Raw genomic sequence first — 72,089 nt, forward strand, 5'->3', positions numbered from 1 at the left:
CCTATTAGAATGGCCAAAATCCAAAAACAATTACGACACCACATGCTGGTGAGGATGTACAGCAACGGGAACTCTTCAGGGCGTGTGGGAAGGCAAAAGAGTACCGCCACTGAAGACAGTTTGGCAGTTTCTTACAAAGCTAAGAGTTCTGCCAAATCTCTATTTTGTTTTTTTGTTTTTGAACGTAAAAGGCATATTGCTAAGTGACAGAGGCCAGCCAGGAAGGAAAGGCTATATATCCTGTGTGACTCCAACCATAGACATTCTGGAAAAGGCAAACTAAGGAGACAATAGAAAAAGCAGTGGTTGCCAAGGTTTCTGGGGGAAGAGAGGGTGAGCAGGTGAAGCACAGAGGATTTTTAGGGCAGTGAAACTTTTCCCGATGATGCTCTAATGGTGGATACAGGATGATATGTGACGCCATGAAACATGGTGGATACAAATGAACATTTGTCCAAACCCATAGAATGTACAACACAGAGGGAACCCTAATGCAAACTAAGAACTTTAGTTAAATGATGTATCAACATTGATTCATCAATTGTAACAAATGTGCTACACTAATGCAAAATGTAGTAATAAGGGAAACTTTGGAGGTAGAAGAGGAATATGTATAGGAACGTGTACTTTCTTACTCAATTTTTCTATAAACCTGAAACTGCTCTAAAAACAGCTTATTAGTCAAGATACATTTTATATATATCATTTATGTATAGTGATACAACATGTTTCACCTAGGACACTTCAAAATTACTTTTATATTGCAATATCCACTGTGAGGATGAAATCTATTCTCCACTCAAATATACATTGATACTTATACATTTATATATACAATTTGTGTGTGTGTGTGTGTGTGTGTGTGTGTGTCCTGCTTTAAAACCTTTATTTCCTTCTCAGTTCCCTCTACAAAACAATCCATATTCACGCCTATGCTTAATAGAACCTGACACGGTGCCTAGTTCATAGCAGATACCCATTAATATTTGCTAACTCAATGTTTGTTGAATGATATGTCGAATATTGGATGTAGATGACTACGGATGCACTAAACTGTGCTATCATGTATCACCTACATATTTCTCCATCTTATTTATAAGGTTATACTGACAGCCATTTCCAACTGCCTTGCTGATATCAGGACACAATGTACCTACAGCATTCCCCTGGTATATCTAATCTCAGCTTAGCTTGTTAGAGTCGGCAGAAAAATAATAAGGACAGGTAAACAGTAAAGGATATATGACATATGGATTAAAAGGCAGAGTTGCTCATTTAAATTCTATTTCTCCAGTTTCTTAAAAACAAAATAGAGAATTGCTGGAAGTTATCTGGAAGGGTTTTTAAACTTCTCGGTAGTATGGTTATTAATACTGCCCTAACAGTATTACTATTCTTACAAATTACATACATATACTATTATATCTATTATTATTGTTCCTTAACAAAGAAAACACGTATTCTTAAGTTCATCTTTGAGTAAACCCGAACTTCCATCTGAAAATGGGCCATGGAGCTCTGCCCAATTTTGAAGAAATATTAAAAAACATTTGGATCAACTACAATATCAATATACCAGTGTTACAAATATCTGATTATCTATATTCATTGTAAGCACCACAAACAAAATAAAAACTATACCTAGAAGATACTTATGAAGCACTCAGGCTTTGAGAACCTGATTTCAAGGATCCACAAAGACAAAGAAATGAGCATTCATTAAAAACTCCATACTTCACAGAAAGGTTGAAATCTGGGATGCCCGGGTGGCTCAGTTCGTTAAGTGTCAGACTTTAGCTCATGGCACGATCTCGCAGTTCATGAGTTCAAGCCCTGCATCGGGTTCTGTGCTGACAGAGCAGACCCCGCTTGGGATTCTCTCTCTCTCCCCTCTCTCTGTCCCTCCCCCACTTGTGCTGTCTCTCTCAAAATAAGTAAATAAGCAAACTTGAAAAAAAAGGGGGGGGGAGGGGAGTTAACATTTTCCACGGCAGGGAGTTACTGCTCTAAAGCACCATCTCAGCTTCCTTTCTTGGGTTTGTAAGACTCCGAAATTGTGCCAAAGTTGCCTATCAAGAAATGTTGCTACATTGCAGAAGCACGTGAGTTTCCAGGCTACGCAGACTGGATGTTGCCTGGGAAACCGTTACTGGCTTCTGCTTACAGCTAGAAGGGAAAATGTCTGTTCCTGAGGCAAGAATGGCATCAGAATTCTCTCTGGCCCTTCTGTCGTTTCTGCAATCCTCATGGCTTATCTGTCCCCTGTCCACAGCTCCCATTTGACCTGATTTTGTGTGATTCCTAATTCCCAGGTGTTTGCTTGAATTTGACTCTCTCACTCTCTAGACAGAAGTAAAAACCTAATGACTGCAAAGCTGTTTGGTTTTACCTACATGGTGTATTTATTTATTTACTTATTTATTTATTTTGACCGATGTTTAAAAATCAGGATATATCTCATAAAAACCTTTACAGCTTTGCTTTTTGAAAAATTGGAGTACCTGGCAATAACTGAAACTATTTTCTCTCACAGAGCAGTCTGTTAGAACAGAAGGGCTAGTGCCTACTTAAATGGCACGTGTTCTCCATTTTGCCACAATCCCCACTATTCCCTATTGTCCCCGACAATGAGACTGTGTATTAAGTTTTCATTTACCACTCTACTTTCGCTTTTTTTTTTTGTCTTCATGATCGAGAGGTATTTTTCTCTTCCATGTATTCGTAAGAAGCAGCAAAATGAGATAGGAGAGGTTTAAGAATTTCAAGAAAAAAATATACAATACATTCTCAGAGGATACAAAGACTATTTCTACATGTTTAAATGGAAAATGAGTATACATCCAAGAACAGATCCTGCTTCACATACTGTCTTATATCTCACATCTAATACCTACGGCTATTGGAGCCGGCTATGGACCATAGCGTTTCCTTCTAATTTAGCAATAAATGCTATATAGTCAATGATTCTTAGCATAAACGAATCTGGACGTCCTAGCTCACTGACCCCCTGATCATTTAATCTTTGTAATCGTGGTTGTGTGTAGACTATGCTAGAACAATCAACGACTTTAGCCTATAGTTTTTAGCTAAAGAGAAGGGAAGGGAAGGAAGGAGAGAGAAGAAAGGAAAAGGAACACAAATAGCACTCAACAAATGTTAACCGTAATATGCGTATTATATCGATGCCGAGTACCCTTAGCATCAGGCTTAGGGTATTTTCCTCTCTTCTTGGTAATTACTTCAGCCTACTGGAGACAAGGCAAAAGTTTACTGCAGTTTTCTGCGCTCTCTAATGAATTGATCATTTAAAAAAAATTTTTTTTAACATTTATTTATTTTTGAGACAGAGAGAGACTGAGCATGAATGGGGGAGGGGCAGAGAGAGAGGGAGACACAGAATCTGAAACAGGCTCCAGGCTCTGAGCTGTCAGCACAGAGCCCGACGCGGGGCTCGAACCCACGAACCATGAGATCATGACCTGAGCCGAAGTTGGATGCTTAACCGACCGAGCCACCCAGGCGACCCGATCATTTAAAAAATCCTAGGGTCGCCTGGGTGGCTCAGTAGATTAAGAGTCCGACCTTGGCTCAAGTCATCTCACGATCCGTGAGTTTGAGCCGTGTGTGGGGCTCAACACACACAAAAAACACACAAAAAAACGTTTTGTTTTTGCTCTGTACTGACAGTGTGAAACCTGTAGCTTGCTTCCAATTCTGTGTCTTCCTCTCTCTCTGTCCCTCCCCCATTCATGCTCTCTCTCTCTCTCTCTCTCTCAAAAATAAACATTTTTAAAAAATTGTTTTAATCCTAGGTTTTTAAGGACCTTGTTTGTTGGAAAGGAAAGCGAGGAAACAGACCTGCATGTGGTCACGGGATGGTAGCAGACTACAGATACCCCAAAATCTCCTTAGAAGGTGCAGACCAAGGTTACCCTGGTGGCCTTCAGGGAAAAAGCTTCTCAGGTCCTAGGTGGCATCCCGTGGTCAAAGCATCAAGTACATAAAGGGACTTTAGCCTGAAGATGACAGACCGAGGGCTAAATGGGTTTAAGTCTCTGTCCCCAAAATGTAAAATAAGTGATTAGGATAGGCAGAGCTGGTCTGAATAGGCACACTGGATTGGTTCAGATGAAGCAGGCTCGTCTGTTAGCACAGATGAGTCAAGGCTAGACACAATTAGGGCCATAAAAGAGGAAGTCCTGAGCCACCTCTCCAGGGCAGTCTGAGGCTCTGGAGACATGCCCTCTGGCTGGCTGAGGCTGCTGCCTCCGTCCAAGCCTGCTGGCAGAAGTGACGGCCCAGCACAGCAGCAAGTGGCCAACAGGAGCTCCCGGCTGCCTTTTTCTGCAGGGTAACAATGTGGCGTGCTTCCTGACCTCTCTTCCTCCTCTGTACCGAATGATGAAGGGACAGGACAATCAGAAAATCTTCCTTGTGCGAACACGGAAGTATGCATTCCTCATCAGACACAATCACAAGGTAAAGAAACCGCATCAGCCTTGTGGGCTGGGTCCTGGCCCTGGCGGTCAACGACATACCCACGCACTCTTGAAACATCCGCTGAGCGCTCAGTTAGACCGGAGGCTTTTGCGTTCCCCTCCCCCCACGCTTGGGGGCTTTCCCATTCGAAGAACTAATAAACTCCCTCTCTAGTTTTCTTCAACAGACCAAGCACGTGACAGGCGAGGGCTCCGATTTTTTTTCTTCGCCTGTTTCCTCCTAAAATTTAAGCCCGCAGTTAGCCACACTAAACTGCAAGAGAGTGCGGGCTAACACAGCTCTGTGAAGCATACCCCACGTTTTGTTGTTGCTGTTTTCCTGAGGAGTGCCAACAATCCGAATAAGAATGTAAATAAATAAGGTATAAGGAATTTCCCCCAGGACCTCACATCTGCAATTCCACCCAACGTCAAGGACTTCTGAGCCTGCTGTCCCCAAACATATGCCTGAAACCAAAGCAGTGACATGTCCGGTGGTGAACTGGGTGCTGTCTCCTCAGCTCCAGCCTCTCTCTTCCCTTGATAATAAAACAGCCTGCTTTACTTCACCACAACATTTTAATTCCCCTGTATGTCGCCATTCCCTGTGTGGCCGCCCATAGGCGTGGAAGCCGCAGGGATCGGGAGGTGTGAAGGGCCCAGTTTGGGGGAGGACAGACGGGGAGTAGGCTGAGGCAGGCTGGATCTGCAAATTGCTACTTCCTAGCTGACTAGCGTGGCCTGACACCCTGCGGGGTGGTTTAAAAAGTAACAGCTAATGGACACATATGTCTGGAATGTAAAGGAGCCGCCCAGTCCATGGCGCCAGTAATCATTGTTGCTGATTTTGTAAAAAGGGTTAGTGTAAATTGTTAACATTCTGAGCGGTTGATGATGCGCTTAGTGTGCGTTCAGAAGGATCTACTCGGTATGCGCTTGTGATGTATTATTGTGATCTACGGGAACCCAGATGCCTTGTCAATTGGGGAGCCTCAGACCTCACCGAGGCACCGCGGCATAAGTATTTGCCTAACATGCCTGATGAAGAAAAGGCAAAATGTTGAGTATTTTCAGAAAAATTCTGACAGGATGTAGCCGGTTAAACGCAGCCTCTGAAAGGGAAATGAAATTGTAAGCTACACATCTTTTTTTTTTTTTTTTTTTAATGTTTATTTTTGAGACAGAGGGAGACAGAGCGCGAGCAGGGGAGGAGCATAGAGAGAGGGAGACACAGAATCTGAAACAGGCTCCAGGCTCTGAGGTGTCAGCACAGAGCCCGATGTGGGGCTCGAACCCATGGACCGCGAGATCATGACCCCAGCCGAAGTCGGACGCCCAACCGACTGAGCCACCCAGGTGCCCCAAGATACACATCTTAAAAAGAGCATAGACTGCAGACAGAGAAGGGGATGGAGGAAGAAAGGAACACCTGTGGGAAGATAAATCAGGAAGGCACGCCCGGGTTTCAGATTCGAAACCAGGTAGCGGCGTAGGGAGAGAAGAGGACAGATCACAGAGTGGTCCAGAAAGGAGAATGGGCTCCACGCCTGGCGGCTGAAGGCAAGGAGGGAATCACAGACGATCTTGCAATTTCTGTCGTGGAGCGATTAAGTAAATATTGACTTCACTTACTGAGAGGAGGAACAAGCTTGGGGACTAATATAATTAGTTTAGAATTTATTTTAAATTGGATACTTACGTCATCGCGGAGTTTATTCAACCAGGAACAAAGAGCCGTTTCTTTCTTAGCTATTTTTGCCATGTGTTTTAAGACTGCCCCGTGATTTAACTAGCATGCATCACCAAGAATAAACGCGTATATAGAAAATAAACACGGTCTTTTGTTCTAATACAAATATATAGGGTGACTGAGTCCACAGTTATGCAACACCTAGAAATCATGACTAAGAAACTAGAACATTGACATAGAATTCAAAGATTTATGATCAGGGGTCAATAAAACTGGTAATCATCAGATTCAGAGAAGTGAAAGTCATTTAGAGTTCTCCCTTTTCATTTGTTTGAATGTATTTCAGAGATTCCACAACCGACTGTTAAGCAAAAGAATGTCCTAAAGGAGAAAGAGGAAGGTAACAAGAAATAAGCAGTAACACTAGTTTTGTAAATAATAATTTGGAAAAATGTCAAAAAGTCTACTATTTCACTGGTAGAATGGACTAGTGATCAACAACTGATTTATAAAACAAACAATGCAGGGTGCTTTGGTGACTCAGTGGGTTGAGTGACCCACTTCGGCTCAGGTCATGATGTCGCAGCCCGTAAATTCCAGTTCCCGCATCAGGCTCTGTGCTGACAGCTCAGAGCCTGGAGCTTGCTTCAGCTTCTGTGTCTCCCTCTCTCTCTGCCCTTCCCCCACTCACGCTCTGTCTCTGTCTCTCTCTTTTCTTTTTTTTTTTTAATGTTTTTATTTTATTTTTGCGACAGAGAGAGACAGAGCATGAGCAGGGGAGGGACAGAGAGAGAGGGAGACACAGAATCGGAAGCAGGCTCCAGGCTCTGAGGTGTCAGCACAGAGCCCGATGCAGGGCTTGAGCCCACAGACTGTGAGATCATGACCTGAGCTGAAGTCGGATGCTTAACCAACTGAGCCACCCAGGCACCCCTGTCTCTGTCTCTCTCAAAACCAAATAAACATTAAAAATTTTTTAAAAAAATAAAATAAAATAAAATAAAATAAAATAAAATAAAAACAATGAAATTCAGGTCAATCGTTATAATTATAAAGTAAATATTCATTTGAAAAGAATCTGACCAGAGGCCACTTTTTCCAGAGCTATTTTCAATTATTTTATTTTTAGTAAAATTTTTAAAATCCTTTTTCAGTACTATAAGTAATATCCCAACATAAGGCCATAATTGCATTTCCAACAACGAATTGTAGTCATCGGCTTCTGTTTTTCCCTCACTGACTGTGAGCTTCTGAGCACAGAGAACATGCCTCAGTCGACCTTGTAGCTGGATGCCAAGCACTGTGCCTGGGTGTATCTAAGTGAAGGAAGAAAGGGAAATTAGCATGCATCAAAAATATTAAGCAACGTCTGCCTTCCTGGGCAAAGAAACTTCATGTTTAGCAATTTAGCAGTTAATATCTCTTAAAATATTGGAACTTTTTCTTTATAAATAGAGTATGACCAGGTTTCAGACAGCCTTGAAAATAAAGAAAATTATTGCATCCACAATCCCACCATGCAAATATAGGAAGGGTTAGCATTTTGATTTAGAAAGAAAATAAAACTAGCAGTTAGAATTAATCTATAATGCACTTAAAAGCATGTATTTTTTTGAAATATCCGGGTGTTTTCCTTAATTGACTGTGTTGTGGATAGCCCCATACAATGGTGCGCCTGGGTGGCTTAGTTGGTTAAGCGTCCAACTCTTGATATTGGCCCAGGTTATGATCTCATGGTCATGATCTCATGGTCTTGAGATCGAGCCCTGCATTGGGCTCCGTGCTGAGTGTGGAGCCCTGCTTGGGACTCTTTCTCTCCCTCTGTCCCCATCCCTCCCCAACTCGTGCATGCACATTCTCTCTCAAAATAAAATTTAAAAGAATTTTGAAAAATTAATTAATTAAGAAATAAAATGCAAATCATGAATGTGAAAGGAAGATCCACTCAGATCCTTCTGAGTGGGAAAGCGTTGATGCTCCCAGCATTTTTGGAGTCGAGGATGGAGCTTCTTTATTTGCACAGTTTATGCCAACACAGATCGAGGAAAAGAAGTGTTGTCCCTCCTAAATAACTAAGTCAACTAACCCGGAACATGAAACATCTCAAATAGAGTTTTTGAGAGCTTCTTGCCTGGGATTTGACATAGCTATGTTCTTACACATGGTAACTGGGTGAACTGTGGTGAACTTGGCAATGGGACATTATTCAGCCTTTAGAAAGAAGGAAATCTTGTCACCTACAACAACATGGATGAACCTTGAGGACATCACGTTAAGTGAAATGAGGCAGTCAGATAGACAAATACTGTGTGATCCCACTTGGGTGGGGTATCCAAAGCAGTCACATTCATAGAAAGAGAAAATCCAAAGGTGGCTGGTTGCCAGGGACTGTGGAGATCAGCAAAGTAGAGTCCTGCTTTAATGGATATAGAGTTTCAGATGTGCAACATGAAATGCTCGTGCGATCCGTTGCACAACAGTGTTGTGAATATACTGAACACTACCGAACTGCACACTTACAAGTGGTTAAGATGGTAATAAAAAAGACAGAGAGAAAACTGGAATCAGAAAACTAAGCCAGTGGTTTGGAGTCTTCTAATTAAATTCGATTGTTATTTAGAGGTAAGGGACATTGTTAAATGAATTCAAAGCCCCATTCTCCTAGGATATTACGTTATTCTTTGTAAAAAAGGTTTACAACCTTTTTTTTGCCCCCCTGAAATTCATGAACTGTGACTCTGGGACTAGGAGATTCAGGAGGCCTGATCCTTAGTCCAAGCTCAGTGGTTAGCCTGGCTGTGATTCAGGCAGTTGCTTGATCTCCCGGAGCCTCAACTTGGCCTAAGGCCCTGCCATCTTCCCCACTTCTCAGGTCTGTTCCTGCAGGGATAGGGGCACACCGGTTCACAGAGCTGTGCCATCAAATGGAGTACTTGTCAGTATTTACATTTTATTCAATGTCATTTAAAGCCTATTTTTGGGGGGCGCCTGGGTGGCGCAGTCGGTTAAGCGTCCGACTTCAGCTCAGGTCACGATCTCGCGGTCCGTGAGTTCGAGCCCCGCGTCGGGCTCTGGGCTGATGGCTGAGAGCCTGGAGCCTGCTTCCGATTCTGTGTCTCCTTCTCTCTCTGCCCCTCCCCCCTTCATGCTCTGTCTCTCTCTGTCTCAAAAATAAATAAACGTTAAAAACAAATTAAAAAAAAAAGTATTAAAGCCTATTTTTTTATAACTAAATTACTAACATAATTTACTAATTATTTTATATTACTAAAGCATGGATACATGTATACTAATTTCTAGAGTAAACTGAGCATTTACTTAGCACTTTGCTTATTCAATCTCCTCTGCTGGATTTGGGCCAGAGAGGCTAAGGAACTTTCCCCAAATCACACAGCTCCCAGGTTTCAGACTTGAACTCAACCTTTCTGCCTACAAAGGCCCTGCTCTGAAACCACTAAGCTACACACCGGAGCAGGGTAGAAAACTTGCACAAAACATAAGAATTCCCAGAAAATTTGCAGAAAATTTTAAGGAGTCCTCACAGAAAGAGGTCTTTTATAAATTCGCCTCTCATTCCATCCATCCTGCTGAAACCACCAATGTGGCTCTTCTCGACCTATAACCTCCCAAACTCCAATTCTAGCCTCACTCCTCAACAACACAGAGATTTGCAGGCACTGACTTAGTGCAGAACTGAATTCGGTTACTAAAGTGAATTTGTTACAAGTTTTAATCCAGTCTCAGAATTCTTAGTACACGATCAGAGAAAACTTTGCGCCTCAATAGAAACAAATTATTCGTATGTGCCTGAAAGTGCTAAATGCAAGTGCCTTGAAGAGAAATTATCCAGAATATGCAGACTGTTGCAAGTCATACAAAGAATACGCGTACTGTTTTGTGGTTTGCCAAATGTGATCCTTTTTTAAGGTAGCCGCTCATAGATTTGAGCATAAACACACAGCAGTTTGTTGAAATACGTGTATTTATAAGTACATATTCAGTGGGTTGATTTCGGGCCTGCTTGAAGCACTCCATTCCAAGAAGATAAGAAAAACCACAGTGTTCCTGGAAATAGAAAATGTGAATAAAATGATATCAGCTCATAGAAAGATTAGTTTGCTTTAAAAATTTTTTTTTAATGTTTATATATTTTTGAGACAGAGAGAGACAGAGCATGAACGGGGGAGGGGCAGAGAGAGAGGGAGACACAGAATCGGAAGCAGGCTCCAGGCTCCGAGCCATCAGCCCAGAGCCCGACGCGGGGCTCGAACTCACGGACCGCGAGATCATGACCTGAGCTGAAGTCAGATGCTTAACCAACTGAGCCACCCAAGCGCCCTAAGATTAGTTTACTTTTAATTTTTTTTAATGTTTATATATTTTTTGAGAGAGAGACAGCATGAGTGGGGGAGGGATAGAGAGGGAATCCCAAGCGGGCTCCACACCATCAGCACAGAGCCCAATGCGGGCTTGAACTCACAAACCATGAGATCATGACCTGAGCTGAAATCAAGAGTCAGTCCCTTAACCCACTGAGTGACCCAGGCGCCCCAAAAGATCAGTTTAAATTAATCCATGGCCGGAACTGTTAAAGAGCTGTTAATATTAAAAGAACATTATTTCTGTCCTGATATTCATAGTATTTTTCACTGTCTAAAATACTTGGCTTTCATGGGTTTGCTTCTAAATAAATCATAGTTTAAAATACATTATAAACCTGTAATGGCCTATTAACATACATTAATAGAAACCAAAAGGCAAAACCTCATTCCTGACTAAATACAATTTTTGTCTACTCTGCTACCTGCAGCCCATGGGGCTAAAACAGACTAGAGAAAACCAAACATCCATGCTGAGCACTCTTGGTTCAAATAGAGGCTCGCAGCCCAAAGTGAGCCTCCATTCCGTGCGGTAATTACAGCCTCCGTCATCTCCCAGATGATGATTTCGTATCTTCTCCTCGATGCTCAAACCTCTCATAGCACCTGCCTCGGGTTCACGTGCAGCTGGTGACCTAGACTTTGCTGCCTATTTCACTGAGAAAATAGCAGTCAGGAAAACTTCCCAAGCTTGCGCCCCCACACCTACCCGTACTCCGGCATCATGCTCCGGTACTCAGCCTGATATCTAATGTGTGCTCCTATCCAAGGCCAACCCGTCCACTTAGGCACTAGATCCCAACCCTTTCACCAACATCGCTCCAGTATTCCTCCTGCATCACCTAGTTTTCCCCATTTACTGACTTATTTCTATAAGGATACACACATACTATTACTGTTCACATCTTAAAAAGAAAATTAAAAATCTCTTAACCACCCTTCCCCCTTCTTGGGGAAGAAAAATTTTACTCTACCCGTTAAGATTCTCCTGGGTGGTATAAGAATGTTAAATGAACATGAGACAGATTAACGGGGTCTGGGGGAATTAGTTCCTACGTACAGAGGTGTCATAGATATGGGACCTAAGAAGTGACTGAGACAGGCAGCTTTATACTTCCTAGACAAAGAAACATAAATTTACGAAGAATGGACAGGACAAAGAAAAATTCTGTTTGGGAATTGTCAGTTAGTAAGGAATCTAAACAGAATTGGGCCGAGGTAGTAAATTAGCAAAAGTAACAAGGTTTGTTTGTGTAGGCTTCTTCAGCCTTGAGTTCCCTGTCTCTCATGATAAGGATGTCTCTCTTCCTCCTGGTGTAGGGAGCGTACCTTTCACATGGGAGATTTACGACCTGCTTTGTAGAGCCGGAGGAGGGTCAGACTGTTTTTGTTACACTAGCTGTCTCTTAAATAATCTTAATTTAAAAAAGCATCATGCCATTGTGGCGTATTTGGGGGCAACCTGCCCTGGGCTCCCACACTCTCCCGCTGACTTCTCATTCTTTGCTTCCCTTTATTTATAGTAAAACTCCTCCAGGGTGGTACTGTCTCTGATTCTTCTCTTATTCCTTCTTACCCACTCCAATCAACCTTTGTCGATACTACTCAGTCAAGTCACCAACGTCCTACACTGTCCATACGCTATAGCCAACTGTCAACTGTCCCGCTTGACTTATTGGCTGTCTCTGACACAGACACTCTCTCTTGAGTCCTCCCTTGAAACACATTTTCCCCTTGGCTTCCAGAACCTCATACTCTCCTAGTTTTCTTCCCGTTTCACTGACTCTTCCTTCTCTGTGTCCTGTGTGAGTTCCTCCTCAGCTTCCTGACCGTCTGCACCTAAAGTGCCGCAGGGTTCAATTCTCAGACCTCTTTTCTTCTCTATCTTCACCTTCGACACTGATGACAGCATCCAGGCCAAACTGATATATCTCCAGCCTGGCCCTCTCCCCTCAACTCCAGACTAGTATATTCACATCCCCATTCAACATCTCAATTTAGATGTGCATAAGGAATGCCGAACAAGCCCCAAATCGAACACTGGACCTCCACCCCCAAACCTGTTTCTCCTAAATTATCTCCATCTCAGTAAACAGCAACTCATCTTTCCTGTTGCTCAGGCCAAAAACCACAGGACTAGACTTGCCTTCTGTTCCTTTTTCTCACACCCCATCTTCTCTCCACAGCAAATCCTAGCATCTCCACCTTTAAAATAGATCTGGAGTCTGACCACTTCTCACTGCTCAGCTGATGTCACTCTGGTTCAAGCCTCACCTCCTGGATTATTTGATGACCTCTGAATTGGTCTCTCTGCTTCCACTCCTGCTCCACACAGTCCATAATAAGGTGGTGGACATTTTCTGCTCAAACCCTTCGTGACGGCTCCCAGAGTAAACACCCAAGTCCTTTCCATGGCCCGCCATCTACCTCCCTTTCTTCTCTGACTCCATCGCTTGTGTCTGACTCACTTGTTCACTCTAAGCTAGTCACACTCACCTCTTTATTGTTCTCTCTGCTTGGAGCTGCCTTCCCCCAGATTTCTACATGGGGTTTCCATCACCTCCCTCCAGACTTTGCTCAAATCTCATCTTCTCTGGGAGGCCTTCTCCAGACCACTGCTGGTCCCTTCTGCCCTTTCCAGGTGCTCAGCTGGGTCTCTGTAACAAAAGGCAGACTGACAAGAGAAGAGCACACAAATTAGCCTTCATAAACAAATGCCCCCAAACAAGGTTAAGCCGGAGTGTTTTTTACTCTGGGTTCGATGAAGATCGGTAGGACAAAGGGTACCAGCTAAGGGTGGTGAACTGGGGGAACTTACCCACAGCTGTTTGTTTGGATTCCTTGCTGAGTCCTGGTGTCTTCAGAGATAAGGATGTTACTTTCTTCCAGGTAAGGGGAGGGCACCTCTCCCAAGCGGGCTTTATGACCTGCTTCGGGGCGGGGGGGGGGGTGGGTCATAGAGTCCTTCCAGCACCTGCCATTTCACAAATTCCTTCAGCTTACACTATTCCGTATGAGGGAGTGCCATTCTGAGGTGATGTATCTGGAACCCTGCCACTACCCTGTTTAAAATTCCAACCCACAGCCCCTGAATCTTCCCCATCCAACAATCACGTTCCTGTTCTACCTAACATATTATTTTACTTATGTTTTTTAGTTGTCTGCCTCTCCCCATCCCAAATGTCAACTCTATAGGGGCAAGGCTTTTATGATTTTTTTTAATGCATTATTCACAGCTGTATCTCTAGCACCGAGAACGGGGTCTACCACAGTATTCCTCCTGCATCATCTAGTTTTCCCCATTTACTGACTTATTTCTATAAGCATACAAACATACTATCACTGTTCCCATCTTAAAAGAAAATTAAAGGGGCGCCTGGGTGGCTCAGTCGGTTAAGCGGCCGACTTCAGCTCGGGTCATGATCTCGCGGTCTGTGAGTTCAAGCCCCGCATCGGGCTCTGTGCTGACAGCTCAGAGCCTGGAGCCTGTTTCGGATTCTGTGTCTCCCTCTCTCTGACCCTCCCCCGTTCATACTCTGTCTCTCTCTGTCTCAAAAATAAATAAACGTTAAAAAAAAAATTTAAAAAAAAAAAAGAAAATTAAAAATCTCTTAACCACCTTTCCCCCTTGCTGGGGAAGAAAAATTTACAAAATTTACAAAGTCTACAAAATTGACCATGGGCCACGGTTAATGATGTGGACATATTTTATTATACACTACTATATCCTTGGTGCTCTGGGTGTATTTTCTCATTTAACCATCACATCTATATAGTGGTTATTAACATTTTTTTAGTGTGTTAATGTTTTTTTTAATGTTTTATTTTGGGGAGAGAGAGAAAGACATTTCATGTGTTAATGTTTTTTTTTTAATGTTTTATTTTGGGGAGAGAGAGAGAGAGACAGCATGAGTGGGGGAGGGGCAGAAAGAGAGAGGCAGGCACAGAATCGGAAGCGGGCTCTGGGCTCTGAGCTCTGAGCTGTCAGCACAGAGCCTGATGCGGGGCTTGAACTCACAAACGCGAGATCATGACCTGTGCCAAAGTTGGCCCTCAACCGACTGAGCCACGCTGGTGCCCCTATGTAGCAGTTATTACTGTCGCTATTTTGTAGATGAGAAGATCAAGCCACAAGGAGTTCAGTGACTACCGATGTCATGCAGCCATAAATGACAGAATCAGTTTTCCAACTCAAGTCTGTGTGGGCCTCAGAGTCACTTCATTCACAGTATCGTAGCTCTGGTTTCCATTCACACTGTCAATAGGCATGCAGCCGCCGTATTCCAAATCTGTATCAAGGTTTAAGTGGTCCCCAGGCAGGGCACGAGGGCCCAAGTCAATTATAGTGCGACACCACAGGGAGGGCTTCGCCTAACTCCTTTAGAAGCTGTTGTGAGTCACAAGTTTTCTGTACCATTTCAAACATCTGGATATTTGGAACAATCTGGGTGATCGGTTTACCAAAGCCTTTCTGCAGTTTAGCATCTGCTCTGAGTGGGTTTCGTATTCTTTCCAGACGTCTGCCTTAAGTTAAAAGAGAAGTTGACTCTTCAAGAAAGAAGGAAGGAAGAGAGAATAAAATACTTCCGAGAGATATAGGTTATCTGTATAGAATATTTCTGGTAGAATAGATAAGCCAGTGACCATATTGCTTCTGGAAGGAAGAATGAGGGATTAGGAAACCAGAAAGGGAGAGGGACTTCTTGCTTATACCACATGTACCTTTTCAAGTCCTGTGCCATTAAATACCATCCGAAAATAGGCCAAATAATAACAGCAGGGCGCCCTTTCTGGCCTCCCGCTGAGAGGGCAGCGAAGAGGACACACTGTCATCATCGTGCCCCCAGGCTCTGAGCACCCCGTCAAGGTGACAGTCATTCAAGCTCTCTCCGGGTCTCGGCTTCACCATCTGCAAGGTGACCATCATAATTAAAGTTTGCCTTGCTTTACTAGCGGGGTCTGTTGTGAGATTCTAAGTGTAAAACCTTATACATGTGTAAGTAATCACGGCTGTTTAGGAAAAGTGTGGCGGAGAAGAACGCAAGCCAGCTCACTGAGCTACGGAACGCGGAGTGGGGCCAGAATAGCAACAGTAACTGTCTCCATAGATAAGTTCTTGGAAGTGGGAAAATCTGTAGAAAAGCTGTTGTGTGGTCTCACAGTGTTAAGTTAAATTCAAAGAGTAAAACGAGATTATCATTTGCACGGTTCCGACTCTAGTCCCTGGTCTTGGAATTAGGCCAGTTTTGGTCATTCTCCCTCGAGACCTCACAAGGGCTTTTCACCCTCACGGTGCACAGACTAGCTGGACTTCAGAGAACCGGAGCGATTGAAAACTCATTTATAGAAATAAACAACGGCAAACTTTCAGTTATAGGACATACTAGCCTGAATTGTAAATATCTAGATGCAGCCTTGCCTTGAGACACAATAATGATTGTAGTAAAAGTCATGGAAAAAATGCAAGATAACTTGCTTTATGGCTACTGATAAGAGAATAAAAACAATGTGTAATGGATGCAGTTTTTGAGCCACGCTTTGGGTCGTCAGTGAAGTGAAGGAAAACGGCATTTCTCAAGAAAAGGCTGCTAGGTTGTTTTATAGGCCAATTTACCTAAATAGCACGGTATTGATTTTTAATTGTTTTAAGTTCACTTATTTGAGAAAGAGAGCACACGAGAGCGAGCAGGGGAGGGGCAGAAAGAAAGGGAGAGAGAGAGAGAGAAGCCCCAGCAGGCTCTGCACTGACCGTGCAGACATGGAACTCGAACTCATGAACCGTGAGAGCATGACCTGAGCCAAAATCAAGAGTCGGACGCCTAACTGACTGAGCCACCTAGGCGCCTCTAACTAGCATAGTATTTAAAAAACTAACACAAACTAAGTGCACAGGGCACATATTTCTGGACTGTTTTGGAGCCCATTACTCTTGTTCATTAGTTATTTTATGCCATGGAGAAACGCTCTATCCTAAAGTGCTTAATATGCCGATAAAAGGTTCCCGGTTTGAGGAAAAACTTTTTTAGAGCTTCGTGTCCTTCTTCTTCTTCTTTTCCGATTCGTTTCCTCCTTCTCTTTCATCTTGGTACCTGTAGGGAAGGGAATATTCCTCGGCCTTCAGATCACAGACAACAAAGCACTACGTGTATCTAACCAATCTAAAGACCGCTCTCCAGGTCCCTGCCGGTTTCCCGCGGAACAGCAGAGGAGAAATCGGCAGGTCCTCGTGGGTCGGCCACGGTCTGAGCTTACTGGAGGCCTGTAGTTCTCCATAGTTCTGGGATGGGCTCTTCCACGCACAGGGCGGTGGGAGGGTGAGAGGAGAGGATTTGGAGGCGCTATGTAAACTAATGCAGCACACGAATGTGCATCACAAATCCATTTGAAGAGGGAACCGTCTGCTTCTTATCATCCCCTCCTGTTCTCTTTTCTCACTTCCCCTTCTTCTCCCCTCTTTCTGTCCTTCCCCACTTTGCCTTTTCAGCGGGGCGCAAGCTACAAGGCAGGAAGAACCGAGGGTCTGAGTTGTGAAAACAAAACAAAGTTTAAGAGTCAGTATATACAAGCTACACCCAGATTACTGAGAAAAGTGAAATAAAAACCAGCTCAGAGCCAAATTCCGGGAAGATGCTGTATGTTGGACTGACTTCGCGTTTTCACATTTGTTGCCTTGAAGCTTTGGTCATTAGTCTTCCGGTTCCTAATACAAAAAAGTAAATGCTGACTCGTGTCATTGGCCTCAGATACCACCGGAAATGGCATCTTCTCCCCAGCCGCTGGCTCATAAGCATAGAAGTACCCAGGGGTGAACTTATCTGCCTTCCAGCCCAGGCTCTAGGCTCTCCAGCCTGGCCTTCTGATCTACAGCCGAGAAAGGAGCCCGTCTAGGGAAGAGATCTCGGATCAACTGAGAGGTACGTTTTCAAATCACCAGTTACTGTAATGAGTAAGTACTTTCCAGTTTTCCCATTTTATTTTAAGCATTAATTAGGATCCTCATTTCTTGGGCACTTACTGTAGAGAGGAATCACCGTCCTAACCCCCTTCACCCTACCCCCACTTAACTGGACAGCCCTGAAGAGACAACTGTTATTTTGTAATAAGAAAGATTTATGATGGATACACTACCCTATCTCTAAAAACGTACAGTAAAAAGAGACAGCCAGTTGTGAACAGGAGAAAGGATGTGAAGCATCGGCTGTCTGTGCAATCTTGTATGTTGTGGTTGACCACAAAGGCTTGGCATCAGTTTTGACTCCCAGCTCTGCTTTTTATAAAATAGACGACCTTGGGCAGACGACTTCATCTTCCAAACTTAATTTTTGAATGTGTAAAATGGAGAAAAATAAAATACCAATGTCACAGATAACCAGGTAAAACACTTAGTATACTGGTGGAGTGGACACCAAATGTTACTGAATAACAAGTGAAATTAGCATTTCTCAGTAATAAATGAAGTCCTTCATTTGACTGGAAAGCTCTCTTAACGAGCAACATCCCAACCCTTGAACATGCAGACGTGGCTCGAGAATAACAACAACGAACATGTGCAAAGTTTACAGAGCATTGCATCTGATTTCCACAGTTAACCCTGGTGAGTGCAGAGCCGTTGACATGATTTTGTCACTGAGGGATAGAGAAGCCGAAAGCCTGGCTGAACCTGGCAGCAGGAAGGGAAGCTCACGGGTCCAAACTCGGAGCTGAAGGGAGGAAAACAGGACTTGAAAAAAGCCAGTGTCAGAGTGAGTTCGCCCGTTCCATTCTCCAGGCGAGCTTCTCTCCTCTTGGACCTTGTCTCTCTTCTGGTTCCAAGCCCTGCAGCTTAAAACTGGCAAAGTCCTTGGTCCCACTGCTGCCAACACACGGAGCGGTGGGAACGCAGGTCTTCCAGATCCGTCTATAGCATAGTGTAGCTAGGGAGCAAGGCGGACAAGAGACTGACTCTTAGAATCCCATTTAATTCAACACCTTTTTTTCCCATAGAAACATATTGCACTTAGTAATCAGACACCACATTGTTAATCATAACAGCAATAATAAAAGAATATCCAACTTAAAAGCTCTTTCTAGGGCCCCGGGGTGGCTCAGTCGGTTAACCATCTAATTCTTGCTTTCAGCTCAGGTCATGATCTCATGGTTTGTAAGATCGAGCGCCGCATTGGGAGCCTGCTTGGGATTCTCTCTCTCTCTCTCTCTCTCTCTGCCCCTTCTTCACTTGGTCTCTATCTCTCTCTCAAAGGACAAAAAAAAATTAAAAGCTCTTTCCTGTGATCTCCTTAGAGGAGCACTGGAGGCCACTTCTCCCATCTGAATGCTGAAAACACAGGAGATGAAGTGAGCTCAGAGGTGGGAAACCCCAGCCTGCTGACTCAGCCTAACGTTCACATCACTGCTGAAAATGGCTGTTGTCGCCATTCCTGGAGACAGAACTTTCAGAATCCAAGCTGTTCATCTGTTGAAAGCAACTTAGTCGTTACTGGCTCCCCATCACCCTTCCTTTCCAACCATGGGAAATTTTTACTCAAATACTGGTTAGAATCTGGAGTAGTCAGCATAAGTATAAAGAATTTCTAAGTACAAACAGAGCTTAGCACAGCACTGAGTTTTCCACTGACCCGTTAGGAGGAGGAATTAACTATCAGTGAATGAAAGCTGAACTGAGTTAACTTCATCCCTGCTGTTTCCTCATGGAGAAATTTAAAGCTGTGTACAAAACATTGCTTTGATTTTTCAACAGAGAATAATAAGGAAAACGGTATGCAAATATTATTTTTCTAGATAAGACTATTTTTTCCTCTTAATTTCAACAAATATTTATAGCTGGGGTTAAAAGCTCAGGTTTTGGAGCCGTAATTCCTCTTAAAGAAACAAAACAATATCTTTGGCTTATCTAATCAATCAGAAGATTCATTGGCAATGACAGACTAGTTATGCCTTTTCCTAGCTGCACCATCTTGGGTGATTTACATAACCTCTCCAAGCCTCAGTTTCCTTATTCATAGAGTGAAGATAATAATAGTCCTTACCTCATGAGTGGGCCTGGCAGGCAGTAACTGCTCAATGAATGCTAACCATTATGCAGAGGGGTAGAACGGTGGGGTGAGACCCACCCTCCAGGACTAGGATATACTGGGGTAGTTAATTATAGTACAAAATAGAACCAAGGACTAAGTCAGGGCATCTATCAGAAGGAGGAGGGACTTTCCTGTCTGGGGAAAAAAGGGAGGCTTTCAGACAGAACTTCATTTGAAACTGGATCTTAAGGCAGAAACAGAATTTCAGTAGAAGGGGTGCCTGGGGGGCTCAGTGGTTTAAGATTCTGACTTCGGCTCAGGTCATGACCTCAAGGTTCCTGGGTTCGAGCCCCACATAGGGCTCTGTGCTGACAGTTCAGAGCCTGGAGCCTGCTTTGTATCCTATGTCTCCCTCACTCTCTCTCTCTGCCCCTCCCCCTCTTGTGCTCTCTCTTTCGCTCAAAAATAAATAATAATAAACATTAAAAAATTAAAAAAAAAAAAAGAATTTCAATAGAGGAGGGGGTTAGGGAGCACTGATGCTGAGCCACAGAGCAAACACGAAGAGGTGAGAAAAAGCTCAGAGTATACACAGGCTCTAAAATTCATCCACAGGCATTGGGGAGCGGCACAGAAGGAAGGATCCTATCTTGGGTTAAAAAACAAAGTTTATAAATACAACATGTTGGGCTTATGCTAGCATATCAAATGAAAGTGAAGATACAAAATTCAAAAGCCTAGATGATCACATTTTATGTGAGAACACGGAAACTAAAAACCATGCCATTTTAGAAGTCTTCAAAAGTAAAAAGACACACTTTCTTTACTTCTTATGTTTATTCATTTTTGAGGAGAGAGAGAGGGAGGGAGGGAGGGAGGGAGGAAGGGGCAGAGAGAGAGGGGGGACAGAGGATCTGAAGGGCAGACAGCAGTGAGCCAGATGTGGGGCTCGAACTCACGAACAATGAGATCATGGCCTGAGATGAAGTTGGACGCTCAACCGACTGAGCCACCCAGGCGCCCCAAAGACACACTTTCTTAAGAATTAAGAATAATTTACGGACAGTACAAGAGGTAATCATAAAATCTAAAACAGAGGTGAACTCGATCGCTGTGCTCAGCTTCCCAAAATACATTGCAACACCCTTCTCCCTAAAGCATATCCTCAAGAATCCCATCTTATTTTTTAATGCCAGGAAATAATTGAACGGTTCTCCATCCAGGCTCTCATTCAAGGATTTTGAGGTTTCAGGAAGAGTGGAGACAGCCATATTCAGAGGCAGAGGTGATTTCCACCTGGTTATCCCCAACCAATGTGGCAAGCCTCAATGATACATCAGCTCTCTGAAAATGCACAGCAAGAATATGCTGCCTCATTCCCACAAAGGATCTGATATTTACCTTTAGGAAGATTGTCCAAAGGTCACAAGAGAATTATCTTAGGAATTCAGCCATGGTTTGATGGTAGGATAAATTGGCGTCTAGAGAATTTCAAAGTGATAAGAGGCCCACACAGAAGGTTACTCGTTGCCCCCTCCCCTTCCCCACCCGCTGGGAACTTCATTCCACTCACCTGAATGCGTCTGGACCTCAGGAGACAAGTTTGGGCTGGCTTAATTTATTGAGCACTTAAAAACGCGGTGGACCTCACGCTAGTGACTTCGTTCATTTAACCCTCACTTCTAAAGAGATTCGTGGTATTATTCTCGTTTCGCTGATGAGGGTTCTGGAGTGCAAAAAAATGACTTAAACGGCCCTGGGTCTCAGAGGCTCGTAAGCGGTGGAACCGGATATAAACCCGGGGAGCTGATTCCGAGCCCCCCTCTGAGCCACTGGGCTTTGCCGCAATTCAGGAGGCATCTGCATACAAATGGTGATTGATAAGGAGACTTGGATAATTTGTTTCCATCCGAAGTGGGACTTTTTCTGGTGGGGGGAAGGGTGCTGTGAATAGTTGCGCTGGAAAAACAGGGGGCAAACCTGAACAGTTTGGGGCAAACAGAAATGAGAGAGTGGAGGGATTTATTTACCCAGGGAAAGAGTGTTGAAGAAAAGAAGAAAGGAGCCCATTAGTAGGTCTTGAGAAAGACCAACAGTAGAGGAGTTGCCCGAGAAAGAGAAACTCACACCGGATCCTGGGGGAGGTGAGCCGGGATACTGGAGTGTCAGCCTGGGGCATTTTCCTCAGGGAGTCACCTGGGACGCCCCCAAGACCCCAGGAGCTGGGAATGCTTTGGGTGATAAGGCCCACGAGGTGGCCTTTAACAGGAGCGGCCGGGAAATCACTGGTGATTTACTGACCAACATTTCTTGGGTTTGGTGGAGTTGGAAGCCAAATGAAAGTAACAGGAGTGAGTGGGAGGTGAGGCCCCAGCCACAGCCCGTGCAAATAACCCGTTTCCAAAGTGGCCTTGGAGGGGAAGCAAAAGATAGGACTGTCCTGGAGGTGGAGTCAAAGAAGTTTCCTTTCTTTTTGAAAGCAAGAAACCAGAATGCGTTTAGTGCTTAAGGGAAGGAACCAGCCACAGGAGAGGGAAGAAAAAGTAGAATGCGTAATTACTCCCTCTCCAGGGGACAGCGTGGAGCAAAGTTCCTGAGCCGCCAGAGCTGAGGAATTACCTTTACACCTGAGCAGGTACAGCTGTGCCTTTGCGGGAGGAAGGGGGCACCGTGGGCTGGAGGGCTTGATGCAGGGGGACGGGAGCGAGGTGCCGTCTGCGGGCTCGGGTTTTCTCTGCCGTCCCAGCGGGGAGGGGTTGTTGTGGTTGAGAGGTGCCTAGTGCGCGCCAGGCGCTGTACTAGGCCCTTGACAGACAGTGACGTGATCTCTTTTCGTCTTCACGGCGGATCGGTGATCGGTAGGCGATCTACCTCACTTTACCTCCAGAGGAGACGGTGGCTCAGAACGGTAGGCAGTCAGCCCAAGCGCACACGGCTGCTTGGGGCCAGAGTCCACGCCTGACTTGAGTGTCTCCAGGGAAGGGAAAGCCGGCTGCCTGTCTTTCCGTTATCTTTCGGTCTCAGGGTAATAAGAGGTAGGAAGTTAGCGAATACAGTTTAAATACTGATTGGAGACCGGAATGTGGAAGTTTGTCATAGACTGTACATGATTGAAATAGTATGTTTGTTTATAGGGATTGCTTTGATATTTTTACCCTAGGAGATCCTTTCGTAAAACAGGAGTTGTTTCTTTTTCTTTTCTTTTTTTTATGGGGCTATTGAATAAAAGCTCCATAGTTTGTTTCGTTTTTATAGAAGTCACCTGCATATCAGGTATTATGAAGCCACCCTTCATTTGTAAAGGATGCGACCTGCATTTCTTTCTAAAATCCATAAGAAAATTTTATATTAGACTGTTCCCACAGGGAAAATAGGCTGCCTGGCGGGTTTTTACACTTGGCCATTTTTACACTCTAAAAGTGTGTGAAATTCTTCTGTGGATACTTTATTGCAAAAGAATCCCAAATTTAAGATCGTGGCCCCACGGGGATGGTGCTGATACACCTTGATTATGTCCGCGGTGAGTCCTGCCTCCACCAGGAAAACCTGCAGCCCACTTCGTTGCCTTCCTTCCTTCTTCCTTCCTTCCTTTCACCGTTCACCTTTATTTATTTTTGAGAGACAGAGTGTGAGCGGGGGAGAGGCAAAGAGAGAGGGAGACACAGAATCAGCCCCCAGGCTCCAAGCTGTCAGCACAGAGCCCAACGCGGGGCCCAAACTCACGGACCCCGAGATCATGACCTGAGCTGAAGTCGGACACTTAACCGACTGAGCCACCCAGCGCTCCACGTGGAGCCCACTTTGCAGATCACTATTCTAGGTTTCAGTTTTCCATTTCCATCACTTGTGTTTGAGATTTTAGATGTGGTGCCTAAGGATTCATTCCCTGAATAGCCAAGTAAGAAATATGGGCCATATAGGGATGGGGTAGAGGAACCTTGACAGTAGTTGGGAGATGTGAGTCACTTTGCAGAATGACAACTGTCACAGCCCCCAGATAGACACAGGTGATCTCCAATTTGTACTGAACTAATTAATGGGCTGCAGAGCTGAGGCCTATTTTAGAGGGGAAGTTACCTGGAGTGGGGGATTAGAATCCCAACTTTCTAGGGGCTCATATTTGCAAAGAATTTGCGTTCTTTACCATAGTAAATTATTTACCGTAATATTTCACAGTATTTTATGTATTTTTTTAAAAATTTGCTCTCAGGGGCGCCTGGGTGTCTCAGTTGGCTTCGGCTCAGGTCATGATCTCACGGTTTGTGGGTTCGAGCCCCTCATCAGGCTCTGTGCTGACAGTTTAGAGCCTGGAGCCTGCTTCGAATTCTGTGTCTCCCTCTCTCTCTCTGCTCCTCCCCTGCTCATGGTCTCTCTCTCCTTCAAAAATAAATAAAAATAAATAAATAAATAAATAAATAAATAAATAAATAAATAAATAAAATTTGCTCTCAGAACCACTTTTAAACATAGTAGGCCGGCATTATTTTCCCCTTTTTTGTGTTATATGGAAAAGAGTGTGTGTTAACGGACTTGCCCCAGATCAAAAGAGCAGTCTCTTGAGAATCAGCAATCCTCAGGCCGTTCATTAAGCTTTCCCAAAGAGAAGTTTGAATTGTTTGTTTTTCTTCTTAGAAAACTTATTGTGACACGCAATTTAATTTTTGACAAGTTTAAATCCCGCTTAGAAAATTCAGCAAATGCCAAGACACAGCGGTAAATTCGTGAAAAATAATCATCTTATTTGTACTATCTGTTCCGTTTAAATAGATGTAAGGGGATCTTGGAAAGTTCCACACATTGATTTGATTACGAAAAATGCAGGTAGAAGAAAATGAACTATTTATATTCCCAACATAATGTTGTATTAAGATGGTTAGTCTTATGCAAGAAATTTTTTAACTAGTTGCAAGTACTTCCTATAACTAATCAAAACAACATCCTAATTGTTAGTGTTTACCTCTGATTTAAGGCTTCTCTGCAGGGCCTCTAGAGCAACTGACCTATATCTGTGTCTGTCTTCCTGTAACTAAAGATCAATAAGAAAAGAAATTAACCTAATTTCTACAACACGTTGATGAATGAAAAACAAATGTTATGTGTTTGGCTCGTGATAGTTATACAAGCAATAGTCAGTGACTTATAAGTGATGGTGCTTATGAAGGTATTAAAAAATTAATTACCCCCAAACAGAAATCTAAGCAAAATACTTGAAAGTAATTTATTGTAGTAGTAGCCATTATTAATGCATATTTCTGTAAGAGTGTTAGTCAACGTCCAAATAGAAAGCATGGAACTAGGGGCGCCTGCGTGGCTCAGTCAGTTAAGCGTCCGACTTCGGCTCAGGTCATGATCTCACGGTTTGTGAGTTGGAGCCCCGCATCAGGCTCTGTGCTGACAGCTCGGAGCCTGGAGCCTGCTTCAGATTCTGTGTCCCCTCTCTCTGACCCTCCCCCGCTCATTCTCTCTCTCACTCTCTCCCTCTCTGTCTCAAAAACAAATAAACATTCAAAAAATTTTAAAAAAGAAAGCATGGCACTGACTTATGATTTGAGGAATCATCATCAAACTCTTTAAAAAAAAAAAGTTTTAATTTGACGTTGGAATCACACCTTGCAATGATCACCCAAATACCTCCTCTCCCCCTCCTGATTCTTCCATCTGGCTTTGGCGCTTCATTTACATACATCCACTGTAGCCTCTGGCACCTTCTACAATACTTGCCTTTCTGAGTCCGTTTCCTTTCCGCTCCTCTTGAGAGAAGAGACCGCCTTTTTATACCTAGTCCTTCCATCTAGCACAATAGCTGGTTCTCAGTGACCTCTACTGAATGAATGAATGAGTGAATGAATCTATCTATAAAACAGCTACCAAAACTAATAAGGGAGTTGAGCACATTTGAAGCACATTTTTAGCCTAGGCCAAAAAGCCCCAAAATCTGTTTTCAGCTCTCTTTTTTGTTTCATTTTTTTTATAAATAAAAACTTTGAAATTGGAACGTACCAGCCTTTTTATTTATTTTTTTTTTTTAGAACAGAGAAGATTTAACTCTCAATTTTTCTTCCTTCACTACCTCCACCCCCCAGAAGTCACTTTTGTTTTTGTTAGGTTTTGTTTTTAATGCTTGGTATCTTAGTTTAAATGATTCTTTCCCAGGGCGAGAATCCGAAGGGTGTCTGATTTGCTACTCCTGTTACAGGGGTGGTGCTCTTGATCAAGAATTTCATGAATTTCCTTTCAGTTTAGCTTCTGACTGGAGTGCTCTTTCCCAGTCATTTTCTCCCCCCTTCTTTTCCACAGTCTGATCTGCTCACAGGCTCCATTTGCAGAAGGATGATGAGAAATTCCCAGGGAGACGTTTTGCCCAGTGTTGACGCTGAACCCTTGTAGCTGCATTTGGGTGGGTTAAGTTCACTGGTGGGGACAGAGGGCAACCAGAATTCCTCAAACACTGTGAGAGGCCTGGGAGTCTGCAGAATTTTGTTTTGGTTGTTCTGAAATCCAGGTCACTTAAATTTTTGCGTGTCTTTTGGTTGAGGTCAAGGGATGGGATGAAATATGTATACTCTCATTCACAGCCCCCCAGCCACTGAGTACGCATAAACCACCTTTCTCCTGGCTCGCAGAGGAAATAGTTGCCTGCCTTTGCATAAAGACCTACCAAGGCACTCTTCTCTCCTGTCTTCAATATCTCCAGGACATGGGCCAAGATCTTGTATTCGCACCAGTCCGCAGGGCATTCTGTTGTAAAGGATGCAGGGCATTCTGTTGTAAAGGATGTCTCCTACCGAGAGACCAGAGACTGACTTTGGCGTTCATGGCTTTAAATTTTAGCTCCATCAGATCACATAGGAATATCCTTCCCTGTAAAACGGAACTAATAAAAATTATCTCATAAATGGGATTACATTTGTAAAGCTACTGGCATCCAGTAGCCACTCAACAAACACAGATTTTTGCTTTTCTTCAAAATCTTTCACTTAGGTCATATCATTTGCTCTTCACAGAACCCTGCTGGGCAAACGGCACACGTTCGTTCTGTAAGCACCCCCACCCTTTTCATAGATGATTAACCTGCTGTTTTGAAACTTGCTCAGTAATAATAATAACCACTAACTCTTATCCATGCTTGCTACTTGTCGGGCATTGTTCTAACCATTTTACATTTAGTCCTCGCAAGTCTATGAAGTGAGCGCTAAAAGTCCCATTTCACAGATGAGGACCATTAAGGCAGTGAAAGGCTACGTCATTGCCCAAGGACAAAGAGCTGGCGAATAGAATAGTTGAGATTCAAACCCAAGTAGTGTTGCTCGGAAAGAAGTGCTCTTCACCAGTATACTTCAGTGCCCCTCTTTCCCACGGTTTTTAACTAGTAGATTGGATTCCCATCTGTGAGTCCCAAGTCTAGAGCACACTTCAGACTCAAAGGAGGAATGCATTAGGTCCAGTAAACAAAATACCCTCCTGGAGACAGCACCAGGTTATCCGATCTGCCAGCCGGGACTAGGCACACAGTAGGACCAGAGAGCCAGCCCAGGGAAGGTGCACACAGCCGAGCAGCATGAGAAGCTGAGACGCCCCGGGAGGAGATTTCCCTCTTCACTTTGCCCTTTAGAGACTGGGGTCTAGGGCAAAGGAGGACTATTTGTTCACAGAGACCCTGAAGGTCCACAGCACCTGTTCATTCAATGGTACTTAGCGCTCTTTGTATTGTACTTAGCCGTGAATATTTCTGAAGGGCTCCTGAAGGGCTCCTGAAGGGCGTGACCAGGTTTTACTCATTCACTACCCTCCATGTGGAGCCCATAGTAGGTACTTAACAAGTGTAAGCTGGATGAATAAATGGTTGCAAACCAAGGAACATCCCTGAGCCCCAAAGGGATTTGGGGTTTGCTTTATGTTTTATTTTGTTGCACCGCAATGAACTACATCTCATTTTTAAGCTTTTTTTTCTGATAGCGAAAACATTTAAATGAAGATTCTTTGGGGACAAATAAGCCAATATTTTCAACTCTTCTCTTAGGGCAACTCTTTTATATTCTACCCATTTTCATGTTTTTATGTTTGTACATTACCCATTTAAAACCACAAATAGTATGACTTTTAGAAACTGAATGTGTGATTTAATAATAGCCATCCACCCCCACCTATTAAAATGCTTCCTAATGCATAAAAGCCTACAAATATCAAGCCACAATGGATTTTATTGACTTCTGGGTAAGTGTATGAAGTGGATGCCATGTTCCTCTCCATCTGAGATTTGTTGGTAATATTGGACTGTGTTTCTCCCTTGTAATCATTAATGGGCATGGTTGTAAATGGCAACTTTAAAATAAACGTAAACTGGGGCGCCTGGGTGGCTCAGTCGGTTAAGCGTCCGACTTCGGCTCAGGTCATGATCTCGCGGTCCGCGGGTTCGAGCCCCGCGTCGGGCTCTGGGCTGATGGCTCGGAGCCTGGAGCCTGCTTCCGATTCTGTGTTTCCCTCTCTCTCTGCCCCTCCCCCGTTCATGCTGTGTCTCTCTCTGTCTGAAAAATAAATAAACGTTAAAAAAAAAAAACATAAACTGAAGTTTTGAAGATGAGTTTCACAACTCTTAACATTTTATTCAATGTGCTGAGGAGGAAAAACTTTTCTTCTACCCTCTTAGGTTCAGTATCTGGGGCCCTGTGAATTAAACAGAGACAGGTTAAAAGGAGAAAAAGCACACCATTTTTGTTAATATTTATGTGTGCAAGAGTTCACCAAAAAGAAATGAAACTCAAAGAAGCAGATTCGGGGGCTTACATATTATTTTAACAAAGGCAAAGGGGCTTGGGCTTCATGGGATGATGAATTGTGGGGAAGAACTCAGAAATATATAGGGGGACTAATGGAAAATCAGTCCATTTATTTATTTTACTAAAGTAAATTTAATTATTTATTTATTTTACTAATTTTACTATTTACTATTTACTATTTTACTATTTACTATTTTATAATTTACTATTTATTTTACTATTTTACTAATTTATTTATTTTACTTTATTTTAGTAAAGTCTCTTTATGCAAACTCATCTTGGTGTTGACAACTCCCTGTCTTCTTCCTTGACTCTTCTCTCCCTGGTGGGGGAAGGATCACCTGCGCCAAAGGGAAGTGTGTACACTGCTTTTAAGCAAATAAGGGAAGTTCCGAGAACACTTCCTATGTCTCTTGATTCTTAGTTGCTTTCAGCTCAAAATAATCCTTACACCGAAATGGCATCTTTGGGGATGGTGTATTCTGATCTGCTTCCTATGGAAAGTAAAGAATATTACAGCTGAAACGTGTGAATTATTTCCAATGTTACTGCCTTTTTCACAAGTCCTCCTCGCAAAACAAAAACGAAAACAAAAAAACCACACACACACACACACACACACACACACACAAACAAAAATCCAGCAGCTTCCTTGTTAAGGAAATCTGTTTTCATATGTTTTCTGACCTGGCACCTGTACTTTTCTGTTGTTTGTGGCATTTCCGTGAGTTCTTTTTAAATTATTAAAAGTAAGGTACCATTATATAAAGTCTATTTACAAAAAAGGGGAGAAGGCAAGTCATCCATAGCCCGACCTTTTCTATTACGAACTATGCTTTTGCATATTTTCTTTCAGTGTTACCTACGTGCTATAGTTGGAGTGACGCAGGGCATGGAACATATCACCACAGGCTCTGTGCTGTTGCTCGCTCACGGTGCTCATTGCTGAGCAGCTGCAGGGTTGACCTCAGCACTCTTCAGTCCTCAGACACCTGAGCTGCCTGCCCAGGGGGAGGAGGGCCTGTGGGGTTGGCCGCTTCTGGCCCGGTAGAACTTGGGCCTCCAAGAGCCGCTGCAGAGGCTCACAGGTTAAGGTGAAGCCTGGCCGATGGGCTTATGGCTCCGGGCTCCCTTCTTGCTCTCTTCCCACTTCCCTCCATCCCCTTGCCTGAGTCTTGCCACACAAGGGCCAGCCCAGGGTGGGTCCCTCCCAGCCACTCTCTCCTTCTGTCCTAGCAACCTGAAGGCCTCCCGCGTGGAGAGGAAAGACCTAGGCGGCGCACCATGGCCCTCACGGCCCACCTGATGGCCGCCGACGTGCAGCAGCTGCTCCACAACAAGTTCGTGGTCATCCTGGGAGACTCTGTCCAAAGGGCCGTGTACAAGGACCTGGTGCTCCTGCTGCAGAAGGACCTCCTGCTCACTCCCACCCAGCTCAAGGCCAAGGGGGAGGAGAGCTTTGAACGGGACAAGCTGGTGGACGGAGGCCAGCGGGGCCCCATGCACAACGGCACCCAGTACCGGGAGGTCCGCCAGTTCTGCTCCGACCACCACCTGGTGCGCTTCTACTTCCTGACGCGCGTGTACTCCAGCTACCTCGAGGCCATCCTGCAAGAGCTGCAGTCCAGCCAGCACGGGCCCCCGGACGTGATCATCATGAACTCCTGCCTCTGGGACCTCTCCAGGTACGGTCCGGACTCCTGGAAGAGCTACCTGCAGAACCTGGAGAGCCTGTTCGAGCGCCTGGGCCAGGTTCTGCCCGAGTCGTGCCTCCTGGTGTGGAACACAGCCATGCCCGTGGGCAAGAAGATCACCGCGGGCTTCCTCCCGACGGAGCACCAGCCTGAGGATTCCTCCCTGAGAGACAGAGTCATCGCGGCCAACTTCCACAGCTCTGTGGAAGCGAAGAAACACGGCTTCGATGTGCTGGACTTGCACTTCCACTTCCGCCACGCGGGGCGCCACCTGCAGCGGGACGGAGTGCACTGGGATGAGCTCGCGCACCGCCACCTCTCCCAGCTGCTGCTGGCCCACGTGGCCGACGCCTGGGGCGTGGATCTGCCCCGGCCGTACCCGGTGGGCCCCGGGATCCGGGATGGCCCCGCGAGGACCGGACCCGGCCGGGGAGTTGAGCGGCAGCCCCAGGCCAGCCCAGATCAACCGTCCATGCCTCCTGCCGGGTACCGCCCCCTGCTCCCACTTCCCCATCTACCCCCGCCCCCGCCTCCCCTCCTGCCCTTGCCCCCACATCCTCGCCCTTTTCCCTTTCACCCTGTGATGACCAGATTACTGTTCTGTCCCCGAGATCACTTCTTTGCCTCAGACCATCCTTTCCAGTCCGATCAGTTCTCCTCAAACCATTTCCATTCAGATGTCCCCTCACCTACCCAGACAGGATTTTCCTTTGAAGATGATCCCCAGCCACCCAGGCCCCCTTTCCCCACACCCTACCTGCAGCGAGCCCCTGTGGTTCATAGGGGGTTTCCCCGGAATGTATATCATGGCCCCTATGTGCCCTGGGGTCGGCAGCCCAGATCTTCCAAGAGAGGGGCCCCATCCCACCCACAGCCAAGGCCTCAATAAACTGACTTGGGGGCCTTACTCCTCATGGTGGACATGGACTGGGCAGATCATCTGACTCTCCTGAAACAGCCTGACCTTGTTAACAGAAGCCTTTGGTCCCTGCTTGGACTTCTTTTTGGTCATTGCTGTTACTAATAATGGCCTAGAAGAGCCCTTCAACCATTTTTGTTGGCTGTGGCCTTTTCCTCCAATCGCTGGCGGTGACCAAGCGTTATTCCTGCCTCTCCACTCCCTGTCCTCTTTGTCTTTTTGTAAACCTAAAATTGAAATAAAGAAGTAGTTTCACAAAAGTAGTTGTAGATTTTGCGTGTGTCTGTATGTAATGGTGCCTCCCCTTTCCATTAAATAATTAGCTTAAAAAGCAAGGACGGTATCTGTTGACTTGAGTGTTTATGGCATCTACTTGACAAACTATTCAAAGTGGAATTTGTCTAAAATCATTCTGAGGCTTTCCATAAAATAGACCTGATTCCTTACGAATAAGCAGAAGAACTTTAATTTTTTGTGGTCTTTTCCCAGAGATTCTCAAAGACTCATTGAATTTTAAAACTGGGAAGACTGGGGGCGCCTGGGTGGCTCAGTCGGTTAGGCGGCCTACCGGCTCAGGTCATGATCTCACAGTCCATGAGTTCGAGCCCTGTGTCGGGCTCTGTGCTGACAGCTCAGAGCCTGGAGCCTGTTTCAGATTCTGTCTCCCTCTCTCTGATCCTCCCCCGTTCATGCTCTGTCTCTCTCTGTCTCAAAAATAAATAAACGTTAAAAAAAATTCTTTTTAAATAAAAAATAAAACTGGGAAGACTGAATATATAATATTTAACGCAAACAAGGTAACTGCAGCTAAGCATGGTGAGTAAGTTGTTCTAGGTCACGCAAGAGCCCTCATCCACCAGTCTTTCCTACTTTATGGTATAACTTTCAAACCACAGGACTAATTTATACCAACTAATACCAAACCAAGAAGGACAGGTTACCAAACATGGTCCTTCTATGAAAATGATGGTGAAAACCCCTCATAGCTCCATAACTCCAGAAGTTTATTGGTCAGGTGTGCAATGAATTACATACGTACACTAGAGTGGATGGCATGCTTGTGACTTTATGATTTTTTGGACAGTCTTGAGTTCGCGACTTGAGAAAATTAGAAAAAAGTAAGTTGCATTCAATGGCAATGTCTATCGCCATCATAGAATAAAACTACCAGTGGGCAGGGAACACGCAGGACACGACTTGGACAGATGGCCATGGCCAGCTCTTCTCTGTTTTGTGGGAATGTTAACATCACCAAGACTTTATGTTCTAGGCCCTTTATCACCCTAGACTAGTGAAGTGTTAGCACTTAGATAAAATAGCCCAAACAGGTCATGACTAACATTGAATGATAGATTATTTCATTGGGTTGATTTGACTGGTTTATGAGCCCTCCCCTGGACCATTCCTGAACTTGACAAGTTCAAGTGTCAGAAAATGTTATCCCACAAAAAATGAAATTTGTGAAATCACACACACACACACACACAAAAATAGATGAGATCAGCTCTCTATAGAAGAAATACACAGCAGCTTTTAATCTACTAAAAAACCATGAAATTTGTGGGGAATAAGACCTTCGTCTTACTTACTTTGTGTCTTAAATCCCAGCGCACATGTATAGCACTTAGTAAGTACTGAATACTGTTTCTTAAATAAATTAGTGAATGAATACGGGGTGTATAAGTCTTCCTGGTGAAACTCACCCAAGTCTCTGACATCTAATCACCATAGCACATCTGAAGGAATATTGCCGAAACAAACACGATGATGACATTCCAGGACTCTAGAAAGGTGGAGTCTGCATGTCAGAATTTGCCGAACATACCAGCAAACTCAGGACAGAGAGTACCTGTCCAACCAATGTAAATGTGCTAATCCCAAGGAGGAGATTAATGCACCGGGCTGTAAGATTTGGTGAAATTAGCCATCGATACGAGTCAGTTGCCTTCTTCTGGCTTCACATTCCCCAAGCAAGACAAAGCAGTGCTTAGTGATTTGAGTAAGCTCACTCATTTAGTATTTATGTTTCCATGGATAAACAAATCAGTGGTGTGGTTTATATCTCTTAGGAGTCAGGCCAGTGTGTACTATTCCTCTTTAATCTGATCATACCTGACGAGGCAAGGGGAATGAGTTCTCACATATACATATATGTGAGAGGACCAGACATACACAGTGCCGAGGACCAGAGACCAGACACTGAATCAGTGATGAATCCACTATAATACGACATGGATTAAACTGCACCAAGCACTTAACGGTCCTGTTTCTCTCAGAGGAATAGGAGTGCAGGTAGACTCAAGCAGGGACAGTCTTTTCCTGCCCGGGTGTATTAATTTCCTGGGGCTGCTGGAATGAAAACCACAAACTTGGCGACCTAAAACAACACATATTTATGCTTTTAACAGTTCAGGAGCTCAAAAGTCCAAGCAGAATCTACCCAGGGTCCCGTGCCATCCCACAGGATCAGGCCTCTGCCTACCCCTGCGATGTCATTTCTTTGCTGTTCACACTGAGCTTCCTTCTGTTCATGTTCGACATGCCAAGCTCTATCAGAAGTTGAGTCTTTGCCCTTGCTATTTCCTCTGCCTGGAATATTCCATATCCCCTGTCCCTGGTTTCTTTGGATATCTAACTCTTCATCCTTCCATCCACATTTTCCAAGTAACCTCCAAAGGCCTTTTAGAATCATGCCATCTAAAAGTACCGTTAGGATCTACCCCGGCACTCGTTCTTTCCTTGAATTGCTTACCGCCCCCCCCCGCCTCCAGCAGTGGCTTTGGTAGCTGGCTGTGTGTTGGCTGCTCCCATTAGAAAGTCAACTGTGTTGAGTCTCGTTCACTATTGAATCACCAATGTCTAGTACCACAGTGCCTGGCAAGGAAGGTGTTCAAGTATGTTTACTTTAGATAAATGTTCAAGAACATTGTTAGTTCACATTGTGTACTCATGAGAATGCAACTTATATTAAAATTGAGCTGTATATGACCACTTTTCTTTAGAAAATGTCTGTAGAATTCTCCCTTTATCTAAGTCATTCTGGGTGGCTGGCACCCTTGAACTTCTTCACCCCCATGGGATTAGCCTGACAGCACCTTCAGTGCGAATTTCATACATAACGCCGAGCTTTCTTCTTTGCCTATTTTTACTTGCTACCTTGCTCCTTAAGTCAAGAAACCTAGCAATGCAATCAAGCCATTGTTTGGGAAGAAGAGCCTAAATTATTCAACGGTTATGAGAAAAATTATTGTTTCATTGTTAAGACTTAACAATGCAGGATCCATTCGGCCTAGTCTCCAGCCTCAAGAAATGACAGCGCTCGAAGCTTTTTATACTTGACTCTTGTCTTCTGGAAAAAGGAAAAAAAAAAAAAAAAAAAAGAGTAAAATCAATGATTAAATTAACATTATCCAAGCAGCCTATGGTTCTCACCTTATTCTAGAATCAGGTATACTGTTATATCAAAGGACAAAATTTCACAGCTATAACTATTTTTCCATAAGCACAATGCAAGGCCCAGCATTGGAAATCAAATGGAATCTTATAGCCTTTCATAGGATGGGGATCAGCCCGCCCTCCCCTGGTCAGCCACAGAGCTCTTGTTTCCACACACCCCCGCCCTGCATTGCATGTTACTTCCTCTGAGCTATACGTGGCTGCAGCCCCATCTCTGACAGCTTTGTGTTCATGAATTCTGCAAAGGTAAGTTATTTGGATCATTAAGGCTCATATCTAAGGGATTTGCCATTATTTTAAACTATTAGATGCTTGTCTTTAAAACTCTAGGATCAGTATCTCATTCCTACCACTTTAAAAAAAGGCTTCTTGTCACTGCATCCTTAATTCATAGATACGGTTTTTCAAAAGACTTGACTTTATCCATTAAACTTTAAAGAAAGCTTTCCTAAAACATGTCTCTCTGAGCCATAATCTTTACATGAATGCTGTAGGGAAGGATACTTGTAAGGATTTGTTCTGTAATTGCCCCATGTGGAAATTCACAATGACTTTGAATGGATCAGAAGCTCTGAGAGGTTCTGCGTGAAATGAACTGGATTAAACATGTTCAACCTAGTGGTTTCCAGATGTATTCAACCGCATATGAAAATACCTTTTCATATGTATGATCTCTTAAAAACATGTTTTGGGAAATATTGTTCTAGAGAATGCCACGTAAAATCGGCAGTGTAAGTGCAAAGAAGGCTCGTTACTGACATTTTACACACGAAGTCCCTTTTCAATGGAGCATTATAATAATCTGGGCCAAGTATGAGATAATATTCATTAGGTAGGCCTGTGACAAGTCTGAGATTGGCTAGTTGAGCGAAGCGGGATGAAATGGACCAGGAATGATGGCCTTCATCTTGTTCTAAGGTGGGAGGCTGGGGTGAGAAGGGGGCTGTGTGGCCAGTCCAGACGACACAGCAGGGCACACAGCGGAGGTAATAGTCATTCAACACAGCACCCTCGGTCAGCACTTAACAACATGGTAAGAGGCAGGCCCCAGCTCTCTAAGAAAGAGCCTTTCTTGGAAGAATGAGAGCACCCACAGAAGCTGCTGTGGCCATGTCATGTGGTCTGTGACACGTAGTCTGGGCCCTGAACAGCTTCCCCTGCATCATGCTGCAGTGATGCCTCTCCGACCTGGGTGGTACCTGGTTTCTCATCTTTACTTCCTGCTCCCATGTCTATGTCACATGAACTAGTATTTGATCTTATCTTTCATCTCCGTGATTCTATCACGCTGCCAGATGGATCCTTTCCCTATCACTCATTTGTCCCTCACCACACAGTGCCCCAAGGCACTGGTTCTCAAACTTTATTTGGAGTCTGTCAGAATATCCTGGAGGGCTCGTGAAAACATCACTGCCACCATCTCCTTGGCAGAGTAGAGCCCTAGGATCTGCATTTCTAGGAAGTTCCACACTTGGAAAACCACCAAAGAAACAAAAAATGTAGAAAGAAGCATGTAATCCCCCTGATGTAGCCATAACCTAAATTTATAACCATTGTTAACATTTTGTTGTATATTATCTTTTTTCTGAAGTATTTTAAAGTTGGCTTCTTAATTAATATTATATTGCTTCATAATATTTCACCCCTAAATATTTCATATGTGGGAAAGAAGGACATTTTCCTACATAACCATAAATATTACACCTAACAAAGCTGACAATAACTTGCTTATATCATGTGATACTGTTAGGGACTGAACGTGTGGGACCTTTGGAAGACAATTAGGGTGAAATGCGATCCTGAAGTTGGAGCCCTCATGAATGGGATTAGGGCCCTGATAAGAGTCACAAGAGAGCCTGCTTCCTCTCTCTGCTCTTGGCTATATAAGAATGCAATAAGAAAGAGCACCTGAGTGGCTCAGTCAGTTAAGGGTTGGACTCTTGATTTTGGCTCGGGTCATGATCTCATGCTCATGAGATCAAGCCCCTGTAGGGCTCCGTGCTGAGCATGGGGCCTGCTTGGGATTCTCTCTCTCTCCCTCTCTGTCTCTCCCCTGCTCGCGCTGCACAAGCACTCTCTCTCAAAATAAATTAAAAAAACATTTAAAAAAAAATACAATGAGAGGTAGAAAAAGAGCGTTCTCACCAGAATCCAACCATGCTGGCGTTTTGATCTTGAACATCTAGAAAAATTTGTTTATCAATTCTAAATTTCTGTCTCTACATTTATAAATTTCTGTTGTTTATACATTTCATTTGTTTTATTGTTGTAATAAATTTCTATTGTTTGTAAGCCACTGGTTTATATACCAAAGTCTATGGTACTTTGTTATAGGAGCCTGAATTAAGACAGATGCCCATTCCCAAAAATGTTTTCTATAGATATCCAGACTGGGATCCACTGAAGAATCACACATTGCATTGATTATTATGTCTCTTGAATCTTTTTTAGTCTAGAAGAGAACCCAAACACATTTTTTTATATGACATTGACTCATTGAAAAGACATATCCGATAGAGTGTTTTACTTTGAGTTTATCTGATTTCTGCCTGACGCCATTTCATTTTTACTCTATCCCCTGTGTTTCCTATAAAGCAAACATTAGCTTCAAACATTAGCTTCAAAGTTTTGATCAGACGTAAGCTAAACATTTTTGCTAGAATATTTCACAGGCAAGGCCATGTTTTCACATCGTATCACAACAAGAAGCATATAAACTGATTTCCTAGTATTCAGTATGAAGATTGATCGCCAGATAAAAGTTGACAGCCTAAGCCTCCAGTTTTAAAGTTATATTTTTTCCGCTTGCAGTCAGCAAGTGTCCTGTGGCTGATATGCTGGTACCAATGGTACCATATTCCAGTTCCTCATCAATCTTTCAACTAGACAGTTTTAGCAACCACTGATGATTCTTGCTTGAAATGGTGATTTCATTAGGGATAGAGTGCTGGAAACCAAGCTATCCAACCAGCCTGATGGCAGGGCCCGGGTGGCGGACGGGTTGGGACTGTAGGGCGGCCCACGACAGTGAAGCTTCTTGTACTCCCGCTTTTATGTAATTTGGCCTTAACGTTGGTCAGGGCAGCCCCACGACCAATCAGAGTACCTGGGGAATTGTCTTTTGGGGAATTGCCTTCGATAGGCCCCCTGGGAAAAGAACCATTGGGGAAAGAAATAAGGTTCCACAAGGAAATTGTGTGGCCTTACATCTAGCCCTTGCCACCCCCTATAAAGACTCCTCTACCTAAAGGAAGGATAGCCCCATATATTTCCCAGCCAAGGAAGGAACAAATGGATTTGAGAGCCCCACTCTGGCAACAAAGGAGTGTATCTATGGGCACAAGTTACTCCAACCCCTAGGCCCACTGGGCCCCCAGGAGGCATTCCAGATGATGACTGAACCTAGTCGGTTAAGGTACAGAATGGTTCATTAGTTCCTAGGTGCATTGTCTCTCTGGGAATGCATAAGGCGTGGGTTCCTAAGACCCTCTTGGCCCCCTCCTGGCACCTCGGACCGAGGCGAATACTTTTGTTCCTCAAACCACAAATGGTTTCAGGAAACAACTAAGAGGTCATGTCCCTGTAACTGTTCCACTTGAGGTGTTGAGAGATAGATGACCTTTCATGAAAACAGCAAAGCAAATGCTTTATAGATTATAGATAAACGTAGATACATAACGAAAATAATGTAAGAAATTAATCAATGAGCAAAGGACAGGAGGGAACGTTATGAGAAAATAACCATGTTGTTCCTTAATGGGTGATTACACAAAGGAACATTTTTAGAATTAGGTAATGCTAGAAAACATAGATGACGCACGCTGCAAGGAAATTGCTAACAAATATAATGCCACGTTTGCCACAATAAATCGGCCAGTTCAACACACTGCTCTTGCCTGTGCCCATTTTATTTTTGTTGTATTGTATTTTCACTTTTTCGCCGACGTCTTCCATCCTTCGGGAACCCCTGGGCCTGCTGGAGCTGGACCCCAGCAATGGAGAAACACTGATTTTCTGGTTTCGCCATTCCTGGTACAATTCTTAGCCGACATTCTTTTGTAAAAGAGAAATATTTTCACCAACCAGAGTGACTTGGTTCTCTGAGACACGCCTCCTACAGAAAAGCCTGGCTACCATAAGATATGACAATGGGTACAAATGGGTTCTACTCTCAGATTCCCCCTCCCAGTCAGCCGGGGCTTCACTGGCAAGGACCCAGATACAGAGAAAAAGAAATGACACGGCCATCTGAAATGTGGTTTTGGTAAGAAGCCAGGTCTTTGAAACAAACCAAGAACCCCAATATTGACATGAGGAAATAAGCTCAGAGCTAGACTAACGGCAAGGAGATAGACCAGGTGGAGAGGACTACAGATAGAACACAAGTGTGCTTGGTTTTGCAGAAGGGAAGGAGGCGAAGTCTCCTAGAAAATTCTAGAAAGACTCTAGAAAACCAACCAATGGGCCAGTTAATAAATGAATGTTCAAAGTGGGAAAATTGTCTTTGCCTGTGAGTCATCTTCATTTGGGGACTGTATCTTTCCTAGTTGACCAATAAATAAATTATTGCATATCAGAGTGGGGGTATTTATGTACCCGTGTCAATTGGCAAATGATATACTAGTCTCCTATGGTTTATTGGCAAATACATATTTCTTAAAAAAATGTTTGTTTTGTATTAGGCAATACATTCCATTTTCATGGCTAGAGATAAACTTTAAATGAGAAAGAGAAATTATATAATATTATTCCAGAAACTTGCTACTTGGGTGGATTAACTTCAGAATGCTTTACTGAGTGTTTTTTTACAGTGCCAACCATGTGCCAATCACAGTTGTAGGAACTTACTACCAAATTCGCAGTTTTTCACTGAAATTCCTCTAATGGTAGAGAAGATTGAACCTATACTTCTGTCTGTCTGTAGCAACTGACCCCACAGATCAAATGTATTTTACACCTCATATTGAAATATTAACTGAAATTCTGTGTTCAAGTCCATACAGCATCATAATTTGCTTTTGTTTTTTTTTTTATTTATTTTTTTTAACGTTTATTTATTTTTGAGACAGAGAGAGACAGAGCATGAACGGGGGAGGGTCAGAGAGAGGGAGACACAGAATCTGAAACAGGCTCCAGGCTCTGAGCTGTCAGCACAGAGCCCGACGCGGGGCTCGAACCCACAGACAGTGAGATCGTGACCTGAGCCGAAGTTGGGCGCTTAACCGACTGAGCCACCCAGGCGCCCCTTATATTAAAAAAAATAGTAACAATGCCCTTCAAAATGCTAAGTAGAATCAATGCTACAAAAATACCGTGGGATTCAGGGTCCTAATCTATAGAACTGGTGGTGAGGGCACTATCTCATAGGATTATTACAGATATCAACTGAGGAAATATTTACAAAGTCCTTGCAGCTGTGATTGGCACATAGTTGGCTCTACCAAAAATATTTGTTTAAAAAAATTAAGGATTTTTGTCCAAGTTCATCCTGTTGTTTTACCTACCACCATAGCTCCCAGAATATTAGGAACCCAGTTTGAGCGTGATTTTAAAATGTAAGACCATAATTATGGTTGGAGTAAGTGAACGTGGAGAATGTGATTGTTTATTTGGGCTAAGTTAGAAAAGGGATCAAAGAACAGAAGGAAATAGACATGAAGCCGTGGCCATGGTCGTGGCAGAGAGTGTTGGGGTCCAGGCAGGTTGGTGGTATAGCTTTTAGCAAATGTTTCAGAGCACCGGCCCCAGGCTGAGGGCCAGGCACTGAGGACTATGGGAACTACCAATAGTTGTTGAGATGATGTGATGCAGGGTTTCTTAGACCGCTTGCATCAGAATCACCTAAGGTGCTTGTTAAAAATAAAGAGTCTGCGGCCCCAGCCTGGATGTATACAATCAGAATCAATGGGGGTATCCAGAGGTATCAGGATTTTTAAACAAACACCAATTCCTTATGTAGCTAGAATGTGAAAACCATTGTTGTCAGGGATATTCCCCAAGGGTAATGCCCTTTTCTCTTTACAAAGACTAACTTAAAAAAATCATTTAAAAAGTATAATCTGTGCACCATGTCAGAATAGCCTAGAACTGTTGGCCAGAGGACAACGTAGCAATCAGGTAGTTCAGTAATTCCTAACTCTAGTGGCATGGTTTAGTAACCTGGGCAGTTAAAAACAAACAAACAAATGAAACAATCCACAGGCCCCACCCCAGAACAATTCAATCAGAAATTCTGGGTCAAAAACCTGGACATAAGTGTACTTAAAAGCTCTCTAGGGGCGCCTGGGTGGCTCGTCGGTTGAGCGTCCGACTTCGGCTCAGGTCATGATCTCACAGTCTGTGGGTTCGAGCCCCGCGTTGGGCTCTGTGCTGACAGCTCAGAGCCTGGAGCCTGCTTCCAATTCTGTGTCTCCCTCTCTCTCTGGCCCTCCCCTGCTCATGTTCTGTCTCTCTCTGTCGCAAAAATAAATAAAAACATTAAAAAAAAATTCTAAAAAAAGCTCTCTATAAGTTTGTAATGGGCAGCCAGGACTAAGAATCACTAATGTGGTCCAGCCTCATCTTGTAGATGAGGAAACTGAGGACTTCGGAAATTAAATGGCTTGCCTAACATGGTAGAGGTGTCTTTCCCAAGGTAATTGCGTAAGATACGCTTGCTGTGTGCGAGTGCGGTGTTCTTCAACATAAAGGCAATGACCCAATAGTGGATGGTGAAAACAAACTAGTGCATCCCGGCCAGAAGTCTTTAAAAATGAAGTAGAAGATATCAGAAGACTTATCAAGCAGTAAGGGTATTATTTCATGGTGTTTGTTCTGCGACTAGATGTTAGACGTGATTCTCACTTTTGGTTGTTGTCCAAAAAAGTTGGGAAGTCCTGCTCTGGACTTATACTTCTAATATCTGAGGATAGAAGCTTTCATCTGTGTACAGGAGGGGTAAAGCAGCCTCCTCTGCCCAGCGAGTTGCCCACAGAGAGGGTCTGATGTCATTAGGTCAAGAGCACATGCTTGGGGGTGCAAATACCTCCAGATAAACTGAGTCTGTCACCCTTATTGATGATGAAAACATGGGCAAGAAGCAGACTCTTTAGGGCTCAGCTGCCTAAACTTTAAAATGAAACCCACCTCATAGAAATGTTAGCTTTAAATAGCACGATGCCTAGAAAGCATTTAGCACAGCGTCTGGCATATAGTAAATTGTCAGTAAATACATAGAACTAAAAAGGCATTCATGATCTAGCATTTCCAGACCCTGAGACGAAATGACCTAAAAATGGACCAGGGGGGCTCCTGGGTGGCTCAGTAGGTGAAGGATTCAACTTCGGCTCAGGTCATGATCTCCCGGCTTGTGAGTTCGAGCCCGTTGTCAGGCTCTGTACTGTCAGCCCAGTGCCTGGAGCCTCCTTCGGATTCTGTGTCTTTTTCTCTCTCTGCCCCTCCCCACCCTCTCAAAAATAAATAGACATTAAAAAAAAATTGGGGGGGGGGGTGGCACCTGGGTGGCTTAGTTGGTTGGACAACCGACTTTGGCCCAGGTCACGATCTCACGGTTCGTGAGTTCGAGCCTGGAGCCTGGAGCCTGCCTCAGATTCTGTGTCCCCACCTCTCTCTGCCCCTCCCATGCTCATGGTTTTGTCTCTTTCTGTCTCTCAATAATAAATAAAACGTTAAAAAAAAATTTTTTTTTTAATTTTTTTAATGTACCAGCATTAGGATAGTATTTGGAGGGATGTGTGTTCTTCAGTCTGTTTATTTTAGAAAAAACAAAAGTTTAAAAGATAGCTGAAGTAATTGCTTCAACAGGCAAAAAATTAACAAGAACAATTTTCTATTTTCACAGAACTGGAAATCATGGTATCCCAAAGATAACTGTTTATCTTGGAGACAAATCATTCCAATTTTTTTGTCAAGAACTCCTTGTCTTATAGATGTACATCAACTATGTGATGTCATAACTTTAGTTTCATCCTTAGCTTCTTTCTTTCTAGAAAGATATTATTCAGCGTTGGCAGGCAAAAAAAAAATGTTTTGCATTTGTTTCTGGTAGCTGGATCCCAAATAAAATGAAAAATTAGGCTGATGGACCCAAACCTCCCTACAGTTGCTCATGGGCCTCACGTGCTGCTCAGATCCTTTGCATGAACACAGACGTGTCTCAGGTACAGCTCTCCACTTTTAATATGCACCTCCTCAACCAAGAAATAAAACCCCGTGAAACTCACCCGTGCTTCAGCCTCCCTTTTGTGAAGAGACAGGAGCTCATCTGGTCCTAAAAAGTAGACGTGCCTGGGATATTAACATCTGTATGGTGGCTGGTAAAAACCCCGAGGGTTCTTTTCTCTTATTCCCATGAAGGCATATGGATGATCTATAATGTCATTTGCATATGGGCACATACATACATATGCATACGTACGTACACACGCATGTATGTACGTTTACACGCATAAAAAGGGCCACGAATGTCTAAGTTTGTAGGACATAAATGTATTGAGCTAGGCATTGTAGAAGATTTAGAGATATATAAAGACCAGCCCTGTCATCAAGGAGCTTATAATCCAGTAGAGAAGATAGGACGGGTGCACAAATAACTCCAGCCAGGAGGAAATGCAGTAAGTCCAGAAGAGACAGGACAGCACTGCGGGGGGGTTGGAAGGGAGCGATTGCAGGCATCCAGCAGACCCGGGAGCAGTGGAGTCTGTGGCCGAGGAAGCATCCCAGCAGCATCCTGAAAGACGGCCAGGGCTCACCTCTGCTGACATAAGGTGGCATGGTGGTCCCCATGAGGGATGCCATAAAGGAGGCCTCCAAGGAGGCCATAAAGGAGGATCCAAAAGTACGTAGGAAAGTGCCCAGGGGCCATTGAGGAAGTCACTTTGGCCACAACACAGAGCCCACAAGAGAGAGAGAAAGAGGTTGAGAATTCGGAGAAAGAGGTTATGCAGTAGTTGTCTTGGCCGCTGTAACAAATTGCCACCCTCTGGCGGATTAAGATAACACAAATACATTACCTTACAGTGCTGAGGCAAGAAGTCCAATCGGGGGCTCACTGGGCTCAAATCAAAGTGTCCACACGGCTGTGTTCCTTTCTGGAGGATTTAGGGAGAACCCGTTCATTCCCTTGCCATTTCCAGGTCGAAGCTGTTCCCATTCCTTGGCACCTGGCCCCGTCCCTCTTCAAAGCCAGCAACGGCCCAGTTGAGTCTTTGTCGCACCATACTTAATCACATCACTCCGACGTTGCCTCGTCTGCCTCTTGCTTCCACATTTAATGATCTTTATGTTTACCCTGGGCCCACCCAGATAATTCAAGATAATCTCCCCATCTCAAAATCAGCAATTAGCAACCTTATTTCCATCTGCAAACTTAATTCCCCTTTGCCACAAAACCTAACATGTTCCTAGGTTCCGGGAGGTAGGACATGAACATCTTTGGGTGGGGCGTGGGGGGAGGAATTGTTCTGCCTACCATAAACTGTAACCACGGATGAAAGAGTCCTGAATGTTGGGTTTGTCATCCCCGTTTCTCAAGCTGGGGTGGAAAACACAGGGTCTGTTTTCAGATTAAAGATGGTTTCTTTAGAGCAAATATTTTCTTGCTTTTAGCCAGAATTGCAGCAATTCAGGATAGTCACCCACGTTTTCTCATACTGATTGAATGTTCCAGTTGGCAGTTATAGATTACTTTGATTAATAAAATATGGGGAAATAAATTAAATATTGATAAATGCAGGTTGGTATGTTCAGTTTTCCAAAACACAGGGCCCAGAGGGAGAGGAAATCATAAAAGAGGATCTCAGTATTGGAAATGTTGGGAACAACTGCCTTAAAATATATAGCCTCTGATTATTCCAGTTGGTTCTACCTGTAGTATATTAGCATTTTGCTCTATTATTGACACATTTCTAGGATCGCAGGATGAAACGTTTGGAGAAGATTAACAAAAATAGATTTGGCAAATGCACGTCACCTTCCAACTTGTTTATGGATTGATCAATAATTCATCCCTTAGCATCTGTTTCTTAAAGACTATCTCGTCTGTTGTCTTTATGGACGACAGATTAGGAGATTGAAAAAACAAAATGCCTTCTTTTTAAAGCACACAGCAACTCAAATGAAATGCCCCAAATGTATAGCGTGTAGATAACAGAAACAAATGGCATGAAGCTGTACAACAGGAAGAGGGAAGAAATTCTGATGAAGCAGGAAGCACAAATAAGAAAACAGAAAATCCATCTGGGTTTGGGTATGGAGCTGTTCAAATGGCCCTTATTTGCTTAGCCAATTTGAAGTTTCTTCCTTTTAAACTACCATTTCAGGGTGCTTGGGTGGCTCAGTTGGTTAAACACCCGACTCTTGGTTTCGGCTCAGGTCATGATCTCACGGTTTGTGGGTTCAAGCCCCACGTCAGGCTCTGTGCTTGCTGATGGTGTGGAACCTGCTTGGGTTTCTCTCTCTCTCTCCCTCTCTCTCTCCCTGCTTGCTCTCTCTCTCTCTCTCCCTCTCTCTCTCAAAATAAATAAACTTAATAAAAATTTTAAAGTAAAATAAAAAAAAAATACCATTTCAGTTCAAACGTTCTACCGTGAACTACTGGAGTCTGTTCATGGCCCTGACCACGGATTCCTTTCTATTCCAGCTGTTTGTGTGGCATAGATTTCAGATTCCTAGAGCTTGCCTTTTTGATCTGAATTAGAAGTGGTGAAAAGGCAGAACAAACTAGTTCTGTGAAAGACACATCTAGGCAGGGAAAGGGGTGTCAGGTGGGCACCCAGACTTGAGCACTTACTATGCGCAAGGGGCTGTGCAGAATTCCTGACCCTCCATAGCCACTCCACGAGCACTGCACTATTATTGATCTTATTCCTGAGCTACTAGTAATCTTGTAAAGAAACCAAGGCTTAGAGAGGTTAATTTGCTTGCCACTGTTAACGAGGGAAGGAGTGGGACCCCCATCCCTGGGCGATCTCCTAAAAACACAAATGTAGTCATTTTATTCTTCCGCTTTGTAACCATTGTCTCCTTAAAACTCACGATCTTGTGGTTCTCCACGTTGGCTTGGCATTAGAATCACTTGGGGACCTTTCACAAAATCCCATTGCCTGGAATCCTTTCAGGACTACTTAAAAACAACAACAGTAGCGCTCATGGTGGCAAAACTTACATTGGGCTTACAACGTGCCACACATTTTCCCAAGTGCTGCGAATATTCTCATTTAAGTCCCCCAAACCACGCTGTGATGAAGATATCCTGAAGTAGCCTCAATTTACAAGTGAGGAAGGCGAGGCCCCGAAAGAGTAACTGCTTAGCCCCAAGTCATGTGACAAAACTGAGATTCTGATCACAGGCAGTCTGGCTTCAGAGTCTGTGCTCAGAAAACAGAAATAAAACGAATTCAACAACCACAACAAAAACCCTCACTGATAACCTCTGAAGGAAGCTAGAGAACCAACCCACTATTATTTAAAATGGAAGATAAACAGGTAGAATTAGGCATTTATCCTGCCTTTATATGTATAAACTGTACCTTCCCATAACCAGTAGATTGAGATGTAACCTCTCTTCGTAGGAGAACTTCGACCAACAAATGAATGAGTAATAAAATTAGAATATCATCATTTTGCACTCCTCAACAAAATAACGAGTGTAAGCCATGATCATCAACAGATGCCGATTTCTCATAAAGAGATGTCCAGATCCTTCCATATAGAAGCACACTTCACCTCCTATGAAGTGTTCTTGCTAGAAAAACCAAGACTCTTCAAGCTTCTATAACTAAATACCATTTGGGGATAAAACAAGAGACCAGAGGAACATGTCACATGACATTGTGGGAGCACAATCAGCAAAATTCAGCCTGTGGAGAACTTAACAGACAATACATTTAATTTTCTTTACATGTAAGTTGGGAAAGAGACAAAGAGGGACGGAACCTATGGATTGAAAGATTCATATAAATTAATTGCAACATATGAATGCATCACGTTTGGATCCCGATTTTATCAAATGCGTGTAAAAAATAAAATTGGGGGACTTTTGAACGTTGAATAGATATTTGATGCTATTAAAATAATTATTAATTTCTTTTTCATGTGATAATTGTCTTGTGGCTATGTTTTTAGATATGCACTGAAATAGTTATGGGTGCAATGGAAAATATAGAGCAATAATTACTACTTAAATAGATATTTAAAGGTGTGTGTTTGAAGCGGAACTGATTTGACTCCAAGTTCAATCCAGCACTTTTATTAACTTCCTCAATGACTTAATTGAAATCGTAATTCTCATCGTCATCGTTTTATAAAATATCCTGCGTGCAGCAGGTTCTTAATTAGTGGTTTGGTTTTTTTTTTAAATTAATGATAGCAATAACAGATGATGCGGGATTAGAGTACAACACCAAATCCTTTTCTAAAGCCCCCTAAGAGAGTGCAACTCAGAAATAATTGTCAAACTCATACACGCTTCTGGAGAGTTGTCCTCACTGCTCAGCCATCTTGACTTGACCTTTTGTTGGCTTCTCTATCACATTCCCCAGGTGGCTGTTCTGCGTCTTAGCTACTGTTTACGATCTCCCACACCTCCTCTCAAGACGCAATTCTTATTTTTAGAAAGCTCCTTTTTTTCCCCTCTGTACTCTTCAGGAAGTCTCTGTGCTATTTTACCTACGTTTTCACTCACTTACTCGTTCACTCGCTTATTCAAACGTGCTTAGTGAGCTCCTATGTTGTGCCAAGAGTAGGTGTGAGGATACAACGGTGAAAAGACACAGTCCCTTCCCCATGGATACGCAGAGACTGTTGGAACATTTCTCGGTATGTTTACCATCTTTTCCTCCTCTCTGCCTTTCAAAGACCAATGGCTTTCCCTTGGAAAACTTAGTCTCGCCAAGTAGAAAATAAAAACAAAAACAACCCCCGCCCCCCAGGCTTAAGAGTTAAAACTGATCCAGGCTCAAATCTTGATTCTATCACGTGGTAGTTACACGACGCGGAGCAAAGATCTTCTCCAAGCTTGTGTCCTGATCTGCAGAGTAAGAGGAAGGGCACCTAAGCCATAGCGCTGGGGGACGATGAAAAGTAAACAGAGCACAAAGCTGAGTAAAACCCCTGGCGTGTGGCAGACACTTCATGACAGCAGTTATCATCACCGCACACGGTCGATCTTCCCCACTTTCACAAATACCTTTCAATTTTCTTTCTCAGTGGTTTTTTTCTCCTCTATCGGCAGAAGGATGTGGCCACACCACACAACGTTGCCCAGAGCCATGCAGGGACATCTCTTCCCAGCTCCCAGGTAATCCCCGCTTACATTGGAGAAAAGGCATTCCCTTCCTGAACCTTCCTCAGAACCACACGTTTTCCCATCTCTTTCCCAGGAAAGGATGAAATGCTGATGACAAACGCATACCCACAGGGCCTCTGGGAGCCCCGGGACCTCAGACAAAGAAGCCTTACTTTAGCGGGGGTTCTCACCGTGCTCCACTGTGCACGCTTGGCCTTTTTTGGTTACGTGGAAACGACGATCAGCACACGAGCCACGGGGCCTTTATCTTTCAACATTCGAGACAGTTCACAATCGTCCTTCTATCGTCCACTCACGCTCCACCAGGAGATTCATAGAAATGCGCTTGCTGACCTCATTTTGAGTTCCAGTTCGGCTAAGCACCTTGCCCAACAGCAGGCAGGATGGTGGTGGTGGAAAGGGTTGTGCCACTCTTTCTGGAGTCCATGCACCAGCAAAGAATTCCCTCTTCTCCGGTCATATCACATACCAAGAAGTTTGCTGCCTATGGAAAAGAGTCTAAAGGGAGAACGAAGTAAAATAAGAGGACAGAGATTAAAGGGGGGGAAGAAAAATCCGGGTTTGAGAAATAGGAGGAAAAGGCTAACTCAGCATTTTTAGCAGATGGTCTTGGGTTGCTGCACCAGGCTTGGTGTCTATGCTCCGTCTGCAGATCCTTTTAAACATCACTCATTCATTCATCATCAATTGCTCCCCTAAGGGGTGCCCCCTACACTAGGGCTGGGCTTACAGGTGCATAAGGAAGTGAGTCTACATTCCAGATCATTCCCTATCTCTGGAATTTTGTTATAAACGTAAGATGCTTCTACTCAGTCTGCAGGGCCTCTCTGTAGAACAGTCACAAATGACCTCACTCATCAGGACGGGGGCCAAGAACTCCACTGCAGCAGAGTTCCAATCTGTGTCTCGGCTAAGTTACCTCTTGTCCTGGAATCCTGGCCCCATCATGGGATTCAAAGAGAATGGTGAAGAAATATGCTCTTTTGTAAGATATTCTTATCTGACTTCATTCCAAGAGCTCAAATTTCCTCCACTGCACTCACACGAATTGACCAAAGAGAATGGAGGATGGAAAAACAGCCCAGGTGGTATCTAGAAGGCAAGACTCTTCAACCCTGGGTTCAACTTTTAAAATACACATTGGCACAAGGTCATTTGGCTGAGGCTCAGATGCTTCTGGAGAAAGTTTAATATGTATATTTGAATCCTTGATTTACATGGGAGCTTCCTAGGAAGAAGATTTGAGTCATGTATACCCAAGGGGATTACACACACACACACACACACACACACACACACACGCACACACACACGCACACGTGCACACATGTGCATGCGTGCACATGTGCACATGTGTGTATTCAAAGCATGCCAGTAGTTCCAAAGCAGCCAGATTACAAGGAGAACGATGGGGACCACTGAGGGAGAACACTCCATGAGGAAGGAAAGTCTTTGGCCTTGGGAGCTCAGGGCACTGGTGATTCTAGGAATCACAAGGAGCCTTATACTTCTTACTAGTCAGTATTACTGAAACCCAAGTATAGCAGGACTCTATCTCTAACAGCAAAATTATATGGTGGGATTCCAACCTCAAAGGCAGATGTCAATTTTGGTCCCATCAACTTGGCTTTAGGAACAATATTCTAGCTCCATGGCGCCACTGTAGACATGTCAGGTGAGAAACTGAGAAATCAGGAAGTCAGCAGTAAGCAGGGCTGATCCATGGACACACGTGAGCCCAACTAGAGTGATCCAGAAATTGCTGAGGAAGGGAACACTGTCTAATCAGCTAAGACCAGATTCCCCTGCCGTTAGCCTTTCTCAGCTATTTTAACAGCTAAAAACAAAAAGCACAAAAAACCACAAAACATCATAAATGCAGTTCCCAAAAAAGTTGGTGAATAAGGTTAATATTTGAAGAAACCTCAATAAATAGCACTCCTCTTCCCCACCTGTGTTCTGAACAAGCTGAGGAAGTAAAATACAGGTAGAACAAATGGGGATCAACTTTGTTACTGCTAGAGACCAGGCTGGAAGACTAGGCTTTAGGTCTGATGGTCAAGTGGGCTGAAATTAGACAGACTTGCCCATAGGCAAGCATTTGCTGGACCAGGACAGGCCCAGGCAAGACAGACAGTACAAAGAGATATTGTACTCTCTTGGAAGGTTTGCTCCAAAAAGGAGGAAACAGAGCTGAACCAAGAGGCCCAGTAATTCTTCCAAAATTATGATCAGATTACCCACTCCGGTGCCCCGAGGGTGGAATGAGTAAAAGGGTAAAGAGAGACAAGGCCTCTGTTTAGGGAACTCCTCATTATAGAATCTAGGAGAGGAGAAAGGTTCCTCTCTCCTGTATCAATCACGGTTCTTCCAGGAAAGCAAAATCCATGTCAGGGTTATTAAATACAGGGTAGGAAACGCAGGGAATTGGTTACAAAGGTGTTAGAGTGGCTGAAAGAATATCCTGGATGAAGGAAGCATCCCAAAGACTAACAACTGGGAAGCCATTACCCATCGTTAGGGCTGGAGGGACAAATGAAGAAGGTGGTATTATTTGAGCCCAGGAGCTGGGGCCACCTGGTAGACCCTTAGCATCGTAGGGACCTATTTAGGCAGGAGCTGGAACCACACAGGAGTTACAGTTATTGCTGGATAGGCCTCAGGAAGCAGAGGAGAAGGGCGAGAGATACCCCGGCTTCTCCTTTCCTCCCCAATTCCAATCTCCAGCCACACCTCTGGCTGGCAAACCTAGTCTAGAGCTGGTGGTCAAGAGGGCCTGAGAATCAGAGCTTGTGACAGTCAGACGGATGGAACACAAGCAGGGAATGGGTCTGAGTACAAACAGGCAACTTGCCAGCACAACCTTTAACAAGGAGGAATTTGATTCACATTTTTGTCCATAGATTAAAGAGGGATTCGTATACCTATCACACAACAAAACCTTTCTGCGTTCTCTTTATTTCTTCAAATTTCTCTCCTGCAGCAGTCGCCATGGCCATGACTCTCCCTATCTCTCCTCCCTGCTGAGCTCTCTCTCTACCTCACTGGCTGTGCTCTGCTCCCCCACCCCTTTCTCTGAGTCCCCTCCACAAAAGCCTTGTCCAAAAGTCATGGGGACTTCACCTTCCCTATCAAAGCTGGCTCTCCTTGGGGCTCTCCTGGTGACCACTCCGGGCCTCAAGATTGGCTAAATGGCATTAATGTGACCAACCCGGTCATCACAGTTTAGTCAAGGCAGTGAAATTACCCAGCTAAGGAGGGGGTATTCACCTGCTCAAAATAAGGTCATCAGCAGGAACCCTGCTGCCTCCCTTTCCCCTCTCAGTTGAGAGCAAGTGACCACTTAGTTACCCTGGCTAATGCCTAAGTCCAAACGCAGCCCCTGAAGCCCCCACCTGGCCCACATAGGTGTTTGCTTTGGATTTAACAGAACTGGAAGGACCTCTCTCTGTTTCATTTTCCTGCAACCACAGAATTTAGACATCCATGGTGTAGCTCATGGGGTCACTGTTGGAGGGTGGTGATCATTGCTATTTCAAGGTGGATGAAAAGGATTAGAATGGGGCCTGGGACATAATAGGAATTTGAAAACCGTGTTTTGCCAGCACATAGCTAAATTATATATGATTGCATTAGTTTGCCATGGCTGCCGTAAAAATACCACACCCTGGGTGGCTTAAACAACAGAAATTAATTTTCTCACAATTCTGGAGGCTAGAAGTCTGAGATCAAGACTTTTTTTTTTTTCTGGCCAGGGTTACTTTCTTCTGAGGTCTTTGTTGTGTCGATGGCTGTCTTCTCCCTGTGTCTTCACGCATTCTTCCCTCCATGTAAATCTGCATCCTGACTTCCTCTTCTTTGGGGACAAGAGTCACAGTGGATTAGGGCTCACTCTAATATAGCCGATCTCCAAACAAGGTCCCATTCTGAGGTAGCAGGTGTTAGGGCCTCAACATATGAAGTTTGGGGGACGAGATTTGCTCAAAGTTATACTGCATCTCATGCAATAGATGACTAGTATTATCTTATTATCTGAACCACAGAGGACAACATGAATATTTACATGGTTAACTTTATTGTTGGTAGTGACAAGACCAGGATTAGATTATGGATTTCCTGGCACCCTAATCCATCCTTCCTGGCTCTGTTAGAGTGTCTTTCCATCCTGCAGGGATTACAGTGCAGTTATTAGATGATCAGGCTGTATAGCCATAGACCCATGGATCCAAATCCCAGATCTGCTACCTATTAGCTACTTGACCTTGGACCAGCTCCTTAACATCTCTCGGTTTGGTTTTGGCATCAGTGTAATGAGATAAGAGCAGTACCTTCCCCACTGAGACGGATGAGGGTTCAGCGAGATGATGTATGTTGTCCGGGAGGAAAAATTTTCTGTCTACACTCTTCTGTTTCGTATTTGGGGAACTGTGAATTAAGCTAACAAAAGGTAGATTAACAAGAGAAGAGGCACATCATTTTTATTAATATTTACATGCATGGGAGTTCTTAGAAAAGGAGTGAAGCTCAGAGAAGTGGTCAGACTCGGGGGCTTACCCACCATTTTAACTAAGGAAAGGAAGTTTGGGCTTCAAAGAATGATAAACTGGGGGAAAGGAACTAGGAGATATGTAGGGGAAGCAATGGAAGATGAGGGTTATTTTAGCAAGGTCTGTTTACGCAGACTCGTCTCGGTGTTGATTTTCCATTTCCAAAGGTTACAGAGAATACAGCCTAGGGATGGGGGGAGGGGACAACTTCATAAAGGAAAACTTATGCCACACTTTGACAGACAAGTGGAGAGCAGAGAACTCTTCCTGGATCTGTTGACTCTCAGTTGGCCTTCAATTCAGAGTAACCTTATGCCAATGTAGCACATTTTGGGATGGTGTATTCTGATCCCTGTCTGTGTAAAGTGCTTAGTACAGGTGTGGTCAGTCCTGGATAGTCACCTATCATTAGAGTCGAATGTGCAGTTCTGGAGCCCAGCATGGCAGGGCAGCATGGAAAAGGGAAGAAGCAGTTTTGTCTTTTCCTCAGTTTTTCTATCTAGGCTTCCCTACACACGAGCTTTTCCACATTTAAAGCATATCCAATTCCACCCTGAAAGTTCACTCAAGTCTGTCCCCTCCTCGGCATCCCTTTGCCACAGTCCTGGTTTAGGTTCACATAGCATAGACTCCCTTCTGTCTACCTTCCTTCCACCCTCTCATATACCGGGAAAAAAAATGCAGAATCCTTCATGGGCTCCCCACTGCCTTCAGAGCAAAGTTCAAGTGCAAAGCTCAGCGCCACCCACCCTGCGCATAACTTTTCCGTCTGAATCCCCTTTCGCCTCAGGTCACCACTGAGACAGTAGCCATCACTAATCGGGGGTGCACTCTCCTGCCTCCGGGCCTCTGAGGGGGATGCTTCATGCCGTGTCCTCTCTCCCTGACTCACTCAAACATTGTCTGCTCTTGGTTAATATTTCTCAGCTTCTCTGCTGCCGACTCCCTTCCCATTCTGGCTGATTGAGAAGCCCCTCTGTGCCCCCTCTGCACTACAGAACTGTTATTGTGCATTTTCCTCATGGTCTCCGCCTTTAAGTCATGAGGTCTTTGAAGAAGGGCCCACATTTAGTTCAGCATCCCAGTGCCCAGCACAGGCCTGCCACAGTAGAGTAGGCCTTCCTTGTGTGCCTATTGAATGTATGATGCCACCTGTCTGTGACGACGGCACAAAAGTCCACAATAACTTAATAGCTTCATTCCTGCCTCCTGAAGTTCAGGGTTTCTGTAAAGAATATGTGAGGTGAGTATGAGGTGACAGAGAGTGATCCTACAAAAATATATGGGTGAAAGAATGGGTATAATGTAATGGAACAGTCTTTCCAAGTTTCCCCGAGAAAGATATATGTTAATTTCCCAAATGTATGAGCATCTGTGTATTTTCATGGAGAATATAGCGTCTTTTCTAACACCGAGATGCCTGAAATGGGATTATTTCCCTTCCAAACGAAAACCAATTAAATAAATTATATTTTTTCCCCTTGGTGCTTACGAAGCGTGGGAGTTGTTGCCAAACATTACTAAATGTTCTAATTTAGTCATAAATGGGCTGAAAGAATGTAGCATAATTACTAAGTCCAAAGTAAGTTGTTCTAAATATTTTATCTTGTTCAGCATATGCTGTTAAAAAAAAAAACTTCTCAAACGATAATTGTCAACATTCGACTCACAAAAAGTAAACAACAGCTGAGTATAATGGGATGATAAAGAATCTGTCCGTAATTCCCAACATATGGGAAAGAGTATGTCCATTTTGAAGTGAAAGATGATCACGTTGATCAACTGAGCTATTTTCTTTCTTTGAATTCTTCCCATTGGAAAAATATCCCTGGGAATACTAGAGGCATATTCCTAACATGGACGGGAAGACATGAAAATAATGTTTGATCTTGGGCAGGAGGAACTCAGACTCACTGGGTGAAGTAAAAACAAAACAAAACAAAACAAAACAAAACAAAACAGCCATATTTCTGTAAGAGCAAGCATTCTAGAGATATCACGCATGAAATGAACAAGCATATATGGAAATTGTATAGGTGAATTTCTACTTATCAGTTTTAGTTTCAGTGAACAAACTCTGACAGGTAGAGCCCATGATGTAGCTTGTCTTGAGTTGGATTCATTGTACAGGCTGGAAAATATTTCTAAGGGAAGGCTCCTGGGAAGCTGCTTGAAGTATCTTTTTCTAGATCAGATGTTTTGTGTATGTGGATTTCAAGCTCAAAGGAGACATTTAGAAACCTTGTATCTTGAAAGTGCAGCACTAGAGGAGGGGCTTGGGGCAGTACTCCACAGCAGCCCTAGTAGAGAAAGATGTGGCCCGTCTCTAGAGAACAGGCCTTGCTTGCTGGCTTAGACAAGGAACAGAAGCCCAGCTTGGGGGACAAAGGGCTTTGCGAAGAAACTCGGAGGAACAAGACTGTCCCTTTGTTTATCCCCATGAATAATGACAATCTGCCTTAAATGCTTTCTGGAGTGAGCAGCAGCGTTTGGGAGCAGGTATTGAGTGATTATATTAACAAGTCATTGAACTAATTAGTTATTAATAACCACATCTAGGCAGACAGAAATGAACAAGAGGGCTGGCTCACTGGGAGCTCTTTAAGGAGGAAAGGGCATGTTCTATACCGTCCAACGTGGGGTAAAATACAGCAATTTGGAGGCAAAGAACTGCTTTCTGAACCTCAGTTTTCTGGAGATGATAATCAGGAGTATTGGGAATATGTTTGGCAACTCTAAAACCCCATAAAGTGTTACGTCTCATTCTGCCTGTCTTCTTGACGTGCTGTTTTTAAAAACGATAGCGTGGGGCACCTGGGTGGCTCAGTCGGTTGAGCATCCGACTTCAGCTCAGGTCACGATCTCACGGTCCGTGGGTTCGAGCCCCACATCGGGCTCTGTGCTGACAGCTCAGAGCCTGGAGCCTGTTTCCGATTCTGTGTCTCCCTCTTTCTCTGACCCTCCCCTGTTCATACTCTCTCTCTCTCAAAAATAAATAAATGTTAAAAAAAAATTTTTTTAAAAAATGATAGCATTCTAATTAATGAGATTAATCTCACTGAATAAAAAGAAAGGCTGCCTTTTCACAGAGCTCTTCATTGTGCCAGGCAGTGTATTTGTTCACACACAGTGATTCTTTCTGCACAGAGACTCTCTCTTGGACTTCTAGGAGAAGAGAGGTGGGAGCCATAGAGACAGCTCAATAAACAGGCACACAAACACTGCTCAGCTATTTAAGGCTACTCCAAGGAACATAAAACAGAAGAATTCTGAGAAAACAAGGGCACTTCAGAGAAAAACTCAGGGTGACTTGTTTGAACAAAAAGTCTGTAAAGGTCATTCGATGAATTCTTGATGTGAGAGAAGGCATTCCCACTCCTGAGACACAGAAAATGAAAGTGAGGATTCTGGAAGGAAAACATCCCTAATTATATGGCTCAGTCAGTTAAGTGTCCGACTTCGGCTCAGGTCATGATCTCGCGTTTCATGAGTTCAAGCCCCGCATCGGGCTCTGTGCTGACAGCTCAGGGCCTGGAGCCTGCTTCAGATTCTGTGTCTCCCTCTCTGTGTCCCTCCCTCTGTCACTCTCTCTCTCTCTCTCTCTCTCTCTCTCTCTCTCTCTCTCAAATGTGAATAAACATTAAAAAAAACACTGACAGGAGACCTGTGTAACCAAGGTGTTTGATTGATTTCACTTCTGTCAGTATCTTTTGAAAGCCAGCGACGTTGCTCAGCACCGACCCGGAGGAGTTGAGAAAAGCAGGTGGCAAGCATAAGACCCAGAACGGCTTTCGGCATGATGGAGTCATATGAAGCACGCTACACCCAAGGCAGTCCAGGACCATTGCCAGGTGGAACAGAAAGGGTCTTTTTGGAGAGAAAATAAATAGCAATGGTAGCTGAAGTAGCAGGAAGGAACCTTACTATGCTAGCAGGTAGACATCATGGCCTCTCTTCTTATGAGGCACACAGTAATTCCTTAAATATTGACGACAATGCCAATGACGAAGGAAAGAAAGTATCTCAAAAATAAAATGAAATGAAATAGGAGGAAATGGTATTTATTTAATCAGGAGAAATTATTTAATCAGGAGAAATAACTGGATTTCATTGAATGAAGCATTGTAGGGACACGGGATTCATGGTATGGATCCTGAAAGCAATATCCTAGTCATTGTCTTTCTTGAACGATTTTGGTCATTTTGATTCTTCCCTTTAAGATGTTCCTTTCCGCCTGTTATCTTGTCTGATGGCACTTACCTAATGACTAAGTGTTGAGTTAGGAAATGGTAATTAGATGCCACATCTATTCTCCTGGTTTAACTTGACCTTTTCTTGATGAGGTGTTTTCTCCCCTTGGGTACTGGCATGTGATGTCACCTAGCCAAGCTATTTTAGGTTGTTCCTTGCAGCAGAATTTCTCATATGAAGGGTTTCAATGTGAAAACTCAGACATTTCATTTTTTAAAAATTACCATTTTGGCTGATTGAAACAAGTTCTGCCCAACCACTAGATCAAGGCATGGAACGTATGTGGATATTACATGACAGATAACAATGCTTCCGGAGAATGTGAATATAATTTAGGTTCTAGATCTTTCCCTTGCCTAATTTTTCATTACTTACCTGAGAATCATAGTGATCTTCTTGCTGATGAGATATTGTTTTTTCTGATTACCGGCTTAAGATTTATAGTGACTTAAGACATATATTTTTGGGAAACGTTTGTTTCTGGTAGGAAGGGTGAATTAGCTACAAGTTTTCTGATTTTTCATGAAAGATTCTTCCTCATCTCATTATCCTCAGAGAATTGTTCATGCTGTGATTTGTATTTTTCAAAGCAGATCCTTAAGTTGGCAGAATAATGATACTTGCAATTGTCTTTTATGCCTAAAAAAAAATTGACAGCACTTGTGGAATATCCATATTTCACATTGACTAATTTGATTATTGGGGATGCTCAGTTTTTTGGTCTATGGGGTTTTTGTTGTTGTTGCCGTTGTGTTTGTTGTGAGATGAAGGTCAGTGGGGCACAGAAAGTCCCTTCCCTGAGATTGTTAGAAAATAGAATTTAGAGCAAACAGCTTCAGAAAGATTTATACCTATCCCTTTTCAAAAATTACCATCTGTAGGCTCGTAGGAAAAAGAGGTCCAAACAGGGAAAAGAGGCAGATTAGTTTCTGAGGAAGAATATGTGTTTGGATGCCTCTAAAACTTATGATTTTAGGATAATTTGGTACGACCATAATCACAATATGACCGTAGATTTTTCGACATAGTAACACCATACTTTAGCTCAGCAAGATTTACAGATATTTGCAGATTCCTGCAGCATCTAGAGTCATTCATAAATACTTAATGAGCCCTATCTAGGAGCAAGACACTTCAGCACTATGCAAGAGACACTTTTATATCAAATCTTAGTTGGTCCTAGTTAAGAGCTAATAAAGAGAGTTAGGCCCTACCCTTATGATGTTTATTACATTGTTCTAACGTCTAGCATACATCTGCAATTCCTAAATAAGTGAACTCAAAATAATCTTACCGTAATTTAATCTTTCTGTACAGCAATTTCATCACGTTCAACGTTGTGGTCCTTCTATCTTGATAGTAACTTTGCACGTAGTAGCCACGCAATAAATATTTGCAGATGGCAGACTGACTGGGTGTAGGCATAAAAAAGGTTAATACCCCACCCCACGCCCCAGTGGCCTGCACAGTTGATTGCACCATCATGGGGCTTCTTAACATTTTCTTCTAATGAACTCTCAGTAGATACCAAAGAAATGGGCCCTAGCTCACCTCAAATCCATGTTTATAGCTTTGGCTAGATTGACTATCACTCTTTAAGTGTTTAAGCACAAAACAGTTAAAATAGTAGAGCCCATGGAAACAGGAAGCAGACAATTTTAACCATAGCTGCCGGGGGGGGGGGGGGGGGGGATGGGTGGTTTGGGCTTTACTGTGCAAGACAGGAAGCATCCAGAGAGAAGAAAGGGCACGGACTTGTGTCAAGTGCTAACTCTCATCAGGCACCACGCCAGCTGCTTGCATGCACCAGGCTTGGGTCTCATAGCAGTCCTGAGCCATAGGCATTTCAAGGTAGAAAGGATGAGTCTCAGAGGTAGTTAAGTAAATTGCCTAAATCCTCACAACTCACCTTTGGTAGATTCTGGACTGCTGTTCAGACCAGTATGCTTGGAGGACCATGCCTTTTCCACTCGGCTCAGCTGTGTCCATCCAACCTTCTGTGGTGAGGGGACACCTGAGTGGCAAGCTAACCATTTGAGTTAGGCTCTTTCTATTTTAAGAATAAGACTCAGGTCACTCAAACAATGGAGAATGTGGAGAAATGAGGAAGCAGGGATCTCAGCCTCATGGCCAAGTCCCAGAGAACCCAGGAAAAGCAGAAGAACCAAGTTTCAGGAAGCGTAGAAGCGACATCAGAATTAGGCTCGAGGAGACTGAAATGAGAAAGTCATACAGATGGGGAGACCATTCTGGGAGCTCAGGTGGTGGAATTGTTTGGTCTTCTGGGAGGCCCCCACCAGTAATGTGACCAATTTATTCTCTGCACTTTGCTTCTCTGGGCTTCTCTGATTTTCTTTCACTGTCAACTGGTTGCCCCACCTTTCACTCACCATCTTTTCATACAGTATCTCTGTGCCCATGGATTCTGCCTTTTCTCAACTTCAACTTGCTCATGGGTCCTCATGGTCCCCTTTCTTCTTCAAGGCTCTTTCTTTTGCATATTCTGTACAATTTGCACTGCAAACTGCCCCATTCTTTTGTTTCTCAATTCTAACTCCTGAAAGCTAGACGGCCAGAGCCAATTTATCCTTGTTTGGAAAGGCTTTTCATGTCAGAATACCTCATGGGCCGTTACCAGCCTATAGACTTTGACTGCCCCTGTTAGGGATCCACCTGGATCTAGTCATCCCAAGAGAGCTCAGGAACACCCAGTTCCTTCAGGTGTGCCTAGGGACTTGTGGGCAGGGTGGCTGGAATGTTGGCAGTGACTGACAAGAGTGGAAATTAATCTCCCATCATTATCAGCAGTGGAAGGGGAAGATCACGAAATGCAGTGACACAAGGTGGTAGCTGCGTAGGGTGTGGGGGACGAGAAGCAGCACTAGGAAGAGATGGAAACACATCCGGTTAGGAATTGAGAGTGTTTGAGGAATGAGCTGCAGACCAAGAGCCATCAATGAGACACCTGCTGGGAACAGCCAGCTTCACACAAAGGAATCACCACAGACGTCCAGGAACACTTCTTCTCTTATTCTGAATTTCGTGAAAACGTGTATGATCTCACCGACAGTAGAGATTTTCTTACTTCCCCGGTATAGAATTTGAGAATACGACATTCATGGTGTGTTTTCTCTCTCAAACTTATTTTGTGAAATTATTTTGTCTTTAATAATTGATATAAAACATTGTATTTATTTCAGGTATAAACCACGATTGGATATATACATATCAAAGTGATCTTTACAACAAGTCTAGTCAAAATCCATCTCCGTACATAGTTACGTGACTTACTTATTTTAGAACTGGAAGTTTGTGCCTTTTGACCCCCTTAACTCATTTTGCCCAACACCCATCCCTCACCACCTGGTCTCTATATCTATAAACTTGGTTTGTTGTCATTCTTGTTGCGGTTTTTAGATTCCACATATAAGTGAGGTCATGTGGTGTCTGTCTTTCTCTGTCTGACTTATTTCATTCGGTATAATGCCCTCACGGCCCATCCATGCTGTCACAAATGCCAAGATTTCTTTTATTTGTTTGGTACGGCTGAATAGTGTTCCATTGTATGTATATACCACAACTAGTTTGTCCACTCATCCTTCTATGGACACTTGGGCTGCTTCCTTCTCTTGCCTGTTGTAAATGATATTTCAACGAGCATGGGCATCCATATCTCTTTTCAAGTTAGTGTTTTTTGTTTTCCTGGGATAAATACCCAGAAGTGGAATTGCTGGATCATAGGGTAGTTCTATGGTTTGTTTGTTTTTTTTTTAATGTTTATTTCTTTTTGAGAGAGACAGACAGACAGAGCGTAAGCGGGGGAGGGGCAGAGAGACAGGGAGACACAGAATCAGAAGCAGGCTCCAGGCTCTGAGCTGTCAGCACAGAGCCTGACACGGGGCGTGAACTTACGAACCCTGAGATCATGACCTGAGCCCAAGTCGGATGCTTAAACCGACTGAGCCACCCAGGCGTCCTGGGTAGTTCTATTTTTAATCTTTTGAGGAACCTCCATACTGTTTTCCACAGTGGCTGTACCAGTTTACATTCCCACCCACGGTGCACAAGGGTTCCCTTTTCTCCGCATCTGCACCAACACTTGTGTTTTCTTTTCTTTTTGATACTAGCCATTCTGACAGGTGTAAAGCGATATCTCATTCTGGTGTTGATTTGCATTTCTCTGACGATTAGTGATGTTGAGCATCTTTACATGTATTTGTTGGCCATCTGTTTGTCTTCTTTGGAAAAACATCTACACGGATCCTCTGCCTATTTTAGTTGGATTGTTTTTGGTTTTGGTTTCTGCTATTGAGTTGTAGGACTTCTTAGCGCATTTTGGATATTAACTACTTAGCAGATACATGATTTGCTAATATTTTCTCCCATTCAGTAGGCTGTGTTTTCATTTTGTTGGATTCATTTACCTTGCAGAAGCTTTTTAGTTTAATGGAGTCGCACTGGTTTTTTTGTTTTTTTTTCCTTTGGTTGCCCTTGCTTTTGGAGTCAGATCGAAAAAATCATCACCAACACTGATGTCAAAGAGCCTTGTTCCTATGTTTTCTTCTAGGAGGGTCATTGTTTCATGTCTTACATTCAAGTCGTTAATCCACTTTGAGTTCATTTTTGTGTGTGGTGTAAGATAATGGTCTAGTTTCATTCTTTTGCATGTGGCTGTTCAGTTTTCCCAACCATTTATCTATTGAGAAGACTGTCCTTTCCCCACTGTATATTGTTGGCCTCTTTGTCATAAATTAATTGACCATATATGGCGTGGGTTTATTTCTGGACTCTGTTCTGTTCATGGATCTATGTGTCCATTTTAAAGCCAATCCCATATTGTTTCGGCTGCTATAGCTTTGTAATATAGTTTGAAATCAGGGACCATGAGGCCTCCAGTTTTGTTCTTCTCTCTCAAAATTGCTTTTGCTATTTGGGGTCTTTTGTGTCTCCATACATATTTTAGGAGTGTTTGTTCCAGTTCTGTGAAAAAGGCTGTTGGGATTTTGATAGGAATTACACTGCATCTGTAGATTGCTTTGGGTAGTATGGACATTTTAACAATATTAATTCTTCCAGTCCATGAGCACAGAATATCTTTCCACTTATTTGTGTCATCTTCAGTTTCTTTCATTAATATCTTACGCTTTTCAATGTATAAGTCTATTACTTCCTTCATTAAGATTATTCCTAGGTATTTTATTCTTTTTGGTGCATTTATAAATGCGATTTTTTAAAAAAAAATGTATCTTTCTGATAGTTATTAGTGTATAGAAATGTAACACATTTTTGTATATTGGTTTTGTATCCTGCAACCTTACTGAATTCATTTTTGGTTCTAACATGCTTTTTGGTGCAGCCTTTAGAGAGTTCTGTATATAATATCATGTTATCTGCTACAGTTTTATCTCTTGCTTTCCAATTTGGATTGTTTTTATTTCCTTTTCTTGCCTAATAGCTCTGCCAAAAATTACTTTATTATATAACTAACGTACAAATGTATTCTCACTATGAAAAATGAAAACAGTCCAGGTAAAGCCAAAGTCTGCCTTGGCTCTATTTCCCAAATCCTGTTCTTACCCAGAGGGCATTCTGGGTAGCCTTCCAGAACTGTTTCTATGCATATGGGGCATTCCATTTGATAGTTTTGTATAAATGAACAGCCCTATCCAGCACTTAGCAACCTGCAACCACTTAAACCAAAGTAGGTAGGTGAGATTCTTCACATCTCAGAAATACGGGCATCCAATTTCCACACGCAGAATGCCGAAGGCTATTAAGGGTTAAGAATTTAGCAATCATTTGGCCAAAGGATAAAGAGGCACTTGGATGGTGTTACCCCTTATTCTGGAAGCAGACATGATCTATGGCTTGGCTGCAGCCTGGTTTGGTGCTGTGAACTCTGTACATGTTGCCTGATAAATAGCAGCTGAACTGAACCAGTATAGAGGTCAGGGTCAGCTGATGACCATGGAAGTTCCCTCACCACAAACAACTATAAAAAGCCACACAAGACAATAGTAGGAAAGTGAAGACCTAAACAAACAAATTAAAAATTGGATTCGACAGCCCTCCTGGCCCCAACAATTATTGTTCTTTCCATTCTGGGCCCATCACCTAAAACTCTTCAGGGGAGGGTTGAATCAGGAATTTTACACCGCATGGAATCCTCACTGGTTTATAATTTAAACATTCATGAATTTCGAAAAATTGGAAAAGTCTCATTTTCAAAACTCCCTTTTCCGAAGTGCAGTTTAATTGCTGATTGTATGTAGCAACTTAACTAGTCTAATTAGGATCATTAGGTTTTTTTAAATGATTGGCAATCAGGGAATCAATGAGCAGTATTGATATATGAACATCTGCTGACACCAATTCAAGCACTGATGAACTTGGACTGTAAACCACAGGAAGGCAAGGATTCTATTGTTCTATTCCAACATCCCTCCTTTGCCCTCTGCACACACGTATACACAGCTCACTCACTATATCCCGTACGTGGACTTACAACAAATGCACATTGACTGTCAAAAACAAACAAGGCAAGGCCCTGCAGATACAGGAATGAGTAAGACAGACTTGCCTTCGTACTACTGACACCGGAGCGGTTGGTGGAGACAGAAAATAACATTATCATTAAAATCATCTCAGATGGTGATCAATGAATGAAGAGAGCAAACTAAGGCAAAGGGAGAGAATGACTGGAGCTGGGTGTATTTTAGTTCAGAGGCACTGGGAAGTCCTCTCTCAGGGGCTCATTTAAGTTGAGACATGAATGATGGGAAAGAACCAGTCAGGCTAAGGTCTATAGTACAATTGGAGAAAACAAATCCACCTGAAGCAATTAGCAAATAATTGGGGGCTACAATGAGGGGGTGATGGCCACAAGGGCATTAACAGTCAGGGGGGTGAAAGCTATATCTGGGATAGGGAAAGAAACACTTGTCCTCCATCCTCTTAGCGTCCCTGGCTGGGTCTGAAAATTAAATGGACAAAGACAAATTGATAAGAGAAAAGCCTACAAATTTATTCACTGGTAAGTCTTACGTGACACAGGAGCCTTCGTAAGGAAAGGAAGAAACAGTCAGACCTTGTACTTTTATGCCAGGCTTGATGGGGGGTTGGACAGTCGCGGAGGAATATGATCGAGTGAGGAGTATGAGGTAAGTGGGGCAAACTGGGGGAAACCTAGAAAGTTCAGTTTGTTAGGCTTCTTCTTGGCATCCCTTTGTCATCAGAGATAAGCTTGCCCCCTTTCCTCCAGGTATCGGGATGTAGTGAGGACACACATCTCACAGGAAGATTTTATGACCTGTTTCAGGGAAGGAGGCTGAGACAGAGAGGAGGTCAGAGTCATCTTCCTGTTTTCACCATTTTCTCAAATTCCTTCAGCTTAAAATATGCAATATGGTCGTGTGCCGTATTTTGGGGGACTAGCTCTGAACTCCATCTGTGGTCTCCGTATGTCTGATGAGGGAGCATGGGGCAAGCGGAGGGCAAAATACAGGCTGGCACCCCCCACCCCAGTGGAATACGTGTGATATTCCTCGGACACTCCTGGCTACCCAAGAACAAAGGAAAGGGGTTTAAGTGCTTGCCATGGCAATGTGGGAAATTAAGGCAAATGAAAAATTAAATTCCCTTACTGCCTACAGCCCACACATAGTCCTTAAAGCCAGCAGAGTGACCTCCCTCTAGGGGCTCAGCTGCCTCAAGCATGACACTTTGCTGGGGGCAAAAGAGAATCTTAGCTTGACGTTGTCCCAAACTCGAGGATCCTGTAGGTCTACTTCCTTTATCTGAACTACCCCAAGATAGATGCTGGCAATCATACTCCAAGCTTATGGACCCCTGATATACATGAAGGATCTCATGACTGAGGTTTTATTAAATGGTGATAAATGATGATAAATGGTGTTTCCCCAGCAACAGCTAACCCCTCAAGGTCCTAGAAACCTTGCTTCCAAAATTCCTTAGAGACTGACTCTATCCCTAACCCCCTCCCAATCTGAAGGTGTATAATCAGTTACCCGCCACGACCCCAGCGCATCTCTTTCTGCCCACCGGTCCTGTCCCCCTGCCTTAATAAAATCACCTTTTTGCACCAAAGGCGTCTTCAAGAATTCTTTCTTGGCCATCAGCTCCAGGCCACCCCACCATCACCTCAAAATTTCATCACGTCTACGTCTGGTCTGGGTAGGATTTAGGGTGAAAGAAGAAGGAAGGGCAAGGGATCTCACAGAGCAGGACAGAGGTGAGGCGATGTAGGGGGGTCAGGCATGAAATGTAAGGAAGCGCTCCCTGTCGGGGTCGCGCCAGGGCAAGGTCAGTACCTGAGAGTGGGTGCCTCCTTAAATTGTGTGCACTTCTTGCCTCTCCGGCCTCACCCTAGTCCCAGCACTAAGGATGGGCATAATTTGACGTGGTCAGCAGAGAGCAAGGAAACCTACTGGTTGAAGAGGCAAACCACAGCCCCGACAGCGGAGGGCCGGTCCGGTGCGGTCAGCTGGGCCTTGGTGCTCTTTTACTGAAGGCACACAATATCCGAGACCATCAGCATCGGTCAGGGCCACTCTGTGATTGTGATGGATCAAGATAAAAACAAAACCACTCCACAGTCCTGTCTGAACACAGATAAAACTCAAATCTTGTCCAGGCCACACTACCAAACTTGTCTCCCGGCTGATAACGGAGGATGGTTATTTCTTTATCAGTTAACCCTCCTGGTCTCCCCCCTAGCGTACTTTCCCCATACCTGACATTTATCAATACGCCAATCAGAGAAGGAGCCAGATTCCTGACAACGCCCGATCTAGAGCCCAGCCCTTCTTCCTCAGACACTCCCCCAAATCAGCAAATGCGAGCCTAAGCCCTATAGGCTTTCCTAACATCCACACACTGGGACCCCCATGGTTTGTACAGGGGTGCGTCTGGTGGTCTTCGCTAGAGGGCACTGACATAGGTGAGCATGCGTCTTGCTGAGGCGAGGAGGGTTGCTGAGACGTGGAAGGGAACAGGGTTAGGCAGTAGGCCTGGGTTGGTTTACGAGGTTGAGCACGTAGGAGGGCTCGGCCTTGGAAGCCAGAGGCCATGGGAAGGAAACTCCCTGTCAGCCCTTTAGGAACTAAGACTGGCCCCAGTGGAAATGATGGTAGTGGAAAGTTGATGTGGGTAATGTGGGGGTGGGGTGGGTGGCCTGAGCTACGGGTTGTTTTTCACAGATAGGAAAACTGAGGTAGCAGCTAAGTGACTTCTCGAATTTTGAATGCGGACTAACACTGGCCTTCTGAGTCTCTTGTTTTTAACATGAGGGGCAGCTCCTCGCGGTCCCATCCTACTCCCCACCCTAACCACATGTAGTCCTACCAGAAAAATGAAACCATTTCTGGGCTTCTTAAAAAGATCATCTAAGGGGCGCCTGAGTGGCTCAGTCAGTTAAGCATCCAACTTCAGCTCAGGTCATGATCTCACGGTTCGTGAGTTGAAGCCTTGCGTCAGGCTCTGTGTGGACGGCTCAGAGCCTGGAGCCTGCTTCGGATTCTGGGTCTCCCTCCCTCTCTACCCCCCGCCCCACTTGCACTCTGTCTCTCTCTCTCTCTCTCTCTCTCTCTCTCTCTCAAAAGTAAATAAACATTAAAAGGTCATCTAATATGGAAATGCCTGGGAAAAATGGAATAAATAAAACAATTCATTCTCTACCCTTGAACTTAATTTTATCATCCATTAAGCCAGTGAAGAAGGGAGCGTCTTAGCTCAGCGCTCGCTCCTCTTTTCCCAAACACACAAATTTCTTTGTCTCTGACGACTCTTCAAAGACTAGGGCTCTGAGGCAGCTCCACCGACAAGGCTCCAACCATTCAACCCCTAATCCCATTGCCTTTCTGCTGGTGCCTTCCTCCACAGGCAACGGTGACATCCTGAGAAGTCTAGAGGAAAGGGATGGCTAAGAAAATCTGACCCCTTGGTGGAAATGCATTCCCGTGGATAGAATTGCTCCATATTGGAAACCAGAGGCCTGATTTCCAAGTAAAGCTGATGTTCCAAGACTAAATGGTCATGGAGAAAGGCTTCCCGGCCTCAGAAAGGACAAGATGTGGGCCCGTGTCCCAGGCTCTGAGGAAGGAACTTCCCATTTCTTCCCTGTGAGTCTATGTGGCACCATGTCTCCCACCGTCCTTGGAGTATTTGCACAGGTGTTTCCTTGCCCTTCCGGACTGTCAGATCCCAGAGGGCAGGCTGCACCCCTGATTCGCCTCTCTGTTCTCCACAATGAATCTAGTGCCTGTCCCCAAGTGGGTTCTTGGTTGTTGACTGACTGACATTATATCTGAAATGCACTGAGGAAAGATTTTATTTTTTTTTATTTTTTTTTATTTTTTAAATTTATTTATTTTTCCAATATATGAAATTTATTGTCAAATTGGTTTCCATACAACACCCAGTGCTCATCCCAAAAAGTGCCCTCCTCAATACCCATCACCCACCCTACCCTCCCTCCCACCCCCCATCAACCCTCAGTTTGTTCTCAGTTTTTAACAGTCTCTTATGCTTTGGCTCTCTCCCACTCTAACCTTTTTTTTTTTTTTTCCTTCCCCTCCCCCATGGGTTTCTGTTAAGTTTCTCAGGATCCACATAAGAGTGAAACCATATGGTATCTGTCTTTCTCTGTATGGCTTATTTCACTTAGCATCACACTCTCCAGTTCCATCCACGTTGCTACAAAAGGCCATATTTCATTCTTTCTCATTGCCACGTAGTACTCCATTGTGTATATAAACCACAATTTCTTTAACCATTCATCAGTTGATGGACATTTAGGCTCTTTCCATAATTTGGCTATTGTTGAGAGTGCTGCTATAAACATTGGGGTACAAGTGCCCCTATGCATCAGCACTCCTGTATCCCTTGGGTAAATTCCTAGCAGTGCTATTGCTGGGTCATAGGGTAGGTCTATTTTTAATTTTCTGAGGAACCTCCACACTGCTTTCCAGAGCGGCTGCACCAATTTGCATTCCCACCAACAGTGCAAGAGGGTTCCCGTTTCTCCACATCCTCTCCAGCATCTATAGTCTCCTGATTTGTTCATTTTGGCCACTCTGACTGGCGTGAGGTGATATCTGAGTGTGGTTTTGATTTGTATTTCCCTGATAAGGAGCGACGTTGAGCATCTTTTCATGTGCCTGTTGGCCATCCGGATGTCTTCTTTAGAGAAGTGTCTATTCATGTTTTCTGCCCATTTCTTCACTGGGTTATTTGTTTTTCGGGTGTGGAGTTTGGTGAGCTCTTTATAGATTTTGGATACTGAGGAAAGATTTTAAAAATAGCTGGCTTTCAGGGAGCCTGGGTGGCTCAGTTGGTTAAGCCTCTGGCTCTTGATTTTGGTTCAGGTCATGATCTCACAGTTCGTGAGTTCAAGGCCCACATCCGGCTCTGTGCTGACAGCATAGAGCCTGCTTGGGATTCTCTCTCTCTCTGCTCCTCCTTCCCATGTTCTCTCTCTCTCAGAAGAAAATAAATAAACTTAAAAAAAAAAATAGTTGGCTTCCCCTAATGGGGTTTTGCTATCTGGAAGGTGATGCAGGGTAACCTCTCAGCAGGGTTGGAATTTTGAGTGCTTGGGAAAGAGCAGCCTGATTGAAGGAGAGGCGCATTTCACGAGGATACACTCTGTTATCTTCGTTTTACATTTAAATGAAACATTTGGGGCTACTTAAAATTTGGATGACACATTAAGGGCAATTTCCTCAGCGTGATTCAGGTTGCTGATTAGAGATTTGAGGCCTCCTGGAGTATTCTGTTTGTGCTGCTGATTGGTTAAGGGCTGTTTTCCAATGCAGGGTGGGTTCATTCTCCCTTAGAGAACGTGCCTTTCAGGCACAGCCAAGGTGAACCCTCTTCCAAAAGTCTGCTCCTCTGAGCCGAAGCTCTTGCATTCAGTTCTTAACTACACAGGAAGCAAAGAAATGTCAGCTACACCGTGGGGTGAAGAATGAACCACCCTCTAAAGAGGTCTGACCTTTGTTCTCAACTCCGGGTGGGAGGGGGAACGGGGCGGGGGGTAATCTCGGGTGTCATTCTTCTGGTGCAGTGGAGAGACTGCCATTGTGATTGAGATTGGGGGATTGGCCACCCCAGAAAGATCAACAACATGATCTAGGGCAGAGGCTTTGAGTCTCCCAGTATCAATGGCCTGGAGACTGATATCAGCAACATGCAATCAGTTAATCTCTCCACCATACCTGTGTAATGGGGCCCCAATAAAAATTGAACACTGAGGTTTAGGTGAGTTTCCCTGGTTGGCAATACCCTGTGCATACATACGCATTGGCATCACACAACATATCTTGCCTCCCTGGATGAAAGCCCACAGAAGCTCTATATTTGGAACCTTCCTGGACTCTGTCCTATTTGTCTCTTCCTTTGGCTGATCTTAATCTGTATCTGTTCCTTGTAATAAACCATAACTTTGAATCTACCAGCTTTCAGTGAGTCCTGTAAGTCTGGGGAATACCAAACCAGACGATGATTTGGGAACCCCTTGAACTGCGGTTGGTGTCAGAAGGGAGGACAGTCTCAGGGACTATGCCCTCTACCTTTGCAATTGCTCCTAAAGCCCTCACATGCACTCCGTCAGTAAGATCAGACCCCAGACCCTGGGAATAAGGAATTAGTTTGCTCTCGGGGGAGAATCTATACTGAGATTGGGAGTATCCCAGTTTAGAGCATTGGTAGTGGGGGATGAGGGACACTGTGCTCCATATCCCCCTGCAAATCAGACTAAAATCTATCAACAGTAGGTTTATCAGCTAACTAGAAATATTAAGGGAATATACTTGGACAGATTTTTAAGGCACCTATGCGTAACAAAAGCATGGAGTAGAAGGGAGAGCCCTGAACTGGAAAACACGAAACCAAGTCTCTAGCTCACGCACAACCTCTAGAAACCTCTGTTAGTCTGTACAACTCAGTTTCCTGGGCTTCAGTTTTCTCATCTGTAAAGTGGGAATGATGGCCTCTGGCTTGATCACTTCCAAAGGTTATTTGAAAGAACGGATGAAATAATGTGTGTTAAAAGTTCAGAAACCTGTGACGCGACACTTCTAGAACCAGAAACTATTAATATTGTTGTCCTACCCCCCAGCCATGTTATAGATGAGAGCCAGAGGGCAGAAGTGACAAATATTGCAAGTCAATAAAACTGGGGAATCCATATCTCCTAGCTTCCCTGCTGGCGATTTTTAAATAACACTCAGTTGTACAAGAGTATTCCCTTGTCCAGAGGGCAGGCTTTCCATGACCTCGACTGTTTAGAGAAAGCAGGGAAGTGTCAGGACATAGAACAGCTATCAGCTACCACTTTCCAACAGGAGCCTCCAACCACACAGCCTGGAAGTTAATCTAAAATGAAGTGTACCGATTTAGCAGTTTACTACTTGTCAGATTAAAAGCTACAGACTAGGTGGGGTAGAGCAGCAGGAGGCTAGTAACCAGATGTAGTACCCGGGAGAATACCGCCAGTGGCAACAATTTCAAGCCCAGCGACGAAACAGCCCATAATCTGTTGACATTGCCAGTCTCTGAAGCGACGTGCCCGAGTCATTAAAAAGAGGCTTAAGTGCTGTTCAGTTTGCCCTGAAAGAAGGCAAAGAAAGGAAATGAAAAGTATAATTATTGCAAAGAAAGAGATGTGGTTACATCTGGTACAGATGATGTAATTACATATAGAGAAAACTTCAGAGAATCAAGCGGAAAACGATTACAATAATGTATTGATTCATCTCAGTTCCCTCAAAGTAGTCGTGAGTTAGCACTTGCACGTGGTCTGGAACATGGTAGGTCCTTGACAAGTGGCAGAGAATAAATACAAGTTTCATATAGAAAAGTCCAGAATTTTCCAGCACACCAGAACTTACCAATTAGAAATTATAATGGGGGGAAGGGGAGTGTGCCTGGGTGGCTCAGTTGGTTAAGTGTCCAACTCTTGATCTTGGCTCAGGTCATGATCTCACAGTTCATGAGTTCGGGCCCCATGCTGGGCTCTGTGCTGACAGCTCGGAGCCTGCCTGAGATCCTGTGTCTCCCTCTCTCTGTGCCCCTCCCCTACTCGCGCATATGCTCTCTCTCTCTCTCTCAAAATAAATAATTAAACTTAAAAAAATTAATTAAAAAGAAAAGAATATAGTGGGGAGGGGGGAAGGATTACATTTGAAATAAAAATGACAAGCCTCAAATCAAAAATCCCAAGGAAGAAAAAGAAATCTGAGCCTCCTATATGAGGGAGATTAGAAAGTTATAGAGAGAGAAAAATGACTTCAACAAATGGAAAAGTATACTAAGATACTCAATGGCAAAACAGAGTATTGTAGAGATGTCACTTTTTTCCAAATCAACTTATATAGTTAGGGTCATTCCAGGCAAAATCTCTAGCTTACAATCTTGGGGACTTGGCAAAAATATCTTAAGATTTCATCTGGAATCACAATAAGCAAGTATAGTAAAGAATATTTGTGAAAAGAAAGAGAGGGGAGGGATGGTCCTAACATACAGAGTATATTACATAATGTAGGGGAGGAAAATCTTTCCTCCACCCTCTTAGGTTCTGTACCTGGCCCTGAGAATTAAGTTGACATAAGACAAGCGAACAGGAGAAAAACATGTACATTTTATTTACTATTTTTACATGCACATGGGAGTTTTATAGGAAATTGAAGACCCAAAGAAGCATCTAGGACTGAGAATTTACATACGTTTTAAACAAAGAAACAATAAATTTGTGGAGAAGTGACAAGACAAAGAGGTTTGTGCTAGGGGCAGTAAACTGTGGGAAAGTGACTAGGAAATATATGGGGGAAACTAATGGAAGATCAGAGTCACTTTAGGAGGTTTGTTTGTACAGATCCATTTTGATGTTGACTTCTAGTCTCCTGGGGTAAGAATGTTCCTCTCTAATTCAAAGGGATACAGGCACCCCTATATTTATAGCATTACTATTTACAGTAGTCAAATTATGGAAGCAGCCCAAGTGTGCATTGACAGATGAATAGATAAAGAAGATGTTAGGTATATGTAATGGAACATTACTCAGCCATAAAAAGGAATGAAATCTTGCCATTTACAACAATATGGATGGAGCTAGAGAATATAATGCTAAGTGAAATATGTCAGAGAAAGACAAATCCCATATGATCTCACTCATATGTGGAATTTAAGAAACAAAACAAACAAGCATAGGGGGAGAAAGAGAGAAACCTTAGTAAGTGGTACTGGGACCAAAGGGTCTTTTATTTGGGGAAAAATCGATTTCAATTCTTACCTTTAGATTCTATACCAAAATAAATCCAACACAAATTAATTGGACTCAACTTAGGGATCATCTTCCTCCCTCATTCACTGAGGAAACTGAAGCCATTTCAGATACCCACCACCCCCTCTACTTATCCACTAGCATTTCTGCCCTTATGCTCTGCTTTTCCTTTTATTCTTTTAGACAAACTGTCTTTGCTTCTATCTTCTATCATTTTTTTAACTTGGGCCCTAGGGCCATTCTGTCCAATAGAAAATGACATATGGAATTTAAAAAT

General features: G+C 43.7%; 1 protein-coding gene and 2 long non-coding RNA genes across 6 annotated transcripts; 1 reads left to right on the forward strand and 2 right to left on the reverse strand.

Annotated features, from left to right (window-relative positions):
• Window positions 1–7,321: 7,321 nt before the first annotated feature.
• LOC107179970 lies at window positions 7,322–13,441 on the reverse strand. The gene is made up of 3 exons (XR_001510698.2): window positions 13,366–13,441; window positions 13,044–13,221; window positions 7,322–7,484 (listed from the first exon to the last, which is right to left on the reverse strand). It is a non-coding gene; the product is annotated as an uncharacterized LOC107179970 (long non-coding RNA).
• A 2,997-nt stretch (window positions 13,442–16,438) lies between these two features.
• Window positions 16,439–31,214, forward strand: PCED1B (PC-esterase domain containing 1B). Of its 4 annotated transcripts, XM_042992154.1 has the most exons (3): window positions 16,439–17,179; window positions 17,291–17,461; window positions 29,575–31,214. In XM_042992154.1, the coding sequence occupies exon 3, from the start codon at window positions 29,623–29,625 to the stop codon at window positions 30,919–30,921; it is 1,299 nt and encodes a 432-aa protein (XP_042848088.1). In that variant the 5' UTR covers window positions 16,439–17,179; window positions 17,291–17,461; window positions 29,575–29,622; the 3' UTR covers window positions 30,922–31,214. The 4 variants fall into 4 exon arrangements, with proteins under 4 accessions (XP_042848088.1, XP_015399573.2, XP_042848089.1 ...); XM_015544087.2 differs by having other exon boundaries at window positions 16,439–17,461; XM_042992155.1 differs by lacking the exons at window positions 16,439–17,179; window positions 17,291–17,461 and adding an exon at window positions 17,471–17,493.
• Window positions 17,677–22,554, reverse strand: LOC122240338. Its single transcript, XR_006219917.1, has 3 exons — window positions 22,181–22,554; window positions 21,135–21,541; window positions 17,677–18,460 (listed from the first exon to the last, which is right to left on the reverse strand). It is a non-coding gene; the product is annotated as an uncharacterized LOC122240338 (long non-coding RNA).
• Window positions 31,215–72,089: the final 40,875 nt, after the last annotated feature.

This window comes from Panthera tigris, chromosome B4 (assembly GCF_018350195.1).
Source record: "Panthera tigris isolate Pti1 chromosome B4, P.tigris_Pti1_mat1.1, whole genome shotgun sequence".
Taxonomy (NCBI): Eukaryota; Metazoa; Chordata; class Mammalia; order Carnivora; family Felidae; genus Panthera; species Panthera tigris.

What these genes read in the sequence shown, in the direction of transcription:
- PCED1B (XM_015544087.2), top strand. Translation starts at nt 29,623, where the DNA reads ATGGCCCTCACGGCCCACCTGATGGCCGCCGACGTGCAGCAGCTGCTC.